Source organism: Lampris incognitus, chromosome 3 (assembly GCF_029633865.1).
Source record: "Lampris incognitus isolate fLamInc1 chromosome 3, fLamInc1.hap2, whole genome shotgun sequence".
Lineage (NCBI taxonomy): Eukaryota > Metazoa > Chordata > Actinopteri > Lampriformes > Lampridae > Lampris > Lampris incognitus.
The window spans coordinates 93,820,381-93,888,681 of record NC_079213.1 but is presented as its reverse complement, the minus strand read 5'-3'; the positions used below and the strand labels follow the sequence as shown (position 1 = coordinate 93,888,681).

The following is a 68,301-nucleotide window of genomic DNA, read 5'->3' as shown; positions in this document are numbered from 1 at the left end:
CTTTCATTCCACCTATAAGAGAAAATTATAGTCAATGGCTTTATAAAAACTGTAAATTTTCCAGTCAATAGAGATAGAGAGAGAGAGAGAGAGAGAGAGAGAGAGAGAGAGAGAGAGAGAGAGAGAGAGAGAGAGAGAGAGAGAGAGAGAGAGAGAGAGAGAGAGAGAGAGAGAGAGAGAGAGAGAGATGCCACCGTCTCCACCATGGGACCTGTTTTGACTGGTTGGTCACAATCCAGACTGCGAAAATGACTGTTTTAAGGTCTGCACTGAAGAGAACCGAATCAGAAATGACTCACTGAAACTGCAGTTGGCGCATGTTACGAAACCAAAGCAGCCTTAATGCAATCGTTACTCTGCAAACGGAGGGTAAACAATATATCTATGTGCAAGAAGAGCTAAGCAACGGAGAATGGAGCAATGGAGAGAGACGTGACAACACAGGAGGCCTAGCACGGGGCCTACACCACACACCATATACTCAGCAGCACATGGGGGTTCGCGTCCAGCTCACACGCTTATCATGTGTCATGTGTCGCTCTCTGCCTCCATACCATTCCCCCTCTCAGTCCCCGCTGTCTTGTTTCCACTACCAAAACAAAATCAGAAACCCCTTAGACATTGTCTCTCACACCGGCGGACCCCCGGTCTGTTTGCTCGTGGTTCTAACATACCTCTCTTGAAGGACCATCTCTTCATCCAGAGTTTGGAGAAAGAGGGCCAGGAGTTGTTGAGGGGAGAGTCCGCCATGGGAGCAGTGCAGTGGGGAGGCCAGCTGGAGCTGGAGCGCTCTCACACTGGAGCTCTGGCAGACAGCGAGGGAGGCAGAGGAGGGCGGTGGAGGGGCGGGGAGGGGAAGCAAGAGGATGGAAGGATGGAAGGTGGACAGCCAATGAGTGCAAGAGGGAGAAAAAAAGTATGTGTGTGCAAAAGAGAAAGAGGGGGTGAAAGAGGAGAGAGAGAGAGAGAGAGAGAGAGAGAGAGAGAGAGAAGAGAGAGAGAGAGAGAGAGAGGAGAGAGAGAGAGAGAGAGAGAGAGAGAGAGAGAGAGAGAGAGAGAGACAAGTGAGAATCCCAGGCTAGGATTGGGGAGCTGCTGGTTGGGGATTACTTTCCTAGAGGCTCCAGTACGAGACAGACAGACAGGCAGGCAGGCAGGCAGGCAGGCAGGCAGGCAGGCAGGCTGACACACAGACAGACAGACACACAGGCAGACAGACACACAGACAGACTGATATACAGGCAGGCAGGCAGGCAGGTAGACAGGTAGACAGGCAGACAGGCAGACAGGCAGGCAGGCAGCCAGATAGACAGCGAGAGGTAGTGCCACACTGAGACTGAGAGAGAAAGGAGGAAGGAGTTGAGTTGAAGAGAGTCTAAAAAAATGAGTAAGAATGTCACAAGAGGGAATATATGAAGTTAGGAAGAGGGTGGGGAGACATGTCAGTCATCGTTACTGTACTCGGCAAAGCTATGGGGGTACAAACGGCTCGATGAATACTTACTAGAAATATTATTGAGTAAACTTTTTACTAAAGAAACTTTTTCTTCAAATCAAGAACAATATTTTAAGAGCTCACGAGGTCAAAGCATACAATCACACGTGTGTGTGTGTGTGTGTGTGTGTGTGTGTGTGTGTGTGTGTGTGTGTGTGTGTGTTGGCAGAGTCATTGGAAAGGAAGCGAGGGAGAGGACTGACAGAGGAGTAAATGAGGAGGGTGGGAAAGGGCTTGGAGGTGAATTAGATAAAGAAGAGAGAGAGAGAGAGAGAGAGAGAGAGAGAGAGAGAGAGAGAGAGAGAGGGGGTGGGGGGTGGATGGGAGACGTAGTGACAAATGAATAGGGGATAGAGAGGCCTTAGCAGTAGGAGATAGATGCCTGTCACATTGTTTCCCTTCAGCTTGAGTCGCAGGGACGGTAATCACCAGATCTGCCGTGTAAGGTTTGCAACGCAATACAAAAAAAAAATCTTTACAATGCAAAATGCAGAAGTTATCCGTAATGGAAAGGAACGATTATTTGACGCTTGTTTGCTTCGTATAGTTTAGACGCATTCGACGTGACAATTGTTGAGCTACTGTAAGTGTGACTGTCACACAGCTCGCTGCACATCTCTCCTGCCTACGATAAAGCCCACGGCCCAAAGAAACCTCACCACTCACGCAACATTTGCTGGTAGGACAAGACGTACTGTATAAAGGTGTGGAAGTGGGGCCGGGGCCCATCCAAATGAGGCAACGGCCTCAAGTGTGTGATAAAAAAGAAAAGTATACGAGGACAAACACAACCCACACCCACCACCCTAAAATGAAAAATAAAAAAGACAAGAAAAGAGAAAAATGCAAGAATCTTACTTACATTAAGTTTTCGGTAACGGATGAGCGAGTGAATCCAGAAACGCGAGTGGAGGTGAAGGACTAAAGCTCAGACATGTGGTGTGTGTGTGTGTGTGTGTGTATGTGTCAGTGCTCTCCTCCTCCTCATCGCTGTGTGGAGATGCACAGCGAACCGCCAGCGAACCACAGAGCCTGTCTGCCGCTTCCTCTTTCTCTCGCTCTTTTGTCGCTGCGTAGCCGAGGACACGATGACACGTCTCATGACCTCTTTGTAAAAGTGTTGTAGGTGGGGGTGAGCTCTCTTTAAGCAGCACTGACGGGTTTTTTGTTTTTTGTTTTTGCTGTAACTCCTTTGTTGACTGTGATGGAGCCATTAACGATGAGGGCCCTGTTTCTTACTCCACAGGCTTCCTGCCAGTGATGTGCAGTCAGGGGAGGCAGGGTAGGCAGTGCCTCACTCAGGCTAATAAGAAGGAGAAGAAAAAAGAAATATCATGATAGTTACACATTTTTATTTATTTTCAACTTTCATTTGTTAAGATTATTGTAAAAATAATTAAAAAAAAACGTCCAAAACTTGTTGTTTTATCAATTAAAAGCATGCCCTATTGCAGATAGCTTGCTCTCAAAGCTAGCATTCGTGAGTGCAGGCTGCTGAGGCAGAGTCTGCTTGGGCCTCTCTCCGGCGTATTTCGGAGTTTTGCGCATGCGCAGTCTGTTCTTTCAGCGTCTTCAAGGATCAACGATGAGGCACATCGCTAAGCTGCCCCGCGTTTTGTGAACGGATGTATTTGCACTCCCTCCCACCCTCTGGCTTGCCCGTCTTCTGGGCACGTTACCGGCGTCTGCACACACAACATTATTGTGGAAGTGCTAGCATTGATTATAGACCCCCCCCCCCCCACACACACACACACACCGCCGCCCCACGCTAGTCTTGAAAATGGGGTTAAGGGGAGCTTGTTGTGTTTCAGGGAGTGTGCAACTTACCTGGAAACCTAGAAGCACGGTGTTTATCGTGTTATGGGTTGGTTGTGTGTGTGTGTGTGTGTGTGTGCGTGTGCCGTGTGTGTGTGTGTGTGTGTGTGTGTGTGTGTGTGTGTGAACGACTCCTGACGGTGGACGTGGATGGGCAGCCAATGCTTGATGGATAAGTGGTTATAGATGAATACATTTCAGCGCTCTACTTCATATCAGCGTGTAACAGATGTTTATTCTCGGTCGCTTGCAAACTCCCCCCCCGCGCCCCCCGCGCGCCGTCGCATCGTTGCCTGCAAATCAAAAAACCTCCCGAGATACAACAGCGTACCCGTTAGGAAGTGAGCTGACACTGCAGTGGAAAGAGAGGATCGGTGGGGGTAAGAAGAGGAAGCCTAAATTTAAGCTAGAGGCAAAATAACAATGTCAAATCCGCCGGGTTTACATTCCTGACTGGCAAACGAATGGGTCAGGTCAACCCCCCCTCAAAAACGACTGCCAATGTACTCTTGGGCAAGGCTTCCGTGGGCCAGCTCAGTGGGTAACAGATGTTTTGTATGACTATGGACAGTGATGTGTGTGTGTGTGTGTGGGGGGGGGGGGGTGTAAGGAAGGTTTACAGCTATGACACAGAGCGACTAGTAATTCTGTTTAATACCGAAAACCCCTGTCTAGTTACCACAACCCGCTGTGAAGGAGTGTGAAAAGACACGTATTCTCCAATAATTTTATTCATAATTTTAATATAAACAGTTAATTGTTGAATAATTTACACACAGCAAGATTTTTTATTTTCATATCATTCCAACATTTTCTGTACATGTCACTGCTTGGCTCTCCTTTTGAAAACATAGAAAAAATAAATTGTCAAGGGTTTATTTAGTCATGGCACATTTTTGATCCTGTACAATATGCATGTTTTCTGTTAATGTGTTTGTGTGTGTGTGTGTGTGTGTGTGTGTGTGTGTGTGTGTGTGTGTGTACATAACGATATATGTGATGCTTAAAGATAATGGCACATTTGGATCCAGTGTGAGGGATGAAGCGTTCTCTTGTGGTTGTGTGCTGGGGTTTTGACATATTGTACATACACACATATATACGCCTGTCGTCTGCATACGCACCAATGTTTCAACAAAACAAAAAACAAAAAAACAAAAATGCATACCACAACGTATCCCAATTAATACATCAGCATATTCAACAACAATGAATGACAATGACAAATTATGCTTAATACATAGGTATCCTGCAGGACTACACACAGCATTCTGGGGGACCACCTATGTGCACAGAGAGAGAGAGACAGAGAGAGAGAGAGAGAGAGAGAGAGGAGAGAGAGAGAGAGAGAGAGAGAGAGAGAGAGAGAGAGAGAGAGAGAGAGAGAGAGAGAGAGAGAGAGAGAGAGAGAGAGAGAGAGAGACAGAGACAGAGACAGAGAGAGACAGAGAGAAGTGGAGGAGGAGGAGCAGCGATCAGAGAACACAATGTTAAAGACTTCAGCCAAGGACAACACAGACACAGCTTTACTATTAAACAAAAAGAAACACAGCGGGGGCAGGATAGAGAGACAAATACATGGTGTTGTTGTGCAAACTGGAGCAGACCACTGAACCGAAGGACAAATCAACTAGGAGACCCCCCTTTTCAGCCTCTTAATCAGAGGCCGCTTCCCTTGGAGCCAAACACCAAAGTCTGTCGTTTGACTACGAAGTCCCACGAATGGTTCTTCTTGCAGGGAAGCCGAGAGCCAATGACTTCACATACAAAAAAATAAAATAAAAAATAAAATAACAAAATAAACCAATGGCACCTTTCTATAGTCCCACTGTCAGACCTGGTACAGCTTCAGTAATGCTAGCTTTACAGACAATACCAAAGCGTTCTCAAGGGGGCGGGGCCAACTTCCGGCCCTATCAGTATTGTAAACAGTGGTGTGTCTCTCATCAATAATCCAACAACAAACAGACAATTCATCATCACGCTACTGACAGACATTATTTAGTACATAATACATAGATAGACACAGGTGCTCTATCTTCATACAGCCCCGTTACAGAGGGCTTGACACGACAAGCTTTAAAGTCTCCACATTAAACTGGGATAGACGGTCGGTGAACCGTCGATAAAAATGCATTTCATTTCTTTTTAGCTTATTCAGGATTTTGTCACTTGTGTGTTCTCTTCCTCGAGGAACGTGCAGTGGTCTTTTCCAGTTTTTCACATCAAAATAAAAGAGAGAAAAAAAAATATATATATATATATATATATATATATATATATATATATTATATATATTTGCAAAACCCAAACCAATAACTTTGTCTGCTTGCCAAAACCAGTGATATTCTCCATTTTGGACAACATTTTGCAACGGGTGATCCTTTTCGCGGATGGGCCATGACTGACTGGGGCGGTTTCAAAACTCACGGCGACTCATTAAGTCAACATTCAGAACATGCATCTGATCAACAACAGGATTCATTGTGAAACATTTTCAGGCCACATAATGTCTCGCTACACACGGTTAAGCCCTCAGACCGGAGTTGTGCTGCTCCTTTAAGTACACCGACAGAACTGAGCTCTGTCCTGCTCTGCATCATGGGTGGGGTGAGGGGGGGGGCTGGTGGTGGTGGTGGTGGTGGTGGTGGGGGGGGGGTAGTGTGGAAAAAAAACCACCTATCTTTTTCATTTTATTTAGAAAAAAGTTATATACACATTGATAACAATGTTAAATTCATAATGTACAAGAGTAGTAAAAGTTTACAGTCAGAAAAAGTAATTGTAATTTTTGCCCTCCCTATTTTTGGCTAGGAAAAAAAAAATAGAAATCAACATCTCTAAAATGTAATACTTTTTTCTCTCCTTTAAAACAATACAATAACACATACAATGCTTTGTTCTCACCCTGCACTGCGTCACTAGCATGCTCTGTCCAACCGCCTCTTAGGTCTTCAGAGTTCAACACAACAAACCTCAACTTCTCTGAATCAAGTGCTTTCATTTTTCAGGAAGGTAGGGGGTGAGGTGGGGGTGGTGGTTTGGGAGTGGGGGGGGGGTCTGCTGCTATTTACAGTGGAGCTTATAAATCAGTTGATATTTCATCACCCCCCCAACTCCCCCCCAAACGAAAGGATGAACAGTTGAAAGCATTTCAACAGGAGCTCTGACGCTCCCCGCAGGGTCATGCAATTGCTTGTTGCTAATCATACATGTTCACGTGTGCTTCAGGGGCATCGCTGTCAAAAGGGGCTGGTGACAGCTGCCGGAAAGCAAAATCGGTTAGCGTCAAATTAACAAGCTCTCCGCTGGTATAGATGGTTTGTTTTCCATGCACAAAGCAAGCCAGAGCTTAGCAGAGTAGAGCCATGAGTTCAACATTGTTTTTGGTTAAAAAAACAAACAAAAAACAACAAACAAACAAAAACAAACAAAAAAAACAAAACAAAAACAAAAAACATGAATACCATCATTCGTGCAATCCCAAATTACAGTACTATCCAGCCAAGCAGTTAGAATATTTGCTTTTCTCTGCAGCTACGACTACAGAAAACCCATTTCTTGTCTATACAATGCATAAAAACAACATTTTGATTTGATTTTTGAAGATGGGTAATCCTCTCAAATGATTGGCGGAGAGACACGTCAGTCAGTGATGATTCTGCTGGGGGCTGGACTGGACGGGAGGGGTCAAGAGGGCGGTCAGTCTGAGCAAGGCACTATGGGGGTCAAGGCCCTGTTTGCTTCGCCACCCCTGACCTGCAACGCTCCCATCCAGCCACTAGAGGGCAGTCCAAACCAAATCACATCAGAGTGGGAAGAGGAGGTAATTCCTGGTCTCGATGAGGGGGGCATCTTTGTTGGGGGATGGGGAGAGGGGCTGTTAGGTATCTGTAGGTGAAAACTTGCTGTGGTTTTTGAGGGCCAATATCTCATCACCGTGAACTTCTGCTTAGGATGCTGAGAACTTGTGCTTCAGTCAGAGTCGATATAAGGTAGGTAGGTAGAGCTTCCTCCTCCTCCTCTTTCTCCTCCAACCACAAAGCATCAGGCCGCCTCCCTGAGACGAAAGTTACAATCTAGATTTCACGTCTGTAAATAGTTCTTATGGCACACAGGCTTGTCCCAGTCCAGCTCTCCTCTGTAGAGGGCGGTGGTCCTCCTCTTCCAAACTTTTTTTTGTCTTTTTTTTTTTTGACCAGCCTTAGACATGTCCATGTCCTGATCAGCCAAAACAGACCCAATCCATGGCATTGATAGAAAATAAAGGTTATCTCTTGATATTCACAGTAGAAAAAATTTACAAACAAACATATAATCAGAAAACAAACACCAGATCAGAGAAACAACCAAACAAGCTGACAAAAACTGGAGGAAACGTGGAAAGGCCTTGGGATTTGAATGATGACTGTTGTGACTGAGGAGAGAATAGAAAAGGAAACAAAGGAAAAGGGCTTCCTGCTTCAAGAACTATCAACTCATGTCTGCTCTGGATCTGGGAGACTCAACGAAACACGTCAGTTTCAATGCAATTACAAAAGCACGGGTGTCCAGGGTGTAGCTCAGTTCCCCTTGGCCACATGTGGCGTGATTGCAGATATGCACCGTCTGTCTGTCAAGAGGTTTTTAACGTTGCCAAATCGGACTCGTGCTAACTGAGATCACATCCTAAGAATCCCGTATGTGTCCAGAACAGTGTTGAGTGTGAATGGACAGGGCTGGGAGGGTCTGACAGGGAACAGTCACACTAGAGCTACACTTCTCCCGTTGCCCAGGGGAAGACTCTCAAGCAGTTGTACTACTTCAACGAGGACAGACCTCCTGGCATAATGTCAACCTCCTGTTTCTTGGTGTCTATTTTCTTACATTTGATAAGTGCTGTCAGTATGAACCTAAGAAGGGAGATAACAATCTTGAGGGGTTGTGCGGAAAACACTGTGTTTCCCGATTGCCGCAGCAATAAACTCTCAGAGTACAATGTTTGGAGTCACAAAGAGTCAAATTGATCAGGGTTGTCTTGGGCCAAATCGCTGCCCGTGGGTAAGAGAGCTTCCACACTGGGACACAAGGGAGAGTAGATAGGAAATAAGGAGGGGTGATGGGGGTGTTAAAAAAAAAGAAATTCAGCAGTTTTGGGACTTATATGTCAAAATTCAGCTCTTCTATTGTTTGAAATGATGGGATACTGAGTGACTGATGGGGAGGATTCAGCCTCCTTAGACCAATTCCTCCATATGCACTGAGGTAGACTCTGGCCAAACACAAAGACATCAATGACAACAACTTACTAACTTACTAGCGCTCCTTCTGCTCATCACTAGCGACTCCACTTGTACAATGACAAAACACACGGCTTCCACAACGCTCCCGAAACACCCTTAAAAAAATGCTCAACTAAAAAGCCAACTGGGTTCTTCTTATACAATGAATAATTATAATAAAATAAATAAGATATCTGGTATCTCAAAGACATGGGCACCATCTGAATTAAAAATTGCATATGCTTGTGTATGCCTCCGCAAGATGGGAAACATAGGTTAGAGGACGAGACAAAATGTCCGCCGTTTTCTTTCTGCTGAGGTCATGTACACACACACAACCGAGGGGCATCAAGATTTTGTTTTCTTCCTTCTTCCATTCCCCCAAACTATGTCACAGATTATTTACAAAGCACGACGGCCCAAAACTGTAGCTCTTCCAACGTAATGAGCTAAAATCCTCGCCTCTGAGTGCCAACGAGGTGGTTTAAACAGCAAAGATGATGGCTAATCCACAGTGTAATTACTAAAGAAATGAGTGAACTCGCCGTTCCCATCGCTACACTGACAAGCTAACCAAAATTAGCCACACCGCCTGAGAGACCATTCTCGCCCCGCGCATACAGTGAGTAAATAGTGCCAAACCTCTGCAAAAATACAACACGAGTTCACAATGTAGCTGTAATTCATCTCTTTCTCGTCTACCTGCATATTAAATAAAATGCAAAGAGAGCAGGGAGGCCTGTGTGTGTTTGTGTGTGTTTTTTTTGTTTTTTTTTTTTTTGCACTAGCCAATAGGGATTAGCCTGAACGTGGCTCTGAATTTTAGAAGGCACTGGTGAAGGATGGAGGCAGCTTCTCCGCTCTATTGACTCCCAATTCTGCAGGTTACATGTTGCTGACAGAAAGCCGCCAACACTTTGGCTAAAACTATAAGTGCTGAATGCTGATTGGCTAGTTTGGCTACCACACAGGTCTGTGTAAAGAACAAAACGTTATCTTCCACTTGTCTTCTGACTGTTTCTTCCTGTCCATGTGGGCAATGGATCTCAGCTCTCACAGCCCACCTTAGTTGGAGAGGGGAGGGGCTCACTGTGGAATTCAAAAGGGATCTTGGAGGATCTGATGTCAAACTAAGATGGCTTTTGGGCTGTGACTCAAGATAAACTATCTACATCAATAGTTTTCAAACCAGTCTTGAGACCCACAGCACTGTTAGGTGCCAGTTATTCCTGCCTCCAAACAGTTTTTAGACCTGGAACAGGTGAACGTTATGAGTAACCAGGTAGAATAAAAAAAAAACAACCCTGCACTACTGTGGGTCCATGAGGACTCGTTTAAAAACCACTGGTCTAGAGTACACGGAAAACTAAATTATTTCAAGAGACCGCACACAAAAATCAGGTACCAACAACTCCAACGCCTTGATCTACTTCTCTCTGATCTGCAGCTTTGTCTTTTAGTCATGGGCAAAGGTTCGGCCTACATTATGAGAAGGAAGGGTGGCAGACAATGTTTCTGACTGGGGACAGGAGGCCCACATGCACTGGAATAACCAAGATTTCTGACTTCTGCAAAATGTTAATGAAGAATTTCTTCTCCTGTAGATGTTGAAGATGACGTGTCTGCCACAGCATCTGTGTCTACAAAGCTTAAAGAAATAAGCAGCGATGCCTTTCTTGTATGTATGCTGGTTAAGGTACGGTGAAGGGCATTGTGGTATGCCAACAGGCAGGCAAAACAGGAGGATGAGGGGAACTAGCAGACTGAACTAAATGCTGGAATGCCTGACCTGAGAAAAACTGCTGCTGTACATCGTGTCCTGACTGCCGTACTACATTTGATAGGAGGGTGAATAATGGGATCATCACCAAACTCTTTCTCTCTTGCACGCGCGCGCGCGCGCGCACACACACACACACACACACACACACACACACACACACACACACACACACACACACACACACACACACACACGCACACCATGGACTGAAATGCCTATCTCTCTGCTGCCTACTGTTGACTCTGAACGCAGTTGCAAATTTCCGGGTCCTTCTCCAGCCCTCAACCACAGGTGGTGGAAAATTCCTCTGGCCTTGATTCTAAGCAGTGGGTGTGACAGCCAATGGGAATCCTTAAGGAGACAGAGGAAGGAGAGAGTGGGCCGAGCAAACCTAGTTGAATGACGACAACATAGGATGGGGATGGCCAGATTATATGAATTCATTAAAACCCCATAACATCATCTCTTAGGTTTTCGTACAGTGTTGGATCTCAGGTCAGGTGGGAAGGGAATACTACGGCTCTGCCTTTGAGCTTCCCAGGGCTTAGCACCGATCACAGGTTCAGTTAAACGTTGTTTTATAGAAGAAAAAAAAACGGAGCTAGCCCCGACTGTAGGCAGGAAGATCATTTTTTTCCATCCTTTTTTTCAACAATTGGGGGACAACTGGCATCCATCTCCGACCCTGCTTGAACTCAAGCGGCACCAACAACACTTGACAAGCACTACTTTTAAGACAACACAAGGAGGTACGATGCTAGTCCTGGACGAGCTCTTGACACAGTCTCTAACCTCACAGACAAAATAACACCCACCGGCAGACAATCGACAAAAATCACACGAACGTTGTAAACGTACAATAACAACACACACCAAGACCTCGACTTCAGCTCGGTCAGACCAGGGAGACAGCCAACATCAGAGACAAACTCGCACCCGGTTCAACTTTGACCTAGAAAGACCTCATTACCCTTTTATAAAAACTTTTTTGGTTAATGTTGTTGTTTTTTTTTTCCTTTTTTTTGTTTTAAAGTGACTTCCCATTGACAGTGGCTCTCAGTGGGAACAGGTTTACTTGGGGGGGGGGGGGGGGGGACACATGCTGTGAATCGATAACGTTCGAGGGCGATCCATTTCCACAAGCCTGTCCACTTGGACAGAATACTAAAAGAAGGGCTGGAGGTGTAAGACACACAGAGAGCACTGATGGTAAAGTAGTGTGATTACTGGGGCTAGAAATATAAGAAATTAAAAAAAAAACAAACAAAAAAACGTTTTACCAGCAAAGCTTCTGATGAAAAATATGACAAATATGAACTATATACAAAAACATCAATATTTCATATATTATATATAAAATATTGATACATAAATACCAATATTCCATATATACTATATATATTATATATATTTCTTTACCCACTAAAATATATCAAAGCAGCAGCTATTGGTCAGTCTGAGGAACTCTTTTGTCCAATTCTTAACTGTTTAAATATCCTTCAGCGATATTGTGAGGACACAGAAATAAAACAGAAAGAAAGAGAGAAAAGAGGGAAAGAGAGAAAATAAAAAATAAAAGCAAATAAATTAAAACTATTCACCAAACACCCGATGAATCTGTGTGTAGTTTGGAATTCTGCAGAACCGAAAAACAAAAACAAAAAAAAATCCTCTATGAGTAGACATTTGTTCTAGGATCAAGTCTTTGCGGGTCATCCCACCGTTCCAAACAGTTCCAAATGATTAAGTCATTGTTCAAAGGAAATAAGTACAAGCACTGATAGACACTTCTCTTTGTTTATAGGCCACATATAAAAAGGCCACTATCTGAGTAAAAGATTTCACTTGAGGGGAGAGGGGTGGGGGGGCAACAAGGAAATGCAGATTGGTAGGGTACCAGAGGAGAGGAAGGACAAGTCTTGAGAGGTTGAGCATGAGCAGCCTTCTGGTTGTCTAAGGTTTGTTGTGTTCACAGTTTTTTTCCATTTTTCTTGTTTCCGTTGCACTTGAGTCCTGGAAACTTGGCAATAGTGAAAAACAACAGATATAGATAATATGGTAAATAGAAAGTCCAACTTGACGTGGGTGGAGTTAAAAAAGTGTTATACCATGTTTGCATCCCTCGCTTGCCTGTGCTCGGCAGCCGTGAGGAAGAAAATAAAAAGTCCTGAGATCCATTTCTTTTTGTGAAGGTCTTCTGCAAAAACTAATGGGAGGAAAAGAAATAGAAAACGTGAGGGGGAAAGGAGGAGGATCGAGGAAATGGACTAGAGGGGAATGAAGGTGAAGGGGCAGCTTTTGGTGGTGGTACAGGTGTAGGGGCAGGGTAGGGGACAGTTTCAAACAAGTTCATCAAGGAAACAGGAAATGTTAGGAAGGGCTGGATCTGGGCAATGATAAAATTCGTCCATTTTTCTTCCCACCGTTCATGTGCGTGTAGGGGACATGCTCCTCATAGTTCCCCCTGAGGGCCACCGAGGGCCCGCTGTCCCTGCCCAGGCTCTCCTCCCTTTGGGAGTACGAGGAGGGGTCCAGGGGGATACTCTCCATGTTGTCCAGGTCCAAGTCGAAGTCCTCTGTCTCGGGGACTTTGTTCTCCTCGCTGTAGAAGAAGGAGACTTCCTGGAAGGATGGATGCAGGTCCTCCCGTAGCATCTCGATGATCTCGTGGAACATTGGCCGCATCTTGGGGTTGTACTGCCAGCACATCTGCATCAGGCTGTGCCTGCGGAGGCGGAGAACACATGGAAAGATAACAAAAACACACTTTTAAGCTGGATTGAGGAGATGTGGGAAGGTTGCGGAGGATAGGCAAAAAAGGGGAAAATATGAATGATGGAGAAAGAGGAACCTGAAGCTCAATGGGGAGGGTGTGGAACGAACTTGGCTATGGTAATGATTCAAACTGCTTCAACTGGGCCACCCATGCTGAGGGCACAATGCTCTTAAGGTACTTTAAGTATTTAAGGATTAAATAGTCCCCCAGAATGCATATTATGTGTATCACATTTGATCAAATCATAGCATAGCTCCATAGTCAATCAAATAGCATATGACTCATTAAGGACCCCAAAACTAACTATAGCCACTAACTACTACAAAAGCTGAACTCAAACTACAGAGAAGAACACAGGTTCATCACTGAGGGTATCAGATAATCACCCTCTGGTTGAGGTTTTGTTGAATAAGCCTCACGGTACCTTTCTTTGCACAAAATAGATATCAATGTGTAAAGTAGTGGAGGTTTCACACAGTGAGATTGGGATGAAAATACTGCCCGTCTTTACTCACATCCTCTCAGGGCAGTTCTCCGGCCGATCCAGGTAGCCTCCGTCCATGACGAATTTGAGGACCTGCTCGTTGGATAAACCCTGGTAAGGCTGCTCTGCTAGCGTACTGATCTCCCACAGCACCACGCCAAAAGACCTGCAGACATGCACGCACGCACACACAGGCACACACACATACACACACATAAGCATACAACATTCACAGAGAGGCACACAACACACCACGGATGTGATGGGGAATTTAAAAAATTGGGAGAAAAGACAGGAAAGCAGAGATTTCCGAAAATGTGTATTTAGCTGAAAGTTGAAGCCACTCTCTGGTGTTAGTGACCCACCAGCAGTCAGAGTGAGCGGTGAAGACTCCATCCTTCAGAGACTCTGGGGCCATCCACCTGACTGGCAGCAGGCCCTTTCCGCCCTTACGATAATAATCTGTCTCGTAGATATCTCGCGTCATACCAAAGTCTACAAGTGGGAGCACACAAGAAATGGAGAAAGAGAGCAGACAGAGAGGAAGAGGAGAGAGGGCGTTGCTGACTGAGGGGGTTTAAATTCAAGGTTATTTTATTGTTAGTAGAGTAACAGCAGTTTCCTGTATTGTTTATAATAATGTAATTTTAATAGATTATAATGCAAATATAATAGAGTCTAAAGCAAAAACTTGTTTAATCTAGTCCATTTAAAATTAGGCTTGTCAATAACTACACACTGGTAGTTTTTTCCAAGTCAACAAAATTACAAAACCATCAGAAAAAAAAAATATGGAAAAAAAGAGAAATGGAGCTACAGTACCTCCAATCTTGACGGTAAAGTCCTCTGCGACCATACAGTTCCTGGCAGCCAGGTCTCTGTGGACAAACTTCTTGGCGTTGAGGTAGGCCATGCCGTCTGCAATCTCTGCCGCCATCTGGATCATCTCCTTCAGTGTGGGCGGAGGACGGCCTGATGGGTTGTTCTGGAAAATACACACACACGGAGCGGCTCAGTTATACACTATAAACATCTCATCATTAAACTCTATTTTTGTGTAACACGATCAGCCAAAAAGTCAGGCCTCATCCAGTCTGTTGGATCAGATCAACCGTGTGTGGAGTTAGTTCTCTTTCACAGCATTTGTTTCATGTCTCACTATGGGAACGCCTCCTGTGTGACCTCATCAGAAGCTTCAATAACATTATGCCAGCCGCAATCTGCTGGCACTAGTGATGTTTATGTCAGGAGGGTATGGGACCCTCCTCCTATATATTGGGCTGACATAGCATCAGTTGTCATTCAAAAACCCCTTCTCGCGTCTCACAGACGCCTGTTGACAACTGTGCTATTGGGTGCCAAGCTAAACTGTCCATGGACTTGAGTGCACAACTCGCTCACTGGGTGCTTCATTCCCAGCTGTACAGTTGCACACTAGGTCACGAACAGTAGCAATACTCTTTTATAAATAGTCTTATGGTGAAGCAGCAATACTTTACGAAACGGAAATAGCAATACTTCCACCAATAAAGAAGCAATACTTTTCACCAGTGATTAAAGTGGGCCGGAGCTACCCGGATCCCGACACCGGCACTTCCTCTCCTCCCCCAAGTCAACCGGAGCTGAGATCCGGCACTCTGTAGACAGGAGTAATTTCAACCTTTTTGTCACAGTAAAATTTAAAACAAAAAACATGATGCAGCCAATTCACAAGCATTACAAAATAAATCGCAAATAAAGTCGTTCCTCTATTTTTATACTACTTTACTTTTTCTAAAAGTTTGAATGATATCGCGTCCTCACGTGACCCGCACCTGCCTGCTGTGTGGCTTCACCAGACTTGACATCAAAAGAGACTGGCTTCACACTCACGGGTCAGGGTCAGTTCACCGCACCAGGCAGACAAGACTCGAGAGAGCATCAACCTGCTACCTGCACTATTATCTTGGATTGGGGGGCATAAGAGTGAGTATCTTCAGTGTATTTCCAATAGTATTTCCAATAGTTTTGTCTAGCTCTGCTGTGGTTTTCATTCAAGCAACTAACGTTAGCGAACGTAACGTTAGCTAGCTAGCTAACTAGCTATCTTCCACCCGGTAACGTTGCTACCTAGTTGCTGGCTAGTTGTTTGAATGCTGCTAGGCAAGCTAACTATCGGTAGCGTCCGGTAACGTTACCGGTAGCTAGCTAGTTATGTTTGTCCAACCTTAGCTCTGGCCATGCAATATTTTCATTCAAATAACTAACTAGCTAGCAAACGTTAGCTACCGGTAGCTATTATTAGCTAACAATGCTAACGTCGGGACTGCTGGACCAGTGGTTAGCTAGCCTAACGTTAGCTAGCTACCTATCACTTCCGCACTTTTGCCCACCTCTCTAATACAGAGATCCCCCACTTACCAAATCCCACTTTAACCCCTGCTTTTCACTAGTAAAGGTAGCAATACCAACACGTAGCAATACCTCCAGAAGAGTAGAAGAGCAGCACTACATTTCGCCACTATGGTAGCGGTGAAAAATGCAATAGCACCCCCGAAAGCTTTATTCTCGCCCGGTAGCCTTAGCCTCCACTGACGAGTGTATCCACTGCACTGCTTTCCCCATAAGCTAACCTGGACCGAGCTGGGCGGAGGCAGACCCCCCCCCCACCGCTCCCGATCCATGTTTTCCCATTGCAAGAGACAGACAAAGGATACATGGGCTTCACTGCTGCTTATGCCTTCCTGGAAAGATGCGGACAATGATGGGGAAGAGTCGGCCTACTCAGAGCTCCTGTTGTCTAATGAGAGGGAGGAAGAGGAATCCATCTTCCTGGCTACCACTCGCAGGGCTGCAAAGCCCTCTGCTGCCGGGCAATTGAGTGATGGAGGTGACCAGCCTTCATTGTTGCCTCCCCTAGCTCGACTTGGAGAAATGTGCAAGCGCACAGCTGCCAGACTCAGCATCCCATGATCTCGGTTTGATGGCAAGAAATTGCCTAAGGCGAAGAAGATGGGAAAGCACCTGCTGCCTATTTTCCTGGAGCTACTCAACGAGATAATGGTAAATGGTAGAAGGATACATCATACAGCGAGAAACACCCCATTATGGGTGGTTCTCTGTTGGATTGTGAGGGGATGGAGTCCGATGGCTTCCGCCAGATGCCCCCACAGAGCCACTGGTAGCGGCCCACCTTCAGCTGAAGACCTCCCTGTCTTCTTCGGTTCCATCTCTCCCTTCCAAGACAAACCGCTTCCTGTCTAGCCTCAGCGATAAGTGTTACAAGGCAGCGGCTCTGTCAGTAAGAGCCCTCAATGCCTCTTTCTACGCTCACAGCTTACCAAGCTGAACTAGAAGAGGATGCATTGAGATCTGATTGCCCAGACCACATTTGGTGGTGGTGCATATGGCCACATTCTTTTAGCAGAAAGAACACAAATGTGTCCTGGGCCACACGGAAGGACCGCCTACTCAATTGACATCCTCTGTGGAAGTACGTAATCATTCACACGCCAACGGTGTCATATTATGGTCTTTTCAGATGGTAAGCAACACTCCCCCTGTGTACCTGCTTGGATCTGCGGGGTCTCAAAGCACTCCATGTGTGAATAGACAGGTAGACAAGTGCTCTGCGAGTAAATGTCTGGCGCTCTACGCATCGTAATCATGGAAATGGCTTCTGTGCACTACTGTATATCTGCCGATGCAACTGTATTTTCTTTATAGGCTATAACATCTTAAAATATATCTTCTAGACATATTGAAAGAGAGTTTAACTAAATAACATAATTATTAACTTTCAAATTAGTTCAGTTTTCAGTTTACTAGTGAGTTGAGTGAGGTATATATATATATATATATTTCTATATATATATCACGGCAATGATCAGTTTCTCATTCATTTTGTGGGGTGACACTGTATGTCACATAGAAAAAAGTTCAAGACAATTCACTCTGGCAGTGGGCGGATGTGTGCATGGGACGAGCACGACCGCGACAGTTTCACAGGATTGTGCCCGTTTGTCGCTCCACCTGACAGATTGCATGTAGCGTTTTTCCAATCAATCTTAGATCAAACTTGAGTGTGACGAAAGCTCTGATTGGCTAACCCCAACTTATCAGAGGCAGGCGTTCCTGGACCTTAACCAATCAGAGGCAGGCATTCCCGAATTCGGTTGGAAAAAAGTCTCTCGCTGGCTGCTCGCCTCTCATTGCAAATGAATTACTTACTTTGGCGCTTCAATCGCTCCCCATCTGAAAAGACCATTAAAGTGTGAAACTACAAGAAGCTACAACAACATGCTGCATGGGAGGTGCATTGCTGTCTCCTGCCAGTTAAAAACAATGAAGTAACACAACAATGAAGCAAGACATAATCGACTTCCTGGCAACATACAACAACTGTTCTCAGATAGAGAGGGTGGGTATAATAATTTAAGAGGAATACTGAAATTTAAAAAACAAAGTATTCGCACCACTTGCAAAAGTATGTGTATTTCTTACTGTGGAGTTAGCCTGTGGAAGGGTTTAGATAAAGAACTCAAGGAAAGCACAAGTTCAAATCATTTCACAAAAAAGGCACCAAAAAACGGTTTTAAAGAGGTATGAAGATGAGGAGGAGGCCTTGGTTCTCTCGTGACAACGATACGTTGGTAGATGCTATTCTTGTTTTTCCTCAGTTTTATTTTTGTGGTTGGGGATTTTTTTTCCAGTATTGTATTGCTGTCACCATTCTTTGATTAATGGGACACCATTATAATTGCTCTTATTATCTAGGTTTCTTTTTTGCTTGTTTTCGGTATTTTTATTGCTTTAATTCCTTTGCTTACACACACACACACACATTAATTTCATCTTTTCCACTATTTTTCTTATTTTTATTCCATTTTTAATTTCTGTCATTACTATTGTTTTTTTTTTTGACTCATTGACAAGGTAAGTCATTAAGGCATCCGCTGATGTGTAAAAAAAAAAGTGTATTAATGAGACTGTATAGATTGAGCATCAGAGAGGGGGCAGGATATTTTAAGTAGAAACCTCCTTCTGCTCCATTTCGAATATGTAACCTTTGTTTGTTTGCTGTGTTTAAAATGATTACATTTTGCTTTCTATGTTTGAAATAAAGACCTACATACCTAATCTGGTCTTTGCAAATGGAAATGATGTATGTGTTTATTTGCATATAAAGAGGGGAAGTGAGATCCGATCACAAGTGGTCACTTGAGACGCACGTGGAGACTCATTCTAATGCCAGGTGTGAACTGACGTTCTTAGTGCTGTCCATTTGTGATTGGATCACCCAAAACCCATGTTAATGCCAGGTGTAAATGGGGCCTCAAAGTCAGCCTGACAAAGTACAGGCAACCTTTGTTCAATAAGGAGGGGCAGAGATTGGTTTGATCTAACGTGTAATTGTGTATACCTTAATCCAAGTAAGGTTGAGCGAACATATTGAGCGAACATATGTGCTGTTTTTCAGCGACACCCTGCTTTGCATTTACACTGTTGTGCACATTTATACCGTGGAATACAGCTGCGGCCTTTTAATGTCACGGAGCACAACCATATCACAGGACTATTTTTCAAACAATGCTAAGTTGAATGATATGTACCTCAGAGTCGGGCCGGAGACAGCGCAGGTAGCTCTTCAGGTCACCGTGGGTCATCAGCTCCATCACAACCAGGGTGGGCTGGCCCTTGGACACCACGCCCAAGAGACGCACCTGCATAAACACACACACACACACATGGTCCCGCACATGCAAACTAACCATGTAGGCGATGCTGAAAATGGGTGGGTTTTCATTGCTGTTCCCATGCTCAGTTAATGATGTCACTGTCAAATGTCCAAAGAACCAAACTCTCACCTCTAGTCTGTTAAATTCAGTGTGATGAATGTAAATTGAAAGTAGACTATGAAAGTGAGCATTTAATTTTTGGTATCAACTAAGACGAGAATCCAACCCAGTGAGTTCTTACATGATCAACATCTTCCTGTGACTAGTTCACAAGCCAAATAGAGAGAGTCACCTACGTTTAAACTGCCTGGTTACTCTAAGCAGACACATAGAAAAATCAACATTATAGATTAGTGGCTAGTTGTTAAGTGCTTCAACCTTCTACTGCAGCGATTCAAAGCTTGACATGGTTTTCATTGTTATATTTATGATGGAATGGGTTTGAAGGGGCATGGCTGATAACAGGAGTTTAAGATAGCAGTTTGAGAAAAAGATATCAGGTGTGGGGACCACTGCCATACCACGTGGTGACAGCTGAAAGCCTTCATGACAGAGGCCTCGTTAAGGAACTCGATCCTCTCTCTCAGGCTGGCTGATTCGTTGACTGTCTTAACAGCCACACGCGTATCTGGTTCACCCTTGACAATGTCCTTGGCAAGTCCCTCGTACACCATGCCAAACGAGCCCTGACCCAGCTCTCTGAGAACCGTGATCTTCTCCCGAGCGACCTCCCACTCATCTGGGACGTAGACTGTGCACACAGCAAAGAGACACACACACACACAGAATTCAGTTATGTTGTAGCGTGGACAATTCCCCATGGGCGACATCTTTTTTTCCCTTTTCCTCCCCAGTGGAAAAAGAAATACCTCAGCTCATACCTGTAGAGATGTTGGGACTGCATAAAAATAGCATATGGGGTTCCAGTCCCTTTCCCTGGCAGTATTATTGACATGCTCCATCCACCGAGACAGGCTCAGGTGCACTTTTGAGTAAAGCTCACAGAAAAGTGTCTTACCATCGTTGGCGCTGAGGTATTCTGGGTTAGAGGAGGCGATTAGTGGTCCTGTGGGGCCCTCAGTTTGCCTGTAACAAATGCAGAGATTAGTCTGAAATACATCAAAATGTGCATTTAGATCTGAGCCCCCTTTGGCATGTAATGGTTGTACTTAATTTGATCTGGCTCACATTCCAGACAGGAATCAGAAACCAAATACTGTATGATCACTCCTGGTTACAGGTTAGCACCTCCAACTAATTGGCTTAAAAACCCAGCTTCAAGTTTCAGAGAACACCCTATTTAGGGTCTCTTTTGCATCCAAAGATCTCAACTGTGCTGCTTACGTTTCCAGCAGTGGGAAATGTTTTGATAGGCAAAACGTTTCATATCAGTCAAATAATTTCTTACTTCTTCTTGAAGATCACGAAGACTCCACCTCCGACAAAAAGCAGCAGGATGAAGCAGATGACCGGACCAATCACAATCTTAAATACACCAGTGTCCTCTGCAACAAAAACAGCAGCCATTGGTTAGCTGACTTTATCAGTGACAGGGCCGGCATGGCAAGATTTATACAAAAAAAGAATACAAATGTTAGTGGAATTTGGGATGACAGCTGAAAAAGTGAGGCTGTGATTAACACATCTAATTCTCTTGTATACTGCTGTACTTTAGATACTGTGCATACTTGTGAAGTAACTGAATTATTGAAGTGGAAACTGCAGACGTTTTTGAAGGCCAAAACTAGCTTCTGCAAAAGTCAATGTAAATGTCTCCAGAATCTATTTTTCCCTTTTTCTCACCAACTGTCAATTGTACTTGGCCAATTACCCCACTCTTCCGAGCCGTCCCGATCCCTGCCTCACCCCCTCTGCCGATCCAGGAGGGCTGCAGACTACCACATGCCTCCTCCGATACATGTGGAGTCGCCAGCCCCTTCTTTTCACCTGACAGTGAGGAGTTTCACCGGGGGGATGTAGCGTGTGGGAGGATCACACTATTCCCACTATTCCCCCCCAGTTCCCCCTCCCCCCCCGAACAGGCGCCCCGACCGAGCAGAGGAGGCGCTAGTGCAGCGACCAGGACATATACCCGCATCTGGCTTCCCACCCGCAGACATGGCCAATTGTGTCTGTAGGGATGCCCAACCAAGCCGGAGGTAACACGAGGATTTGAACCGGGATCTCCATGTTGGTAGGCAATGGAACAGACCGCTATGCTACCCGGACGCCCCACTGTCTCCAGAATCTTAACAGTGCGTACACACTCACATGGTGGTTCAACACATCCTGTATCCATCTACTTTCTGAATGTACAGTAGCGTTTTCTCCCGAGTGAAAAACTTCAAATTTGTTTGTGTTTTTATGTGCTGTCCTCAGTAGGTTATTTTTCTTGTTCGTAAATGTAGATTTCTTTGTTGTTCCTGGAACAAATTTGGTTTTACAAATGCAACAGGAGCCATCCCAGGTACACGCAGGTATAAAACACTTATGTGCACACCAGCACATAAGTGTTTGAGCATACATCATGCTGAAGACACTTGCTTTAAGGTAACACAATATTGTTTGTTTGGAGAAAAGGATCCAAGTTATCAGTCTAGCTGCACCCTCTTTTCTCTAGATAACACACATTCTCTCCCTTTCTCTCCTGAACAAAGATGCAGGCAACCCACTCAACCACTCATCAGCAAAAGCACACACGCATACAAACACAAACACACTGACAAACAATCCCACTTTCATCTTTAACTGCCTCGGAGGCATTTCAAATGTCAATTAATTTGGTACTGTTTTCATTTATGGATTTGTGGATTTTGTTGAATTTTTGATGTTGCTTGGTCTCTGCTGCCTAATTTTTTTTCTTCTTTGTCATCTTGATAATGTTCTTTTTGGTGTTTCTTTTTTTTTTTAATCCCTTTGGGATTTTTCAGTCTCACCTGCAAAATATGCATGTCTTCCCCCCCCCCTCTTTATTTTTCAAGTGTTTTTATCTTTTGGGCGGATGTACATATACACAAAGATGAATCCTAACCACCGTCTTTCATCTGTCATCGAGCACTTAGTGACTCCACAGCGATATGTTTCCATTCCATTCTATTATCCAAGCCGCTTATCCTAAGTAGGGTCACGGGATGCTGGAGCCTATCCCAGCAGTCATTGGGCGGCAGGCAGGGAGACACCCTAGACAGGCCGCCAGTCTATCACAGAGCCGACACATTCACACCTAGAGACAATTTAGTATGGCCAATTCACCTGACCCACATGTCTTTGGACTGCAGGAGGAAACTGGAGCACCCGGAAGAACCCACAGACACGGGAGAACACGCAAACTCCACACAGAGGATAAACTGGGATGACCCCCAAGGTTGGACAACCCCGGGGTTTGAACCCAGGACCTTCTTGCTGTGAGGCAACCATGCTAACCACTGTGCCACCGTGCTGCCAGCTAGTATATGTATACTAAGGCTAACCAGATTAAGACACAACACTTCCTCTGACTGAGGTCTCATCATACTGTCATTGGTATCACATGAAATAGTTGACATGCCAGTTAATGAGTTAGATATAGACTCCAGCCTTACTGTCTGGCATGAAGAAGTAGGTGCTGTCTGTAAAAGAGCCGTTTCCTGCCAGGGAGGTGGCCCGAATCTTCACACTGTAGTTCCCAGGGTGCACCAGCCGCAGTTTAGTACCACCTGATTTCATGTAGGCTGGACGTGACACACAGGCTTTGAGAGTCTGGGGAAGAAAAGAAAAGAAAAAAACAATACACAAATTCAGCACCAGTGAGATTAGTTACTGATCTATTCACTGTTGGTGTCATCAGCAGTAGAACCTGGTTAATCCAAACCCTTTGAGTATTTATGCCCTTTGGGAAACAGAAATGTTAGCAATCCTAAAAAGCACTGACAGTATAGCTCATCCATCCATCCATTTTCCAAGCCGCTTATCCTAATTAGGGTCGTGGGATGCTGGAGCCTACCCCAGTAGTCATTGGGCGGCAGGTGGGGAGACACCCTGGACAGGCCACCAGTCCATCTCAGGGCACACACATTCACACCTAGGGCCAATTTTAGTAAATCTGAGTCACCTGATCTACATGTGTTTGGACTGTGGGAAGAAACTGGAGCATCCGGAGGACACCAACGCAGAGAGGGGAGAACGTGCAAACTCCACACACAGGACGACCTGGGATGACCCCCAAGGTTGGACAACCCCGGGGTTCGAACCCAGGACCTTCTTGCTGTGAGGCAACAGCGCTAACCACTGCACCACCGTGCCACCCCAGTATAGATCAATGATTAGTTAAAGCATGAACTGTGTATGCAAGATAATTTGAAATTGACTGAAGAAGACTTTTAATTAATGAATAAAGGTTAAATATCACACACACACACACACACAAAAAAAAAGACAGCAAAAAGATCCTACCCCCTCTCAATCCGGACAGGCTTTGCACAATTTGCATGCTGCATATACAGTGGGGAAAATAATTATTTGACCCCTTGCTGATTTTGTAAGTTTGCCCACTTACAACGAGTGCAACAGTCTATAATTTTAAGCGTAGGTTCATTTTAACAGTGAGAGACAGAATATGACCAAAAAAAGTGGAATAAGACGTATGAATTTTATGAATTTATTTGCATATTTTTGGTCCAAAATAAATATTTGAACCCCTGGACAAACACAATGTTAATATTTAGTAGAAAAGCCATTATTGGCCAGCACAGATGTCAAACGGTTTTTAGTTTGTGACAAGGTTTGTGCACATTTCGGCAGGGATGTTGGCCCACTCCTCCCTGCAGACAAGCTCCAAATCGTTCAGGTTTCGAGGCTGTCGCATGGCAACCCGAATTTTAAGCTCCCTCCAAAGATTTTCGATTGGATTCAGGTCTGGAGACTGGCTAGGCCATTCCAGAAGCTTGATGTGCTTCTTCTTCAGCCACTCTTTGGTTGCTTTGGCGGTGTGCTTTGGGTCGTTGTCGTGTTGGAACACCCATCCACGACCCATCTTCAGCGCTCTCACTGAGGGAAGGAGGTGCTGGTCCAGAATTCCACGGTACATGGCCCCGTCCATCCTCCCCTCAATGCGATGGAGTTGTCCTGTCCCCTTGGCTCAAAAGCACCCCCAAAGCATGATGTTGCCACCCCCATGCTTGACGGTGGGGATGGTGTTCTTTGGGTTGTACTCCGTGTTCTTCACCCTCCAACCACGGCGAGTTGAGTTGAGCCCGAAAAGTTCTATTTTGGTCTCATCCGACCACATCACCTTCTTCCAGGCCTCTTCTGAGTCATCCAGGTGTTCACTGGCGAACTTCAGACGGGCCTGTACATGTGCCTTCTTGAGCAGTGAGACCTTGCGTGCACTGCAGGATTTTAATCCATGACGGCGTAGTGTGTTACTAACCGTTTGCTTTGTAACTGTGGTCCCAGATGCCTTCAGGTCATTAACCAGTTCCCCCCTTGTGGTTCTGGGATGATTCCTCACCGTTCGCATGATCAGGGACACCCCAAGAGGCGAGATCTTGCGTGGAGCCCCAGACTGAGGGAGGTTGGCGGTGGTGTGGTGTTCCTTCCATTTCCTGATAACTGCACCGACAGTTGTTACTTTCTCTCGAAGATGCTTTCCAATTCTCTTGTAGCCCATCCCAGCCTTGTGCAGGTCTACAATCTTGTCCCTGGTGTCCTTAGACAACTCTTTGGTCTTGCCCATGATGGAGATGTTGAAATCTGATTGATTGGGTGTGGACAGGTATCTTTTGTACAGGTAACGAGGTGATGCAGGTGTATTTTATGTGGGTAATTAATTGGGATTGGGGGTGCATCGTAAAGAAAAACTAACTGGTTTGTGGGAGCCAGAATACTTGCTGTTTGGTAGGGGATCAAATACTTATTTTTCTAAATCAGGTGGTTATTAATTTTTATAAATTCATATGATGTGATTTTCTGGAATTTTCTTTGGGATTCCCTCTCCCACTGTTAAAATGTATATATGATTAAAATTATAGACTGTTGCATTCTTTGTAAGTGGGCAAACCTACAAAATCAGCAAGGGGTCAAATAATTATTTTCCCCACTGTACCAACAAAGAAACTGGCCAAAACTGAGTTAAAATCCATGAACCAAACTTCTAAGACAAGAGATCGAAGTTTTGGATCAGAGAATTCAAACCAGTGATACTTTTACTCCATTTGATAAATCTGTATAGGAAACGGTCAATGTCATTTTTTTTTAAATCAACACAAACTACAATCTAGAGTGTGCTGCGTATCACTCTAAATAAATCCAAAAGAGTTTGTTTGAGCTGCCAGGGTCTTTTGCTAAGCAGTGTGTTTTCACTGCTGTGCGGTGCAGTCGAGGTGTCATCCGAGACACCAGTCCATCCTGCCACTGCATTCTATTCCTCCCTTCCTCTGTCGCTATAGTAACAGAGCTGCTACTGGCTCCTAGGGTCAGGCAGTGCAGTGATGAATAGCAATGAGAGATGAATCCACACATTCACAGCAAGTAAACAACAGTCACACATGCTCGAGTGTGCGTGAACATAAACACATGTACACGGAAATATCAATAACATACAAACACGCACACATGCATAGCTCAGGAAACAGCACACACACTGGCAGTGTGGGGAGTCTATAAACAAGTATTTCCTTTGTTCCTATATCCATATAAGGTAAAAAGAACAGAACTTGGTTTCTTGCTCCTTCCCTGTTTTCCATGGTGTATTTCCAGATCTATCCCCTCTCTTACTACCTTCCCTTTCTTATATCCCCTTCATGCATTGCTTCTATCTCTCCTCCCTCCATCTTTCACCCCAAAAGCGTCAGATTTGCTCACTCTAACCATCTCTTTTCTTTCTCCCTCCCTTTTTCCTCAGTTCCCCTCTTCACCTCGTGTGCTGACACCCTATCACCCTCGTCCCCGCAGAGTGAATTCAGATCACTCCATCCTCTTCAGTCCAGTGTAAGTAGGTACTGACCTCCAGGTCGCCAACCTTCTTGTAGAACAGTTCATAGAGGATGATGAGGCCATTGGGGGATCGAGGGGCCTGCCACTTAATGAACACAGAGCTGGCATCATCCGGGAGCATCTCGTGGGTCACAGGGCCTGGGATGTCATCGGCTTTGTCTGCGGGGTTTGAAGAGAGGGGCCACAGTTAAGAAACATCAGAATATTTGTATTTTGTCTTGCATAAACAGCTGAGTATGAGACAAAGGAATGTGATGGTAACACTGTAAGTGAACATGTGCATTTGTGCCCAAGTGGTTTGAACTCTACAAATACAAAGGAAGCATGTGAGTGTGTTTGTGTGCGTGTGTGTGGGTGAATGAATGGGTGTGATTAAGAGCAATGCTTGTGTGCATTCTGTAGTCATGTATATGTGTGTGCCCAAGTGGTTTGAACTCTACAAATACAAAGGAAGCGTGTGAGTGTGTTTGTGTGCGGGTGCATGTGTGTGAGAGAATGAATGGGTGTGACTAATGGCAATGCTTGTGTGCATTTTGTAGTCACATTTGTGTGTGTGTGTGTGCAGACAAAATTATGTTATGGCTTGAAGCATTTACAAGGAACAGTGTGTGTGTCTGCGCATGTATGTGCACACGTATAAGGAGTCTTATTCATTCCTTCGATCTTACCCTCAGGCATGGTGCGGGCGCTGACGTAGGTAGCCATGCTGCAGCGGGTGAGGTCGGAGGGATGGTTGCAGGCCAGGATCTCTATCTTATAGCTGGTGAAGTGGTGCAGGTTGGAGATGACTGCCGACTCCTTAGAAAACACCTTTAGCTCCACCTGAGCAACGGGAAAAGGAAAACGTTAGATCACTTCAATGGCATCACTTCAGTCATAACGGATCTCGGTTTAAGCATAAATTGCAACCAGTTTTAAGATTACAGATTATTAAACGGTACTGAGGGTTCTGTCTTCTGCTTTTGAAATAATTTTCCAGGACATTTGAGGGAGTATGTATAATGTACTATATATTATTTTCCATTTGAAAACTATATTGCACAAGTTATACACAAACTCCTATTTTTATCATTGCCACTTTCCAGTACAGATATTAAATCAATCATGACTTTACTTTAAAGTTCGATAATAGGATTCATAACACATGAAATATTTAAGTGCATGTCATATGTACTGGCCAAACGGGGAGGTCAAAAGAAATATGCTCAATCAAATCAAACTTTTAGAGACTTTCACAAGAGTCTTCATGTGTGACTTTCAGGACATTTCTAGGCCAAGTACTCTATTATATTTCATTCATGTTGTCATTTCCTGTATGTTTCGTGCCTGGACTTCACTCATATGTACAGATTTTTAGACATCCAAATTATAAATCGATAAATAAATTAATGAATGAACAGGGTGTGAGACCTTGGAGCCCTCCCCTTCTTCCTCTTCAAGTTTGGGGATGGTGGTGGCGAACGGCAGGCTGGGTGGCGTGGTGATGAAGCGAGGCAGAATCTGGGTGGCGTTTGCCACGCCCACTGAGCGTCGACGACGAGAGGGTCTGGGGAGTCCAGGAGAAAAGGGATCAGTCAGTAAGAGTTAAAAAAAAAAGTCAATGGAGAACACAAACAGCGAAAAACAGATTTCAGTGGAATGCAACGTCGGATTGTTCTCAGATTCTTCCAGAATATCTGTAAAATAAACTGTGAGCCAGGCGAGGGTTTTGCCAAGGTCGCCTGTCTGTTACGTGTCTGTGTTATCCACGCAGAGGGCAAATCTAGTTTACTGTAGCCTCGACAGGACTGTTGACATTGGAGGCAGGGAACTCAGAGGGATTCCATGTGACGGAGTGGAGGAGTGGAGAAGGCTACTTGAGGCCACTCCTCACACGAACCTCAACAATGTGGAGCTGTGCTTCCTGACTGATGTTTAAACTGTAGCAAACCTCGGGCCTCCAGGTAGCGTAGCGGTCTATTTCGTTGCCTGCCGACACGGGGATCGCTGGTTTGAATCCCTGTGTTACCTCCAGCTTGGTCAGGCGTCCTGACAGACACAATTGTCCATGTCTGCAGGTGAGAAGCCGGATGTGGGTTTGTGTCCTGGTCGCTGCACTAGCGCCTCCTCTGGTTGGTCGGGGCACCTGTTTGGGGGGGGGGGGTTGGGGGGAATGGCGTGATACTCCCATGCACTACGTCCCCCTGGCGAAACTCCTCACTGTCAGGTGAAAAGAAGCGGCTGGTGGCTCCGCATGTATCGGAGGAGGCATGTGGTAGTCTGCAGCCCTCCCCGGATCGGCAGAAGGGGTGGAGCAGCGACCGGGACGGCTCAGAAGGGCAAGGTAATTGGCCAAGTACAATTGGGGAGAAAAGGGGGAGGGGGGGGGCAGAAAAAAACTAGCACACCTTCACGACTGCACCTTCAGCTAACAACCCTGGCCTCTGGATGGTGCTAATGAGTCTTCAACTACCTTTTCCCACTGTCATTGTTTTTGGCCCCTCTGGGAAGCAATAAACTTGTAAAAAATGTTTAATTAAATAACTGTGCTTTTGTATAAAGGAGGATGAAATCACCTTGAAAATAAAGCAAACAAGAACACTCTCAATGCTTCCTGAAGAGATTCTACCATTAAAGTGACCTTGAGCAAAGCCCCCCCCCCCCCCAGCCGCTGCAGTGATGTCTGTCTGTGATTGCAGCATGCAGCTCCTAGAGTGAATGTTTGGAACTGAACGTGGGATTTCACAGATGGACCAAACAAACAGATAGAGTATGGGCAGGCGATTTAAAATAATAAAAAAACAAAAACAAACAAAAAACAGGCTGTCTCCCATGTTATCCCATCACGTGGTAAAGATGGAGGGGGCACTGGGAGGACAAGTTACTCTATTGGTCCAGTGTATTTGCGTGACCTTGGCTTAACACTACAGCATGGGATCAAATCCTAGCTGAAGGGTGTGTGTGTGTGTGTGTGTGTGTGTGTGTGTGTGTGTGTGTGTGTGTGTGTGTGTGTGTGTGGCGGTGGTCTAAACAGTGGGGCAGTAGTTTGCATGACTGACTCCAAGACTGGCACGAATGGTGATGGGTACAGTAATCGCTCCACTGGGGGAGAGCAGTAGGTGTGTCTATGAGTGTGTTTGCAAACGGAGCCCCATTTTTGTACAGCTGGGAACCGCTACGGAAGACTGAGGGTGGAGGAGCTAAATGTGTTGCACCCCCCAACCCATAGACATGAATGGGTAGTCAAGGCAGATTTGGCAGGAAGCCATTCTGAGACACACATCATGGTGGCTGGGAAAAACATGGGGTGATCTAATCTGGCCGCATGGAGAGGGCTTTCAGTCCTGCTGATCAGAGAACAGAAACTTTTTTTTTTTTTTAATTTCCCCCCCTTTTCTCCTCAATTGTACTTGGCAAATTATCCCTCTCTTCCGAGCTGTCCCGATGTCTGCTCCACCCCCTCTGCTGATCCGGGGAGGGCTGCAGACTACCACATGCCTCTGCTGACACATGTGGAGTCGCCAGCCACTTCTTTTCACCTGACAGGGAGGAGTTTCACCAGGGGGATGTAGCATGTGGGAGGATCACGCTATTCCCCCCAGTTCCCCCTCCCCCCTGAACAAGCGCCCCGACCGACCAGAGGAGGTGCTAGTGCAGTGACCAGGACACATACCCACATCCGGCTTCCCACCCGCAGACACAGTCAATTGTGTCTGTAGAGTCGCCCGACCAAACCGGAGGTAACACGGGGATTCGAACTGGCGATTCCCATGTGAAAGAAAGCAATCCTATTGGTGATTTCCTATGCCTTACCTCTCTAACTTATACATAAGCTTCCCTCTTTAGCAAAGACTGAGGGTGTTTTGTGTACATTTTTCACGATGTGTGTGTGTGTGTGTTTCTGTGTTCTGTGGAAACAAGCTTGTGACAGCTTGTGTTCAAATGCAGAGATCTAAAACAAGGAACCAGTGTTTGATCTTTGATCATAAAAAGGGTGTGTGAATGTGTGAGAAAAAGAGAGAGAATATAAGAATGTATTTGTGTGTGTGTGTGTGTCTTTGTCCAAGGCCCTGTCAATCACCAATATTTCTATCAACCACTTGTCAAAAGAGCCTCAGGTATCAAAACCAACGGATCCAGGGGAGGGGGGCAGGTTTTTCCACATTTAGTTGGCATGACCGTCAAAGGGTGTGCCATGTGTGTTAGGTTATCAAGGTTAATAAGCGCGCTTGTCAGAACAATCCTGCCTGACCCACTGACACTACTACCGTCAGTGTCATTAAATATGACCGGGAGTGGCAGCCATTTCATTTGTCCAATGCAGAAAATGTCTGCTGCTGCTCCTTTCTCCCTGAAGCTCTTGTTGCAGTGGTATGCGGTAGTTGCCGGGTCTAAATTTGCATACAAACACGAAAGACTTGAGATTTGAAGCACAAATTGGTGAATTGGGGGGGGGGGGGCTTATGATGTCAATTAGTGCCTGAATTAAAGCCTTTCACTACATTAACTACATGTGTCATCCCACAGGCCACAGCCGCCTGCATCTTCATCTTAACCTCGTATCAAATGTGGTATTGGTTCTACTTTGAATACAAATATTTATAATGCCCCTTATTTGGGGACAATTCTTTTTCAAGTTACTCCGTTCAGATTCAGCTTTGTAAACTGAAACTGAAAGAGACTCAACTGACCGAGCTTTCATTCTCAGATTTGAATGAATGCTGCCAGATTCAAAGCTCTGTCCATTAAGGTGCAATTACCTACACCAAGTAGAAGAATTTTAGTCCCCCCCCTTTTTTTTCCCTCTCCACTTGTATCCGGCCAATTACCCCACTCTTCTGAGCTGTCCCGGTCGTTACTCCACCCCCTTTGCCAATCCGGGGAGGGCTGCAGACTACCACATGCCTCCTCCAATACATGTGCAGTCAACAGCTCCTTTCACCTGACAGTGAGGCGTTTCACCAGGGGGATGTAGCATGTGGGAGGATCACGCTATTCACCCCAGGCCCCCCCCTCCCCCGAACAGGCACCCCGACCAACCAGAGGAGGCACTAGTGCAGCGACCAGGACACATACCCACATCCGGCTTCCCACCTGAAGACAGCCAATTGTGTCTGTAGGGATGCCCGACGAAGCCGGAGGTAACACGGGGATTTGAACCGGTGATCCCTGTGTTGGTAGGCAACGGAATAGACCGCTACACTACCTGGATGCCTCCCTGAATTTTAGTTTTTGAATTCTCATGAAAACTTTTGAGAATACTGACTTGAAAAGTAAGCGGACCCCAATCCTGCAGTACATGGTATGCCGTTATGGTCTTCTCATATGACCATCATATAACAATACTCCAAAGCACTGCTTGTTTCCAAATAATTTTGCCCCGGTGAGAACATACATTGTCCACAATGAACACTTAGTAATAAAAGACATAATGGTTGTGTACCTAATCTCGAAGACCTCATTGTGGAGGTAGTTCTCAAAGGTCTTGCGGTACTCGGTCTCCTCCTGCTCCTTCTTCAGCTGAGCGTCCGTCTTGGGGCAGGCACAGCACTTGCCCCCAGAGGTGGGCTCGTCTGTCTGGTTCCACTTCTGCTCGTCCTCACTGCCCAAGTGTGTGGGCGTACGAGACGGCAGCTTCATTCCTGGGGGAGCCGGTCGGCGGAGGATTTGAGAGAGAAGGTGTAGAGGGAGTGAGGGCCAAACAATATGTGAGCGGTGCAGTCTTAGATATGCAGAGGTCTTTGGAATAAAGCTGCATGGGCTTTTGTCTTTGGTGCCTCTAGGCCAGCAGAATTGTATCTTCCTTTGATTCAATTCAAACACTTTCTAAAGACGTGCTTTTGTCATTCATCCTTTTTTTTTCTAGTGTTTTATTTAGACCTTGTATTCCTAGCCCATTTAATGCTTTCCTGTTTTACTTCATCTTTGTACGGTTGTTTTTATTTGATTTCTAAATCACTTTGTTAAACTGTTCTGTTCAGTTCACAGCGCTATTCAGATAGAGTGTATGGCACTTCTTTTTAATTTAATAACAGTGGCAACTCCATATGACGGACCAAACTCGTGGCTGCTTACCTTGCAGGCAGTAGTCAAACTTGTAGAGGTCGCTGTCCTCGGCCTGTTTACGACAGATGACCCGGTAGTGGGTGATGTTACCATTAGGGTTGGTGGGGGGCTTCCACTTCAGAATAATCTGGGAGGAGGAGTTGGAGGAGGAGATGGGATCCAGGGGCACAGAGGGCTCTGAGGGAGGAGGAAAGAGAGGTTCAAAAAACACTGCTACTATCAGCGGCCCTATCAGATGGCGACATGCTACGGCTGAGTGAATGACTTCCTGTGGCATCCAAAATATTGTACTTGGTCTATGAAAATGCATTTTCCTAATTCGAAGATAGAATGAAATACATAACTGTGTCTATGTGTGTGTGTGCGTGTACGTGTGTGCATGCGTCTATGTTTAAGGGAGTTTTTTTATTTGTCCAAATATTTCTAAGAGCATTTCAGTGGGCATTCCACTCAGCTTTAGCAAGATCATCTCTTGTTCAGAGTATGAGGGCGTCAAGAGGGAGACAGAGGAGAAACAGGGAAGAAAGCCCTGGTGGGATTCGATTCCAGGTGCCATATGTGTTTCCAGAGGTGGAGTACATGGAGGTAGGGGTGTGGGTTTTTCATCACTCTGACTCACTGGTGGCATTGGTCCGGACGTAAATAATCTCGCTCTTGGCTCCATGGACCTGGTGCTCGTCTGATGCAGATAGCTGTGTCTTCACCATGATGGCATACTGCGTCCAGGGCTTCAGGGATCGGATCAGGTACCCGGGCTCCGGCTGCTCCTTGCCCTCGGTGGCACGTGGGGGAGGGTCCACGTCAGCAATCGCCCAGCTGTTGGAGCCGCACGCATCCTGTCCGTCAAACTCAGTTACGTTCTTATACGGCCTTGAAGGACAAAGAGAGAGAGAGAGATATGAGAAAAACACTTCAAACCAAAAATGAAATGAAGAAAAGAGACTACAGACTCAGGGGTTTATTCATCTTCTGCAGTGGGGTGAAACCAGTAACTTCGGTAATCAGCACACCCAAAATGCAGGTTATATGTACTACACGCTTCAACTAACTGCTGGGTTTTCAGAATTAACCTAAAGTGTGGTGGGGTTGAAAGGTTGCTGTCATTTATACTTACGCCTCCTTATAGAGCACCATGAAACCCAAAAGGTCTCTGAAATCTGACGGCCAGAAGGGCTCCCACTTGACCATGATCTTATCTGACAGGGTTCGGATATAGGTGAATTTCAGCAGCTGGTTCTCACCTAGAAGGACAAAGGGGGCAATTTTAAGTTACAGTATTTTTATTCAAATATATTCTGGAAATTGAAAAAAAAATGCTAAGACACGTTGCTTGACTTTTTTGGGCTCAGTTTATCACACCTTAATGTTTAATATCCATATAGAAAAAAAGTCCATTCCTGCACACACACAAACAAACAAACATACACACACACACACACACACATTACCTGAACAGTTTTGTAAAAGGATGTCTCTTTATATTTACTACTGAGACTCAAATAAAGTGAGAATAGTTAACTAATTAATCAATTAAAGACTGATATGTATATGTAGCCCTGTGATGGCCTGGTGGCCTGTCCAGGGTGTCTCCCTGCCTGTCGCCCAATGACTGCTGGGACAGGCTCCAGCATCCCCGCGACCCTGACAGCAATATAAGCGGTTTGGATAATGGATGGATGGAGGGATGGATGTGTATATGTGTACAGGAACATCATTCTATTCATAGGAGATACACCTGCAACCAATGAGAGAAGACAGCTGTCTTCTTTCATTGGTAATAATTATTAATTGCACTGGTAATTAATTATTAATAATAATTAATTGCACAGTAATAGCATAATTCAAATAATACCAGAAAGCATTATTGCAGTGATGGCTATGATGTGGAAGAAGCCCACTTTTTTTAAGCGCTGAACAAAACTCAACAACAAAGAATTTATACTGACATTGTAACATCCAAGATTTAAAAAACTGCATCACAGAAGCTTATACCAGTTCCAGCATGTATGTATTCACACACAAACAGACCCCCCCCTCCCCAAAATACACTCTAACTGAACCGAGTACCATGAGACGTTTGTTGTGATAGACAACACAGACAATGTGCACATCTCTTACAGGAGGCCTGGTCGCCGTTGTTGCGGACAGCGATGTTATTCTTAAGGTCGCGCTCATTGGTTCCCGTCACCACTTCCATCTTGCGGATCTCGGACATGCAGAGCTTGGAGTTGTAATGGAAGAACATGCGGCCGCGCTGGATGGTCAGGTTGTGCTTGGACCAGTCCCAGAGCTGACGAAGGTTTTGGTTGTCCAACGCATAGAAGGAGTAGAACCTTAAGGACGGGGGAGGGCAGGAGAGAGAGAGAGAAAGGTATTGGATGTGAAACATGTGAAAAGCTATTTATCCATTTTGTTTACCAAAACAATGTCATTAGATTATCATTTTGTTATTCAGGGACCTTAATTACTCATTTTTTAAAATTGTGTAATCTGGTAAAACTTTGTGCCATCGGGGCATCCGGGTAGCGTAGCGGTCTATCCCGTTGCCTACCAACACGGGGATCCCGGTTCGAATCCCCGTGTTGCCTCCGGCTTGGTTGGGCGTCCCTACAGACACAATTGGCCATGTCTGCGGGTGGGAAGCCGGATGTGGGTATGTGTCCTAGTCGCTGCACTAGCGCCTCCTCTGGCCTGTTCAGGGTGGAGGGAGAACTGGGGGGGAAGAGCGTGACCCTTCCATGAGCAACGTCCCCCTGGCGAAACTCCTCACTGTCAGGTGAAAAGAAGTTGCTGGCGACTCCACACGTATCGGAGGAGGCATGTGGTAGTCTGCAGCACTCCCTGGATCGGCAGAGGGGGTGAAGCAATGACTGGGGCGGCTCGGAAGAATGGGATAATTGGCCAAGTGCAATTGAGGAGAAAAAGGGGGGAAAAAACCCCAAACCCCCCCCCTCAAAAAAACTGCCATCAATGATTTTGTGCTAGCTGGTCAATGATAGCTGTCACAGCATAGGCTTTTGGACTTCACAGGATCCACTTTAACTGGATCTATTGTCAGTTGTTGTCAGTTCCAAGTAAAGGCCATGTATAATTACATTGGTTTGACTAAAATCTTTTCAATGGTCACAACGTGCAATTATATCGCTTCGACTAAAACTTTTTCAATGGTCACAACTGAAATAACACGAGGCTTCAGACAGGTCCCACCCCTTAAATAGGAAAGCTTTGCCAATTTGTGTCAGTTAAAAAAAAAGTTTTAGAAATGGTATGTGGGACACTAGTGGTAAAATATTTTTCATAAACTACCCTGACCAACAAGTGTCCCATTAAATGTACACATCAGCTGCACTGAGAAGTTCTTGGCCCCCTACATCCAAGGCTTGATAACAGATCTCCTCTGAAGAGATGAGAGGAGCAGAGAGGAGGACTTACTCTCCCTCCAGCTGCTCCCCCCGGATGATGCGGAGCTTTCGGAGGAAGGAGAGGGAGACCAGGGCGTATGCTCTGCGGATAGTCAAGTAGCCTGTGATCTCCTCCAGCTGGCCCAGGTTAGCCTCCAGTTCAGCTGCTATGTTATCTACAAGGAGAGAGAGACAGAGCGAGAGAGAGAGAGAGAGAGAGAAAGACAGACAGACAGACAGACAGACAGACAGACAGACAGACAGACAGAAAGCAAACGTGTTATAGGACAAAAAAAGGGAAGTTGGACAGACCATCGTGTCATCTTTAGGGAGAGAGAAGGACAAACGGGCAGATGGAAAGATGCGAGGTTATGATAGGGAGAGACAGATAGGTAGTCAAAAAGAAAGCCACACATCAAGGGCTTCCACAGAGACAAGCGTGGAGTGTCATGTCATCTGCTGTGTTGAACACAGAGTGTCAAAACATCTGCTTTTGGTAGCGTAACTTAAGGCGACAAACCGGCAGGGCGTTCCTGAGTAAAGATTCGGTGCAAAATTGCATCTCACACGAGTCGGGACCGCAAACAGCATGCAGTGACATTCCCAGATTTCACGTGTGAGCCACTGGAGATCCAGTGCCTGTGTGAGGAGAGCTAGGGCGTCCAGGGCTGTCACAGTACTTACTTCCTCCTCGGATCTTGATGATCATGTTGCCGTTGAGCACGGTGCACCCTCGCAGCTCCTGGGCAGAATTCACAGAGTCCACGGTCTTGTTCCCCACACATAGCTTGGGACACAGGCCTGCGCATGGCGAGCAGTTCAACCTGCAGACGAACAAGCATGAACGCTGATTAGGATATGAAACCTCGAAAACCAACATGTGTGTGTTGCGTATGTCTGCATGCACACTTGCTTCTTGGGCTGCGTCTTGGCAAAAATTTGGCGATACGACTCATTACGACACGAGTGGCAAGATTCAATATACTGTGATGTCTCTACATAAATAAACATAAAATCAGAGTAATGGGAGCCATAGCTAGTGCGGCACTGGCAACGCCTGCTGCTGTGGTTTTGTATAGCCCTGTAACAATACTGCATCTGCCACCTAGTGGTTGGAGATGTGAACAACACAATGAAGTGGCGCCACTTGCCATAACAAGGGTGAGTATTCCCCCTCTACAAACACACACACACACACACACACAAACGCACACATGCGCGCGCGCACACACACACACCGTTTAACCTTTTATTAGGTAAATGCTTGTATTATTTCTGCTGCAAATCTAAGTTGCTGTGTGTACATAACGTTGCTTTACATTTTAGTGTGCTAAATGCTCTAAATTAATATAGTCCAGCTGACTGATTTATTGACAATTATGGGCTCAATCCCTTGTTTAAGACAGGACAGAAAACATAGTACTGACGGACAGACCCGGTATACCACAGAGAATGAATCTGTGCTCCTCTGGTCAGATTTACTGCCCCTATAACTGCTGGATCTGTCCAGTGCTGTGTGTGTGTGTGTGTGTGTGTGTGTGTGTGTGTGTGTGTGTGTGTGTGCGCGCGCGTGTGTGTGTGTGTGTGCGTGTGTGTGTGTGAATACTGTTTGGTTCGTTTGATGCACTGGTCATATGACTTGTGTCAGATGAAGAAGGCACTTCTATACTTTGCCAAATTGGATCTACTGCTGCGGCACAGTGGCGCAGTGGTTAGCGTGGTCGCCTCACAGTGAGAAGGTCCTGGGTTCGAGCCCTGGGGGAGTCCAACTTTGGGGGTTGTCCCGGGTCGTCCTGTGTGGAGTTTGCATGTTCTCCCTGTGCCTGCGTGGGTTTCCTCCAGGGAGCTCCGGTTTCCTCCCACAGCCCAAAGACATGTAGGTCAGGTGAATCGGCCGTACTAAATTGTCCCTAGGTATGAATGTGTATGTGTATGTGTATGTGTGTGTGTGTGTGTATGTGTGTGTGAGTGTGTCGGCCCTGTGTGACAGTCTGGCGGCCTGTCCAGGTGTCTCCCTGCCTGCCGCCCAATGACTGCTGGGATAGGCTCCCGCGACCCTGAGAGCAGGATAAGCGGTTCGGAAAATGGATGGATGGATGGATCTATTGCTCTCGGTCGGTTCCAACATATCAACATGAGAAGATCCTGACTTCTCTGAGGGTAGGAAGGAGCCTACGGTCCATGTCACACACTTCTCTTCAGTCAACCTCCGTTTTCTCATCTGCATTCCTTTACGACATGAGGAGTATGGCCCGCTGCCAGCCCACTGGCTGACTAATGTCTTAGTTTAGGAATAGACAACAAACAGTGTTTCTGAGAGAAGAAGAAAAAATAAATACCGGGAGTGTTTCTACGTCTGCGTGTCACAGGAAAGGAATGGAATGGAGCAGGAAGGAATGGAATGAGACTGGAACGCTATGTGACATGTTGGTGTTGCGTAGGTTGGGACAGCTGATAAAATTATTTCTCAAATGATGGGACAAATATTTTCGGGGGAATGCAACTGAAAAAATGTTGATCCATGTCCCTATTCAGCATTTGGGTTAAACATCATAGCTGCGTGAGCAGCTATGATGTGTGTGTGTGCACATGATGTGTGTGTGTGCACACGCACGGGCACACACACACAGACACACACATACACACACACACTGTCATCTCATCCCAAAAACTGAAATTGTTAGAAATCAGTCTCTTGACAAGGCTTTTTTTTGGTATCCCCCCCCCCTTCTTCTCCCCAATTGTACCCGTCCTATTACCCCACTCTTCCGAGCCGTCCCTGTCGCTGCTCCACCCCCTCCGCCGATCCGGGGAGGGCTGCAGACTACCACATGCCTCCTCCGACACATGTGGAGCCGCCAGCTGCTTCTTTTCACCTGACAGTGAGGAGTTTCACCAGGTGGCTGTAGCGCGTGGGAGGATCACGCTATTCCCCCCAGTTCCCCCTCCCCATTGAACATGCGCCCCGAACGACCAGAGGAGGCGCTAGTGCAACCACCAGGACACACACCCACACCCAGCTTCCCACCCGCAGACACGGCCAATTGTGTCTGTAGGGATGCCCGACCAAGCTGGAGGTAACATGGGGATTTGAACCGGCGATCCCCGTGCTGCTAGGCAACGGAATAGACCACTGTGCTTCCCGGATGCCCCTTGAGAAGGCTTTTAAAATAAATATGACTTAAACCCTAAATAAAGACTTTTTCCTGAAATTCTGTAAACAGAATGGTATGAAAGATACAGAAGTACAAGGACAAAAGTCCATCATAACAACATTGCTTTATAAAATGAAGAGAACTCAACCCTTGTCAACCAAAATAAAAACAAAACCAATAACAGACGGTTTAACAGGAGCGGGGATTATAATGAATGAGAGGATAGATTCAGAGGCAGATCTGTATAATTCTCTCAATTAATTGGGTAAGAGCTGTAATGGATCCATAGGCTTTTCGGAGGGGAATTAGATTATCCAATCTCCTCACTAGATCTGAACCTCCCTGCTTTCACCAACACGGGGACGATCTCCTATCCTTTAGGTCAATTAGATTTGTTGTTGTCCACACGTGCGATGTGTACATGGTTGTACACACATGCAGAGATGCATGCTAGCACATGCATGTGGAAAGACGGCAATCTGAGATGTAGAAGTATTACGACTGGAGGGGGGGGTTAGCTTAAATTCCTAACAGGCTGCTGCTCAGTAAGTCACCCTCTCCCCTGCAAATGCACACGAGATTGTTCACATGCACACAAAAAAACACGAAAATGCAGAGTTGCATGACCTCGATAGCATCCGCTTTCAGGAGCTCATTCAGAAAAGCCGGGCCTGGTCTAGACAGCGGCAAGTGACACGTTGCGCAGAGAAACGGGGACCTGCTGCTTCATTCACAAATGAATGCACTGTCTTTGTGTTTGGAGCCCTCTCAAAAGAAAATAATCCTGCTCTTTAATTCCACTTTCAGCCTCGACATCCCTGACCACACAGATCTGGTTCAGACATAAAGTTAAGAGGCCGCCGCTCGCTCAGCTGGCCATCGTGGCCCGAAACGGTGACCAGCCTTCGACTTCTGATGCCCCTACCCCACCCCACCCCAACCCCCTAAAAAAGGAGGGTAAGATAAAAAAAAAAAAAGGAGACAAGATGGGTGGGGTGTGTTGAGGTAGAGGAGAAGACAGGGGAGGGGAGCCGAGGGGAAAGCTGTGCACTACGGAACTGAGGACTTATTTCTGCATGACTGCCTTCCCCGGGTTACTCTGCTACGCTCCGTGGTGGCTGTGCCAGAAAAACAAGTTACGTCAAAATCTTGATTCCTGGAAAAACACATCCAGAGATTGTGGATGAGATGGGCAGAGGAAGGAGGTGGAAGGTGGGCAGAGAGAGTAAGGAACGTTTTTGTTTTTTTTTTTAAGAAGAAGAAGAAGCAGCAGCAGCAGCAGAGGTCCAATCAGATTTGCAGAGCTCGGGGGTGAGGAGACAATGGCATCAAAGGGGCAGCCTTAACAGCCACCTATTTAAAAAAAAAAGAAGCCCCCTGAGCCCCGGGCACTGCTAACAAAGGCTGCTATTGTTCACCGCAGGGGCCAGTTAGCACTGCACAGGCTGCTGTTCGCTAGCTCACACTGTTTTAATACAGCCCTCGATATATCCTCTCCCCGTGAAACACACACCAACACAAGCAGGCAAATCAGCGCATACAAAAACACACCAAGGTGGCAGTAAAATACTTCTGGCGAAGATCCATGCTCACTTTCTTCACATACAGGCATATATAAGGATACCCTAACATGTCCCCGCCCCCCAAAAACAGCCTAACCCTGTCCTGCACAACACCCCTTATAGTGACAAACAACACTGTGTCCCAATCGTGTTGATTTGGTTTTTGGCTGGCCCTTCCTACCCACCCTGACACTGCCAAATGACCCATTATACACCCGGCATACTCCCGAGCTTCCATGTTATCAAGTTCTTAATAGTTCACATGAATCAGATGCCAGATCTGCTTGGTTTTTCTCCTATGACTACTGACTGAATGGAAACACTCCGTAATGACCTGTTCAAAACAACAGTGAGAAGAAGAGGAGAAACTCAGCTGAAGATTCCCCCCCCCCCACATGGAAAATCATAAATTCAGCTTCTCAAAAGTAACGCTCTAGTTGCAGCGTAGAAAGAGAGAACGTTTTAGACAGTTGTATTGAAAAACACAGACACGCAGCCAGACAGCCTGGGTCCAGTTGCAGCTCTTAAAGGGACAGTGTTTATCTGTCCAGCTGAACTCTGTGACTCTGGCCTCAGGGTCTGCTAGAACCATCTAGAACACAGGCCGCAGCTGACGCTTTGGTTTAGTTTGGTTTGGGCCCGGGCCCGGCGGAACCAGACCGAAATCACACACAGACATCCACGCACGCAAACACACAACAGAGCCACACACACACACATGCATGGAGACACACACAGACACACACACACACACACATACACACTACTGTGTTGTCCTCCAGGGAAGATGAGCAAATTCTGTCATGTTAGCAAAGGCGGGATGCCTGGAGAGCACAGCTTGCTGTTGGCTGTGAGATATAAGAGGGGGGGATACAGAGGGGGAGACGGACAAATACAGGCAGAGAAAGACAGAGAGAGTGACACAGCGAGAGCTGCACACACAAAGGATGATGGACCTCTGTATCTATCGGAAAACCAGCATCACCAGACAAAGTGATGCAACGCTCTGGGTCTCCGGCTTCGACTCCACCCTACCTCATCCATCCTCATCCTTCTGTGTGTGTGTGTGTGTGTGTGTGTGTGTGTGTGTGTGTGTGTGTGTGTGTGTGTCAGTCTGTCTGCCTGTCTGGACTGGTGATTTGTGCGTCTGGATGTAGCCTCTGCCAGCTTAGCCACTGTAATAACGCTTGCTCCTGCTGAAACCAAAACCAACGCAGTACAACAGAAAAACACACAAATATGCTCACAGACAGTCAGGCCCCGATGTTGCAACTGCAGCAAAATCTCGTTGGAAAAGAATTATCTGGAATATCACCACGTGCACACTCGTACATCTGCATGGGGGCACACACGTACACACAGGCAGGGTGCCATTCCGCCTCATGCTTCAGGGTGTATGACTGAGACTTAAAGCAATGTTCCTCTCTGCCTAAGCACCTGATAATCCTTGTAGATTGGCAGCATGCAAGGGAAAGTCTCTCTCTCTCTCTCTCTCTCTCTCTCTCTCTCTCTCTCTCTCTCTCTCTCTCTCTCTCTCTCTCTCTCTCTCTCTCTCTCTCTCGCTCGCCCTTAACACACGTGCATCCACGCACACAAGCACACAGTCAGAGATAGTTGAGCTTGGATTAAATGTCCTCGATGTTGTTCCTTTATAAGGTGTACTACAAGTAGTGGGGATTGGCCATATGTGAAAAAGATTCCCCGCTCTCTCATTTTTGCATGTGTGTGTGTGCGTGTGTGTGTGTCTGTGCGTGTGTTATTTGGCTAATAAATAGATCTATTTATACCTCCCCCTATCTGGACACAGTGGACATTTCCCCTAGACTGCACCTGGAAAAAGCAACACAGCCAAACACCTTTCCAGGGCCAGGCTAATGTAGTCACAAACACGCTACACACACACACACACACACACACATAACACAAGCGCACACACACTTGCACTCTCTCTCTCTCTCTCTCTCACACACACACACACACACACACACACACACACACACACGGTTATACCGGGAACACACAAACACCATCAATCATCCGGCAACCTGTGGCTTTTGGCCTAGTAGACATCTCCAGCACACAACCTGCCCCTATTAGAACAAACTCAAAGAAATACACCTCCCTGTCCCTCACTTTCCCTCCACTCTTTCCTTCACTTTCCCCCTCTCCTCGAACTTGACCCTCCATTTTTTGATGCTCTAATCTGTCAAGTCAGTTCAGTTAAAGTGCTTTCACAGTGTCAAAAAGGTTGAAGAAATGCTACCGCCCTCGATTTTTTTTTTGATGCATTAATGCAGGAGGTGGCAAGCCCCCCTTGATCGACACAAAGTTTAAATTTTTATGCGTATGTGCGTAAGCCTAACTATCTTTTGAGTGTGAGCAGAAAAACACGATTTGTTTTCATCACGACGACTAAATCTTTTTGCATTCATGATGGACTAGCAACAGTCCATAACCGTACAGGGGCATTTTTCGAAAGCCTTGAGTCTATGGTAAAAAATTATTTGCCGGTATATTGCTCAATCCACAGCGTCTAAGTTTAAATGCACAGAAAAAAAAGCCTATTCTAAAATACCAGTGTACAGGATAAAAAACCTACTACCAGTGCCAAATCAGGGGCCCACTGATGTTCCCTCCTCAACTACAAGTTGCTAAATAAGGGTCACAGCTTTGAATTAATAGTTACCATGTCAGATCTGCACAGCTGGCGAGGTGGTATTTGCATTGATATTCTAGGCACTTTGCAGACACACTTATCCCAGAATGACTTTGAATACGAGTACATGTTTTAGTGAGCTAGCTTTAGTGTACTTTAGGACACGTGGCTGTCAATGGACGTATTGGTCTTAGCAGGAATTGTGCCCGTGACCTCTGCTGCGGAATGCATTCACTAAAGCACAAGGCCACGATTGTGCCTTTAGGATCAATGCATCACTAGAGGAACTATAAACACATTTTGAAGACATGCACCATTAGAATAAGCATACCTTTTCTGTCTCAAAGGACATGCGGTCAATCAAAGCTACACTTCCATTACTGTGAACACACTGGTGAGTTAAGTGACTGTTTTAAATAGAAAGAAATTCATAAAAGATTTCAATATAAAAATGGATATGACTATACCTAGTTGCTTTGAGGAAACAGTAAAAAAAGTAACTTTCTGAGGCGTGCAGGTAGCGTTGCGGTCTATTCCGTTGCCTACCAACAACGGGATCGCCGGTTCAAATCCCCGTGTTGCCTCCGACTTGGTCGGGCGTCCCTGCAGACACAAGTGGTCGTGTCTGCAGGTGGGAAGCCGGATGTGGGTATGTGTCCTGGTCGCTGCACTAGCGCCTGCTCTGGTCAGTCGGGGTGCATGTTTGGGGGGGAGGGCACGATCCTCCCACATGCTACGTCCCCCTGGTGAAACTCTTCACTGTCAGGTGAAAAGAAGTGGTTGGTGACTCCACATGTATCGGAGGAGACGTGGCAGTTTGCAGCCCTCCCTGGTTTAGCAGAGAGGGTGGAGCAGTGACTGGGATGGCTTGCAAAATAGGGTAATTGGCCGGATACAATTGGGGAGAAAAAAAAAGGGGGGGGGAAGTAACTTTCTGCCTCAATTAGATTCTTCACTATTCCTGCCTTGTTTGCCATGTGTGCACCCTACCGTGTGGTTTTGTTGTGTCATCTTCAACTCAGGAGGGGGGTGTTTGTGTGCTACTCTCAATAAAACACCAGCAATGGCAAAATCCTGTCGATGTCCACCGCCAAAAGCCGTGTGCAATGTATGTTCTTTTTCCCCCCTCTTTTTCTCCCCAATTGTATCCGGCCAACCGAGCCGTCCCGGTCGCTGCTCCACCCCCTCTGCCGATCCGGGGAGGGCTGCAGACTACCACATGCCTCCTCCGATACATGTGGAGTCGCCAGCCGCTTCTTTTCACCTGACAGTGAGGAGTCCTGCCAGGGAGACGTAGCACATGAGAGGATCACACTATTCCCCCCCAGTTCCCCCTCCCCCCTGAACAGGCGCCCCGACCGACCAGAGGAGGCGCTACTGCAGCGACCAGGACACATTCCATATCCAGCTTCCCACCCGCAGACACGGCCAATTGTCTGTAGGGGCACCTGACCAAGCCGGAGGTAACACGGGGACTTGAACCCGGATCCCCGTGTTGATGGGCCACAGAATAGAACGCTACGCTATCCAGACACCCCCCAATTTTTGTTCTTACATTTGTTTAACTATGTAGGCTTCCTCATGGTATGTTCCCAAAGGCCCTATATATAGAGCAAAATGTATACAATGAGTTGCTTTTATTAACTGCATTTAAGATGTACATAGTAGTAGTAGTAGTTAGGATTTAAAACAGACATTCAGGGATCCAGTCTTTTGTGTCACTTTGGTATGTAATGCTTTTACTTGTGCCTCACCCATGTGCTCACAGAGCATATAAGTAGAAGTGAGAAGTGAGAACCAGAAACTCATTTGCCCTCAGTGCAAATCAGACAGCCGAATTTGCATATAAAATGTAGTGTGCTATGCCTGGGTAGGAACAGTGTGTTCTGCACTTTCGAGTGACTTACTGCACTAATATTGAGCTTTTGACTCCTTGCCCTGGCTTACTGACTGGTATATGATTTAGTGATTTGTGAAAATGTTCTCTTATACGGTTTTGGTGCAAACTAAATTGCACTAACAGCATTATTAAGTTTCAGGTTTCTGAAAAGCTTTTCAAGCTTCTCCTTAGCAGTTCAAGTTGCAAGGCTTGTGGAAAAAACGGAGAACGATTGAAATATGTAAGGAAGCCATGGTTAGACTGACAATTAATTGTGTGTATTGTGCATGCTAACAGTCAACGAAGTGGTACACTCTGACTTCAGCGCAGCTGACTAGAGGAAATCTAGTTACAGGTGGCATGCAAACCTGGTGGATGAGAAGGGGGTCCTCCTGGGACGTAGCAGTTCATTGCAGGCCAAAACTCACACTGAAGTAGTTTTCCTTCCTTCACACACAATTAGCTTTCTGAAGCTTCCAAGTACTTTACTCTGTGTGTGAGTATCCACATGCACACGTGTGTGTGGAAGCATAAGTCGTGCGTAAATAGTCAACTAATGCAAAGGTCAACCTCAAAGTCAGTGGTTTACCAACTTTTAACTTTCTACTAAACCACAATTGGGTCAAACTTACTAAAAAAAAAAAAAAGGGGTGTCTGGGTGGCGTGGCGGTCTATTCCGTTGCCTACTAATATAGGGATCGCTGGTTCGAATCCCCGTGTTAGCTCTGGCTTGGTCGGACGTCCCTACAGACACAATTGGCCGTGTCTGCGGGTGGGAAGCCAGATGTGGGTATGTGTACTGGTCACCGCTCTAGCGCCTCCTCTGGTCGGCCGGGGTGCCTGTTCGGGCGGGGGGGGGGGGACTGGGGGGAATAGCGTGATCCTCCCATGCACTACGTCTCCCTGGCAGGACTCCTCACTGTCAGGTGAAAAGAAGCGGCTGGCGACTCCACATGTATCGGAGGAGGCATGTGGTAGTCTACAGCCCTCCCCGGATCAGCAGAGGGGGTGGAGCAGCGACCGGGACGGCTTGGGAGAGTGGGGTAATTGGCTAGATACAATTGGGGAGAAAAAGGGGGGGACATTTTTTTAAAAATTAAATTAAAACTAAAATAGGATTACATCCGAACGCTTCCATCTGAGTTGGGAATATAATTTATAAACTTAACATACATCTGGCTAAACCTAGCAATATCTCACAGCATAGCTGATGCACAGACAGAGGACAGCAAGACAGACAGATGGACGGACAGACAGGTGATGCTTTTGCCTGCTTTCCATGTGTATCTCAGCTGTCTTGCTGCTTCTCCATGGCAGATAGGAGACTTTCCACGATGGAAATAACAATAACTAGTGCTTCATCTTTCTTTGTTTGATCAACTAACAAATTGCGTCATCTCTTGTGTGTTAATGTTATTGCTTGTTTACAGTGTTAACAACCCACTTGTGCTGATAAGGTCAGTGGGGATATATATTGTTAAAAGCCTGTAGGTGACAGCTACATCGAAGATCATGTAATGGTGGCCACCATCAACAATGTGGTTTTATTGATGGTGGCAACATTTCTAACACCATATCAAACTCTTCACATGTTACTGTTGAGGACAGTTTGATGTCCAATAACGAGGTCGTACATATTGGTGATGATTGAGGTGAGTTTCCCCCACTTCAACGTGATGCGCTTTGGGTGTCTAGATAGAGCGCTACATAAACGTAATCCATCATTATTATGAGGTGTGCTGTGTGTGTGTGCTGTGTGTGTGTGTGTGTGTGTGTGTGTGTGTGTGTGTGTGTGTATGTGTGTGTGTGTGTATGCGATAGACGTACGAGGTGGAGTTGATGGTGTATCCGGAGGGACACTCTGGAATACAGGCCCCATTGTGGATGACAAACTCCTGGCAACTTGCCTCCCGGTCCTGGGTCAACCTCTTAGTCTGCTTACATTGGTTGTGGAGGTCCTGCTCAGAGCAAAGGGAATATTATATATCAGTCAGAGGCAGTCAGAAACACATACACACACACACACACACACACACACACACACACACACACACACACACACACACACACACACACACACACACACACACACACACACACACACACACAGATGCATGGAATCAGAGCCTATTTGCATAGTAAGACTTAACATTGACAAGAATTTGACTTGGTGCGTTGCTCAGTATGACATTTAAAATCTCAAGGAACTACGGAATACTGGCTCTAGTACAATACAGTATGTACCCTTTGCAGTACTCACACTGAGAATACTGCACTAATTATGACATCATATTATTACTGTAGCATTAAATTCACCATGAGAGGGAGAGAGAGAAGAATGAATTGTGTATTTGCACTTTGCCAGCAAATGTACATGAGCACAATGTGCATGTATATGAGCACAAATATGCGTTCTTGTCAAGTACCAGTGCTTTCAAGGTAAGACTATGAATGGCTATGTGTGCATGCTAAACATAACTTAGGTTAGCATTATGATTCTTCCCAAAATACCAACCTGACAGAAAGAGAAGCTGACACAGCGCCAGCCCTTGAAGACGTAGTATCCTGGGGGACATTTGTCTATACAGGTATCCCCGTGCTGGAGGTTTCTGCAGGCCACACAGCTGCTTGCATTCCCTGGCTCCACGCAGCCGCCCAGGCATTGGTTGTGGCAGCACAGCCCCTGGAGGCTGCACGCACCATGCTTACAGTTGTCCAAACACACTAGGGAGAGAGACGAAGAGATGGGGGGGGGGGGTAAAGAGTAGGTTAGAATCATATTTAAAAACAGGTAGACAAAAGGTGGCCAAAAAACAAACCCATCAAAAAGGGCTTTTTTTTGTGCATGCCCCAGTTGTAGTAATACGCTGTGTTGCTCACAGTCGTGTTGTACATCTGCACAGAGTCTGAGTAGTGTTTGGAGATGAGTGGGTGAGCGCTGGGGCGAACCCAAAGTCCACAAAATTACTCCAAAACACTCCGCTTTTACAACAGTGAGGCTGTAGCAGCAAAATAAAATAAAAACAAAATACCAATTAAAATAACACAGCACTGGAGGGACATACAGGCTATACTCTCCCTCTCTGTCACTCTGTCTTTAAAACTGTACGCCTCACAAAACATTACTACAGGAAGGGGCAGGCTCAGCGGGAAACCTCAGGGCCAAAATGGCCTCTGAGTGGTGGTTTATTCTGAACTGAGAGCAACGAGGGCATACACATGCACATGTGTGACTGCATGGACAAATCACATTTGCATGGCTTTATGGGAATAAAAACAGGTCCTCTCTGAAAGATTTTTGCAGCTCCTTTCCTTCCAGGTCTCATTGCCCCAAGAGAAAATATCGCAATCCTCTGTCTGAGAAAAAGTTTAATCTCCTCCAGAAGACACCTGCAGGTGACCTCTGACTACTCCGTGCCTCTGATGCTAGTGTTACAACTGCTCCCCATCCTCTCATTGCGCAGGTCATTTCTTTAACGTCCTCAATAACAACATGCTGGTGTGTCAGTCTGTGGATGTGTGTATGTGAATGTCAGTCTGTATACATGATCTGTTAGGATAAGAGAGGACAAAGCAGTGTGCTTCTAATCGGTAAAGGTGTGCAAGGATTGGAATGGGATGAGACCTGGCCAGGGAGTTTGGACTGGAGATTGTGGTGTGACTTGAGAATGTTCTCAAAAGCATTTATTCATCCAGGGGAAGTTTATTGAAAATGCATGGTGGTTTCTAGCAACTCCTGGGTATACATTCCTTCAGTTAACACGTTTATACTTGGAAGCTTCCCAGTTCAATGGTTGTGTTCTGCTGTTGCCCACTTAGCAGTTCCACCACAGCAGTTGAGGTTTAAGGGGGTTGACTTTAGGGTAATTTCTGGGGGGGAAGAGGAGAGCAACACACTTTCATTTTTCCCAGTCATATTGTCTAAGTTGGGTCGGACCCTGTAGTTGATTGGTTAGCGCATTTGCCTGTGGTGCGGAGACCCCAGTTTCAATTCCCCCTTCCCCCTCTACAACAGTTAGGTGGCCAGAGAGACGCACTAGTCTGCCAACAAATATCTTGGGTGGCACGGTGGCGCAGTGGTTAGCAGTTACCTTACAGCAAGAAGGTCCTGGGTTCAAACCCCAGAGTTGTCCAACCCTGGGGGTCATCCCAGGTTGTCTTCTGTGTGGAGTTTGCATGTTCTCCCCGTGCCTGCATGGATTTCCTCCGGGTGCTCCGGTTTCCTCCCACAGTCCAAAGACATATAGGTCAGGTGAATTGGCCATACTAAATTGTCCCTAGGTGGGAATTTGTCAGCCCTGTGATGGACTGGCGGCCTGTCCAGGGTGTCTCTCCGCCTGCTGCCTGATAACTACTAGGATAGCCTCCAGCATCCCATGACCCCGACTGGGATAAGTGGCTTGGATAATGGAATGGATATTGTTGGTCAGTTTGGGGTCTTGTACCCAGTCCCTATGGTCAGAAACTTGCTTATCAAAAACGCTTGGCACTCAGCTACCAAATGGGACTGGACCAGGACTAAAACCATGGCTAGATCTAGGTATGAGGCCGGTAATCCAGTCAATGCATTTAAAATGATCTCCAAAAGTAGACAAGGTGTGCACAGTTTAGTGGTTAACTATGTCACATCCCAGCAGGGGGGCCCTAGGTTCAATTCCAGTCCATCTATGTGGAATTTGCATGTTCTCCCGATGTTTGTGTGGGTTTCCTCTGGATGCGCTGATCTCCTTCCATAGGTGTATTTGAGTCTATAATTCCCACAGGTTTGAATGGTGTATATGTGACTGTTCATTTGGTTCTGTGATGGACTGGTGACCAGTCCAGGGTGTCTCCCTACCTTCTGCCCAGAGCCTGGTGGGACAGACTCCAGCCCCTATGACCCTGGATTAGATTAAGCAGGTATGGATGGATGAATGAAGTTAACAAAAAAGACTTACGAACTGCAACAGACCAAATGCAACCAAACTGGTAGACATAAGTACAAAGAAACTTTGTTGTGGGACAGCAAATCATATAGCATCACTGTAGGATCTATGAAGGTTAACTCCAGTATTAACTTGACCAGAGCATCCATCCATCCATTATCCAAGCCGCTTATCCCAATCGGGGTCACAGGATGCTGGAACCTATCCCAGCAGTCACTGGGCGGCAGGCAGGGAGACACCCTGGACAGGCCACCAGGCCATCACAGGGCCGACACATTCACACCTAGGGACAATGTAGTACAGCTGATTCACCTGACCGGCATGTCTTTGGACTGTGGGAGGAAATTGGAGCACCCGGAGGAAACCCACACAGACACAGGGAGAACATGCAAACTCCACACCGAGGATGACCCGGGATGACCTCCCAAGGTTGGACTACCCCAGGGCTCAAACCCAGGACCTTCTTGCTGTGAGGCAACCACGCTAACCACTGCCCCACCGTGCCCAAAGTAAAGCTTCTTAATTATTTTCTATGGTATTCTAGCACCACACTTTTATACACGAATGCACCCAAAGTTTGGCGAAGCCCCAATAGGTTAAGGGGCTGTAGAGTCATTACCTCATGTCAGATTTAATTTGACTTATTGGGAAACATTTGGCCAAATGGGTCGCTTGTCACTTGTGATTGGATTAAATGTAAGATTTGACCTGTGAGCGACAATGATCTAATAAAGTAGCCTTTATCACCTTATTGGGTCAACAGAGACTTAGAAAAACTTATTAGGTCTCATGCTATAGCAGGCCCTAACCTTTTTACTAACTTGATGTACCGATTGATGGACGGGCAACAGAAGAGAGGGTGTCAACCCCACAGACTGCCTAAAATACTTTGAAATGTTTACTATAACTGTTATATTCACCATACTCTACCTGCTACCTCGGCAAGGAAATCATATTGTCCTGTGAGGCAAGCCCCACCCGCCTCTGTTTCTCAGGAGTAAAACCAAATAAAAAAAGAAAACTCTCTCTGACCCAGGCCTCAAATACGGGACAATCTTTGGATCTGAATGAATTCCAAATGACTTCCGTGACATTTACCTACAGTCTGAATTCCTACAAACAAGCGAAATCAGCAAATGAAGCCACTGTCACCATTTTCCAGCTGCTGCAAACGGCTGAAGACACGGAAGGGAAAGTGGAGGGATAATGCAACGCATCTGAGCGTTAAATAGCTGAGGAGGGCAACGCGGGCACTGCATGCAAGTCTTCAAAGGATGCCACGTCTGTGAGGACATCACATAAGCGCTCACTGCCAAGGAAAGAGCCAGGACTCTTTCTCCCGTGCGGGAAGGCTGCCTATCGCACTGCCTGACTAAAATCAGAGTACAGGCGGGGCCATGTTGTGGTGGGGCAAGGTGGGAGGGGGGGGCAATGGAAGATGGGTGGGTGGAGGGGTTAGGAGGCTGAAGGAAATGAAAGAGCAATGAAGAGAGGCTGCTGATGCTGCTGGTGGTGGGTGGGTCGAAAACAGAGAGAGAGAAGAGAACAGCTTATGCAGAAAAAACATCACCCCCGACCTTGTAAGATGGCTCAAACAGGGGCTTCTCTTTCTCTCTCAATCACTCATACACATCATCTTTACTCTGAGCTAGCACACCATTGCTCTCTCTTTCACACACACACAAACACACGCACACACACACACACACACACACACACACACACAGAACATGGACAGAAAATGCATAGCTCTCCTGTTTTCTTCTCCCAGGTCCTCCCCCTCTCTCCTGTCTGCTGTGTATGTACACGCTGTGACCGCGCCGTCACATAACAGAACTCAGACTGAGCTGAGGCGCACTCCGGATCCGGCTTCAACGCCTGATCCATGCCGAAGTGCTGCTCCAGCCTCAGATCCGCCCTCAGCCTCAGCCAATGTGTTTGCTGGCTGGGGGAGGCAGCCATTCAATGGCGTCCTCCGTGTTTCAGGAGGAGAGACGCCCAGGTTTAACCCTGGCCTCGCCGGGGCAGACAGGGGGCAGACGCGGACAAGGAGCCAGCGTGCCAGGGAAGATATTACTGCTACTACTGTTGCTGCTTAGGGTGGATAAGAACAAGCTACGGGCAAATGCAGTTAGTCAGAGATTGTGAACCAGCTCTCCCCCCCCCTCCAAATTCCAATGAATTCAGGGCCATCTGAAGCCCTTGTTTACAAGACATCGTCAAGTTATCATGATGAAACTGCAACACAATGTGTTGTGGTGAACTCTTGTTTTCTGTGAGGGTGCTCTGTCTGGTCTTCTCAAGGATGTTTACCCTTTTCCCGTTTCTCTCTCTGTCTCACTCGCTCTCTCTCTGGCTCTCTCTCTGATCCCAGCACAGCTCTGGGAGCAGTACTATAGAACAGCACAAATGCTGCCACTGCAGCAGCATTATTCCCATTCTGCTCACGCTAGAGCTGAGCTACGCTAGCTAGCTAGCTCCTCTGCCAAACATGCTCCAGCCGGCTCACTCATTCACCCCTCCTCCTCTCCCCTTCTCTTCCCCTTCTCTCCTCTTTCTCCAGCCTTAGTCCCCCTTTTGCACCATTATCCATCTATTTAACTATCTGTCCTTCTATCTATCTCTGCTTGCTTGCCTGCCTGCCTGCCTGCCTTTCTAGGCCACTGTGCCCCTCCCACTTTCATTCATACAACGCCTTGTTTTGTTTTCATGCTGGGAGGATGGGCAGATATGGAGGGATGATTTCACTCGCGCTTTCACAACAAGAGAAGGAGGAGGAGGAGGACACAGCATCCTGGAGAGTTCCTTCTCATTAGGCTGCACGCGTGCACATCCATGCACGCATGCACGTGGACATATGCATGCGCGCATATAAAAGCTCACGGTGCCGTTCAGTAGCTTGTTCGCTGCTTCCCTAAACCTGCCTTCTTCCCGTAAGGAATTTGAATGCAAAGCCTGATCAAAGGTGTGTTGTGTTTACCTTTAATTTGGCCGCGGCAGTAAAGAGCCTTAGCTGCTTGGTCCCCGGGGAGGGAACATGGGAGAAGCCCAGGGAGCCAATAGCACGCAGCCACACACGGCAACACTTCCTGCACTTTACACACATAAAAAAACAACCAAAAACCTCCCCAGTGTTGTCTATGGGCAAAGCGCTGGGAACAATAACAAACACGTTTTTACCCCAGAGCCATTTATTCAGGAGCACACGCACATACACTCATGCACCCTTTTACAAACACACACACACACGCACACATGGCTGCCGGATTCACGTTCACTATATTTGGCCACAGTGGGAGTCCCAAGCTTCAAAAGCTTTACTATGAATGCTTTTACTGATCTGATGTAAGACATTCACCCTGAGAGAGAGAGCGAGTGAGGAAGGGAGACAGAAGAGAGAGAGAGAGAGGGAGAGGGTGAGAGAGTGTGTGTGTAGGGACGGGATGGAGTGTAAACAAAAAACATGCAGATCTCAGGGAAGGAGAGAGCAGACAGCGTGATACTGTCATCGCCAGCTATAACACACACACACACACACACACACACACACACACACACACACACACACACACACACACACACACACATACACGCTGCAAGACAATTTGATAGCAACAATAATAATGTGTGACCAAAAACATAAATCATAGGGATGGCCATGGAGGGGGGAAAGGGATGGAGAAGGTACAGGGAGCAAGCAGAGAAAGGAAATTGGGTATTTAAGACAGGAGATGAGGACAGTAAAGGGAAAATTGTGATTGCCTTTACAAAACTCACCAATTGGGCTGGGTAATTTTGCGAGGTAGGCTTTTACTAAAATCACGATAATGTATGAAATTAAATACTTCTAACCTGTGGCAAACAGACATGACAAAGTGAAAACGTGGGATGAAAACAATATTTTTCCATGCTTTGGCGAGGTCTCTAAGTAAAATTCCCAAATATAAAAATGAGAGAACATGGCGAGTTGTCTCCCCCTCCTCTCTCTTGCCCATTCTCTCTCACCCATTCTCTTTCTCTCTCCCTCTCTCCCGCATTCTCTCTCTCCCACTCCCTCTCCCACATTTTGTCTCTCCCATTCGCTCTCTCTCTCACCCACTCTCTCTCTCTCCCTCCATTCTCTCTCTCCCACTCTCTCTCTCTCGCTCTCCCACCCCCCCCAGCCACTCCCTCTTTGCCTTATTGACACACAGATAAGGAACAGATATTATGCAAGCAAGTTGCCAAATACAGGAAGTAGGAGAACCTGAGGGGTGTTGAAGTGAGTGGGTGTATGTTCATCTGCGTGTGTTCGTGCGTGGCCGTATTTAATGATAGAAGCAATGTGTGTGTGTGTCTGTGTGTGCGCACACGGCTGCGAACAACAAGCAGCTTTACTGTGGCCAGCAGAGCTGCCGGGGGCCATGTGGTGCTTAATGTGATGAGGCTGTAGGGAGAGAAAAGGACAAACAGCCCAAAGCCAACACATCCTCAACGTCATCCCATCCTGCCAACGCCATAGATACACACCGACCCGCTAAGTAAGCGCAGGGTACAGTTCAACTGATGCAAAGCTCCATTCACATCTGCAGGGGTCACAAACGTATTAATTCAACCCTTTTACAGTCTGACAGCAGGGCAAACTTTCATCTCCTCGGCCTTATTGCTCCCAACACCACCATTTCACATAATTACAACTGCGATCAAAGGATAAAATAAATCTAACATGTAACGCCAATTGAAAGGGAGATTAATTTCCCTATGCATCAATGAACAATTACGTAGTTCTACTATCTATTTCTTAACACGTACCGTACTCAAGAGCACGGGATAAATAGTGAACAAGGAGGTATTCAACAATCGCTACATCTCCTGTCATTCTATCAGCGCTCTCTCTCTCTCTCTCTCTCTCTCTCTCTCTCTCTCTCTCTCTCTCTCTCTCTCTCTCTCTCTCTCTCTCTCTCTCTCTCTCTCTCTCTCTATATATATATATATATATATAAAATCCAGTGAGTCAAATAAATTTACCTGACTCACTGGATTATTTTGCTCCATATTTGTTGAGCACTTTCCTTATCGTTTTTAACAATTTTATATATATATATATATATATATATATAAGACATATAACTTAATACATATAACTATATATGTATGTATAGTTTGTGTGTGTGTATATATTCGGAAACATAAACACACACACACACACACACACACACACACTGGTTGAGCTCAAGTGTCAACAAGACAACGATGGCTGTGATGTGCAGCAGTGTTTCTTTACAGTGTGACTCATACGCTGACGTTTGAATCCCAAACGGTAAATGTTTGGCTATGGCATGTATGCATGTCCATCAGGTACCGTTCAGTCAAGCTTGGTTTGACTCTGACGGAGGGGCGTCTTCAGTTTTCAGTGCAAACAACTGCATACACAGGCACACGAGTGCACACAAACACACACACAGCAAGTGCATGTGCACACGACACTCAATAATGTGATTGGTTAAGCTACAATGCCAGGACTTTTACTATGCTTTCAGTTCATGTAATGGGGTCAAAGTGGCCTGATTGAGTTTGCTAGAGTGCCAGTTGTCACACACACACACACACACACACACACACACACACACACACACACACACACACACACACACACACACAAGTGTGTGCAGAGAAACCTGAGTCAAACAGTATTTGCAAATACCTTTTGTGGTTTGTTTTATCCAAGCTAGGTGCCAGATTGGTGGCGTTTGTGATACATGATATTATGTCAACTGTCAGACAGCACTGATAATCACAATACCTCAAAGTTATTTTAGTATAGGGCCTATATTTCTGTCGCTGAAAGCCTACCTGATACTGTCTGAATGTCCTGACGCAGGGACTCCTGCCCCTCTGAAGCTGCAACTAAATTAAAACCAGCACTAAGAAATGTTAGTGCTGGTAAAAAATGTACCTATGGCTTCAGTTTTCACCTTCTTTCCCACACACGAACACACACAACGTGTGCTGAGCCTGACCCCCCTCGCCCCCTGGGCTGAGGGGAAGCTATGAAACTCCCATGTTAAATGAGTGTAGTGCGCTTCCACCGATATATTCAAACACATAAATAAGCACCATCTAGTATACATGTGTATGTTTACATTTGTGTGAGCAGCTGTAGTCATATTCCGACCACATGCATCTGCTCAGCCGATATCCCATAGCTGCTTCAGTGCAAAACACCAACAACGAGCAGCAAACTGAACCTTCACTCATGTCACATCCAGAAGGAAATGTCACTTCTAAGAAATCCATCCAAACCGCTTATCCTGCTCTCAGGGTCACGGGGATGCTGCAGCCTATCCCAGCAGTCATCATGCGGCAGGTGGGGAGACACCCTGGACAGGCCCCAGTCCATCACAGGGCCCACACACACACACACACACACACACACACACACACACACCTAGGGACAATTTAGTATGGCCGATTCACCTGACCTACATGTCATTGGACTGTGGGAGGAAACCGGAGCACCCGGGAGCACCCGGAGGAAACCCACGCAGACACAGGGAGAACATGCACACTCCACACAGAGGATGACCCGGGACGACCCCCAAGGTTGGACTACCCCAGGGTTCGAACCCAGGGCCTTCTTACTGTGAGGTGACTGCGCTAACCACTGCGCCACCGTGCCGCCCTTTTAAGAAATGACTTTCACAGAAGACAAATCCCATATAACCTGACTGGAGCTTTCTCTCTCTCTCTCTCTGTTTGTGTGTGTGTGTGTGTGTGTGTGTGTACATCCCCTCTATGGGCTAAATGACCCTTTCCTCATTGGGTTACTGAAGGGAAGATTTAGTTGAAAGAGGCCAGAGCTAGTGACACATGTATAATTGCTTGCGTATGTGTATTCAGGCAAACATAAACACACACAAACAAAAATATATTGATGTAAGTTGGTTAAATTGAGTTATTGAGGAAAAGGTCACGGTCACTTGTAGACATTATACTCGGAGAAGTTCGGAAACGAGAGATGACATTGACTCAATATGGTTCGATCCTTGGTGGATCCCAAATTCATTTCACCGGCATTTACAGTCATACCAATTCTTACATTCACAATTACACAGAGTTTGTCAACACACACACTTACGTATACATTTTTGTGGGCAAAAAAAAAAAAATCATAAGGGACTAATGTGGTGTTTATATTATCTCTCTCTCTCTCTCTCTCTCTCTCTCTCTCTCTCTCTCTCTCTCTCTCTCTCTCTCTCTCTCTCTCTGTCCCACACACCTTCCTAATATCCCTACAGCCCACTCGTTCCAACATGTCTACTTTTTTGTTTACATGAGCAGGAGCACATTATCAGTCTTTCTATTGAGACACACCCAGTCATGCCAGTAGTTAAATTTTTTGAAAGGCTTACAGGTATAAAATTCAGTTGCAGGCATCAGATCTGCTTTTAAGGGGAAACATTCACAATTTTCAACATTATCTTTATGTATGCATTTCTATATTACTAGGTTCTGGGTTCGAACCCCTGGGTAGTCCAACCTTGGGGGGTTGTCCTCTGTGTGGAGGTTGCATGTCCTCCCCGTGTCTGCGTGGGTTTCCTCCAGATGCTCCGGTTTCCTCCCACAGTCCAAAGACATGTAGGTCAGGTGAATTGGCCATACTAAATTGTCCCTAGGTGTGAATGTGTGAGTCGGCCCTGTGATGGCCTGGCGGCCTGTCCCGGGTGTCTCCCTTCCTGCCGCCCAATGACTGCTGGGATAGGCTTCAGCATCCCCGCGACCCTGAGAGCAGGATAAGCGGCTTGGATAATGTATGTGTGTGTGTGTATGTATATATATACATACACACACACACACATATACATGTGTAGCACCTCCAGTGCAAACAAGGGGTAGCAGTAAAGGCGCTAACATCTAACTAGGTTCGGTGAGGGGTTTGCCTTGACTAACTCACGAGAGGAGCTGATGTGTAGTTGAACAGTTGACAATTTTATTGCCTCACAACAGCAAAATACACACAACGCTGACTTTTACATAAAAGAATTGAAATAAAACAAAATAGAGCTCTTTATAGTAAATAAAATAATAAACCAAAGAAAACCTCATTCAAATCACAACCCTCAATGAGTGTTAGCAGTTTGAGATGAAAGAAAAGTTCAGTTCCTTGTCCTTGAGTGTATGTGTTAGTCCAAGAGTTCAGTTCCTGATCCGTGAGTGTATTGAATATACTTCAACGATGACTATTTCTACCCTGGTAGAGGAAATAGGCTAGTGTGTATGAGTTCTTATCTGGTGTCTGGATGAATGATTAAGGCTTGTCAGACGTTTCCTGGGACAGATCCTACGGTAGGCCACCGCTTCTATGATTGTCCACAGTCTCACTGGGCTGGGCTCGCCATCACAATCTTCCAAATTCTATCTGGTAGATAAAAAAACCAATCGGACTTCCAAATACTTAAAACTCGACAGACCTTCGTCTCGTAAGCTCACAGATGAGATTCTGATTATACATAACACTTTTCAGAATCAAAAAAATGTCAATACTCTAACTTTCTGAGGCTGTGTATAATGAAATTCAGTCGTCGGTTCAAGAGCACAATTTCCAGGATGATCACAAAAAGAAAAAAAGAAAGACGACTGCGTGTAGCAGTCTCTACCCTAGCGAGTTGCATAGTGCGCCCCTTAAGGAGCGGCATGTCACTACACCTCTAAATCAATGACTATTAGTAGCCCTATATGTCATATGGGTTACACACACACACACACACACACACACACACACACACACACACACACACACACACACACACACACACACACACACATATATATACACACACTGAGCAGTCCTCTGAGTGTCTCTGAAATGCCGCCAAAATTGAGTTCGCAGGTGATGCCGCGACAATCTGCGATACTGAAAATATACCGTTTTCCCTTAAGTTCTCTGGGAGTGTCTTGGTTATCGGTACAGACAGGTTATGTCCCCAGCAGTCCACCATTATTAACCTTTTATCTCCAGTGAAAGTTGGCTGACCAGTACAACCCCAGTCTCCTGCTGCTGGGCACTAGGTGTGGGGCAACTGGTAGTTGGTCACCTTACTTGAAGGCACTGGGACAGGGGAGGTTGTTAAAGGATGGGTAGGTGTTTCTTTCTTACCATTATCACCAGGATGTTCCCAGCTGGCCTGGATTTCAACATGGCAACATTCCTCTCTAGAGAGCACTGATGACAGATTTGTTGCCGTCTACTGACATTTTCTCTACAAAAAAAATGGGGGGAAATATTTTTTTTCCTTTTTTTGGATTTTCCCCACTTTTTCTCCCCAATTGTACGTTTTGCCAACTACCCCACTCCTCTGAGCCATCCCGGTCACTGCTCCACCCCCTCTGCCAATCCGGGGAGGGCTGCAGACTACCACATGCCTCCTCCGTCACACGTGGAGTCGCCAGCCGCTTCTTTTCACCTGACAGTGAGGAGTTTCGCCAGGTGGACGTAGTGCGTGGGAGGATCATGCTATTCCCCCCAGTTCCCCCTCGTTGCCTAACAGGCGCCCCGACTGACCAGAGGAGGCGCTAGTGCAGCGACCAGGACACATACCCACATTCGGCTTCCCACCCGCAGACACGGCCAAATGTGTCTGTAGGGACGCCCGACCAAGCCAGAGGTAACACGGGGATTCGAACCGGCGATCCCCATGTTGGTAGGCAACGGAATAGACCGCCACGCCACCCGGATGCCCAAAAAAAAGTTTTTCTTATGCAAAAAGGTCAACTGACAGCTGCTCTCGCAAATTAATACTGAATAAGTCAACATAAGCGAGTACTGATGATTGTATTGGTACACTAACAAATCCACGCACATGTGCTTTTGCGCACACAAAAGCTGAAAGCGAATCCGACTCTATAATAAACATCATTTTGCTCTCTCCTTCCCTCCTTCCTCCGTTTCATTGATTTGCCCGTCTGTATCTTCCTGTGTGCTGGCCAACCCTGCCGACCAGTGATAGGCCCAGCCCATTGCCATGGAGATGAGTCCAGACATAGACTGTCTGCAGTAATTAGCAGCAGCCTACCCCAAACGGGCATTTTCCTAGAATCCTCATGAGACGCCAGTTTGTCTTCTCCTGCCCGCCCATCTTAAAGCCACACATTCCACCCATCCATCCATCCACCCCTCTCTCTGCTCTTCCTTCACCAAGTCCCTGTCCCTCTCAGTTGTCTCAACTTCCCCTTTTCACATCATCCTCATGACCCTTCCCTGCCGCCCCGCCTACGCCCCTGTCCTGGTCAGCCGTGGCGTCTAGCCCCAGGTGATGAATCTGCTCCTGCAGAAAGGCCATAGCCACTAGATCTCATTACAGACGCTCGGGACGGGGTTAAAAATCAATATACCCCCGCCGAGGGCCCTCCTCGCCACTTCCCTAATTTTCCTCTGAGGCAGCCACCGCCACCTCCCTCCCGAGCCTCGCGTCCTCAGCCGCCGTCTCCTCCGTCCTCCCATCTATTCTTCCTTCCCTCTCCTCTGTCTTTCCTCTCCTTCCCTCCACGCCACATCTTTAATTCGGTCACGCTGCCACTGGCCACAACATCTGCTGCTGGCTGCACTTTTTCTGACATCTAGACACAAACACAGAAATACACAGAAGAAAAACACCCGCGCACACACACACAGACACACACACACACACACACACACACACACACACACACACACACACACACCGACTCACACATATACCACTGCAGTCAACATGTATTCTCTCACATGTGCTCATAAATACAAGCGTGCACACAAACACACACACACTTACACACACACACTTACACACGGACACACATGCCCGGCACTCTTTGCTGAGTGGACAGTGTGGTGACAGCAGGGAGGTGATGGAGGGAGGCAACGGGTGAACATTCATCTAGTGAACGAGACACCTGCATCACTGGCCTCATCATCTATACCGCCACGGCTCAAAATCTCACACAGAAACACGCCCACCAACACTCGAAGGGAGGCAGGAAATCTGCGCGCACAAACACACGGACAGCCTGTGAACGTATTGACATACTGTCTGCTCGCCTCTGCATACGTCTGCAACAAGAAAGGAAGCAGCCAGATGCACACACACACATCCTCCGTCTCCCCCACCTCCCATTCCTTCTCTTTCTCTGTCTCCCTCTGTCTCTCAAACGCGCACACACACACACACACACCAGATGAAAGAAAGGGTCCTTCATAACCAACCATACCCGGCACCGGGGCACGATCGCCATCAGGACCATTAGTAAGAGGCTACCTCTCTGCGGCTGGATTTCAACTCCTTTCAAAATACGCCGAGGGCTTGGCTCAACGAGCCTGCGGTACGCCTGGGGTGACATACACAACACACACAGCGGACCGGAGATCGAGAACATCGGTGTCATCAGTTCCTGAGCAGTTCTAGCTCAACTTGAACGGCCGTTTTTTTTTGTTTTTGTTTTTTTAATGGCCAAATCTTTTTGCGGACGGTGCACAAGAAGAGTCCAATTTAGCATCCGCATCTTAAATCAATCACCTTTCCTGTCTCGCACAGGAAATGGATCCCTGGCCAATAAAACACACACAAGACAATGCTCATTGATATCCTATTTTGGTGTACCCCCTCACCCCCACCCCATCCACCCGTGCCAATAATTTTGATTGCGTCATTGAAGGGGGGGTAAGGGGGGCGAGAAGAAAGAAAAAAAACTTTATTTGGATTTCTGCCTCCGTTCCCACTCGACTACAGCTTTCAGCCAGACTTTCCTCCAGCGCTGGCACAGCGGTAAACCCGAATGAAATCAAGTGAGGAAAAAGGTCTGGCTACACGAGGCGGCTGCAGGTCCAACTTCTACCATGTCACACGGAGGAAAACTTAATGCCTGAATAAATGAAATGACAAACATTATTTAGTATGGTCGCTGCATTCCAGCCCTGTGCAAACACACACACGCACACACACGGCTCACGCTAATATGTACGGGTAGGAGAGCTGCGGACAGCGATTTGACATCTTTAACTGGGCACTTGTAACTGTAGTTTTATGGATTGCAGTTGTGCTTAGATAAATATCCCGCTTCATCTGGGTAATTTAATCAGCGGTGCTGAGCAGCAGCCCAGTCATGACTAAGGTGTTTTTAAGCCTTCCCTTTCTGCCTCAATGGCCCATTATCTCCTCATATTAGCCACAGAGGGAGAGAGGCAGAGACAGAGAAGGGGGGGGGGGGGGCAGAGAAAGAGAGAGAAAGGAAGAGAGAGAAAGAGAGAGAGGAGAGAAACTCAAATCACTCTATGTCCTCGACTGACACCCACAAAATGTTTATCAAGGGGCTGATTGTCACGGGTCTCTCTCTCTCTCTCTCTCGTTCTCCCTCTATCCATCTATCGACCCACCCCTCCCCCTCCCCCAATCCTTTCTCTACCTCTCTTTTTTCCTGCCCTCCTCATGTTTCGAGGGCTTTGGGTTCAGGTGGCCGGCGAGTCCGGGACAAGCAAGACTCAGCCATGCTACGTGCTTCCTTGAGACCTCTGACCCCCCCCCCCAAAAAAATAAATTCTGCCCCTGATAGGACACATACCAAAAGATTATCCGGATTTTTTCCTCTGGAGACATTAGAGAGCAGAGTTCATCTCCCAGTGCATCTCTGCTCAGAGACAAAACGCAGGGCCTTACTGTGATGCCTGTGTGTTTAAACCAGGCAGACACGCCCATGAGTTAGGGCAGGGGTCAGGAACCTTTTTGACTGGGAGAGCCATAAAAGCCAAATATTTCTAAATATATTTCATTGAGAGCCATATAGTATTTTTAACGTATAAAAAATTAAATATGTCTTACTTTTAATGCGACTTCTGGTGCTGCATGGTTTTGCTGATGGCCTTGTAGTCTGGTTCATACGTGGTGAGGTTGAGCTTCATGCAGGCGTTGAGGCTTCCATCAGTTAAACGTGAGCGTAGGTTGGTCTTAATGTTCCTCATATGCGAGAAAGACTGTTCACATGCATATGTAGAGCCAAACATGGTCAATACGGCAATACTCACACGCTGCATTGTGTGGTATGTCACAGGAAGCTCGTTCCAAGTTTCAAGAATCAGCTGGTCTTCAGGTTGAAGATTTTTCATTTCTGTCCACTTGTGTTCCCTCGCCAGCTCTGCTCGCTGTCGCGCAAGACTTTCCAACTCTCCATTAAGTGACTTGAACTTACTCATCCACGTGTCTGATGCCTTCAGGTCAGCAACTTCCAGCTCAAAGTCTCCGATAGAGACCCCGGGGATGCATGTCAGGTCGATTTTGTCCACTGCACACTCATGTGGATGAGTGATGAACTTGAAAAGACCAGTGCGCGCACGAAATTCTCCAAAACGTGCTTTGAATGACTGCAGGAGATTGGACGAAAAGCCAGCTAGCTGCTGGAGATCCAGATGTTGAGTGGAGTCACTTGCTAAGCATGCATCTCTAAATTGTTGCAGTCTTTCAAAGTGCAGAAGACGACCTGTTTCAATGTCCCTGAGAAAGACTTCCAGCTTGCTTTCAAATGCAAACACTGCTTGTTGAAGGGATGATAAGGTATTTCCAATACCTTATATTTTCACTTGAGCTGGTTCAGATGGCCAGTTATGTCCACGAGATAGTGAAACTGCAGGAGCCAGTCAGTGTTGTCTAGCTCAGGATGCTTGACGCCTTTCATTTCAAGAAAAGTCCGGATTTCACTCAGGCAAGCTGCAAAACGGCTGAGCACCTTCCCCCTTGACAACCAACGCACGTTGCTGTGTAAAAGCAGACCGGGATAATGATTCCCAACTTCTTCTAACAGAGCTTTAAACTGGTGATCATTTAAAGCTCGGGCAACAATAAAGTTGACCACTCGAATGACCAGCAACATCACCTCACCAAGCCCCTATCCACTCGTCTGAGCGCAAAGCGCCTCCTGGTGCAGGATGCAATGAAAACTTAGGATGGCTCTCTTTTCATGTTCACGGAGAAGCGCTACAAATCCTTTGTTCTTCCCCAACATACAGGGTGCACCATCAGTACAGACAGAAATAAGTTTATCCATCGGTAGTTTTTTTTCTTTAGCAAACTCCATGAAAGACATGAATAAATCCTCTCCTCTTGTTGTCCCTTTCATTGGCAAAACAGCCAAGCTTTCCTCACGCAGTGTGTCACCTGCAGCATACCTGGCAATGATACTGCACTGAGATAGATGGCTAACGTCTGTTGACTCATCTAACGCGAGAGAAAAGTATGTCCCGGCGTTTATGTCCTTAATTTGTGTTTCCTCGACTTGATTTGCCATCATGATGCTACGATCGTGCACAGTTCTTGCTGACAGGGGCATGTCTTTTATTCGTTTGATTATCTTGTCTTTATTTGGGAAGTCATCAAACAGTTCATTGGCCACATCAAGCATGAATGTTTTGGCATACTCGCCATCTGTGAATGACTTTCCATTCCTTACTATTGCCAAAGCCCCCGCAAAGCTAGCGGAATTCCCGTCACCTTGCTTGGTCCACACACGTAGTTGCTGCTGACTCGTCTGCACTCTCCGCTGTAGCTCCTCGCATGCCCTTTTCCTGCCGTCCCCCGCTGGATATTTCCATGCAAATTAAGCATGGTGCGTACCGAAGTGCCGCTTTATATTTGACCGTTTCATCGATGCAATTTTATCATTGCATATTAGACATACCGCAGATCCTGCTCTCTCCACAAATTGCAAATTCCTCTGTCCACGCAGCCTGGAATGCACGGTAATCATCGTCTTTTTTTCTTTTCGCCATCTTTTCCGTTACAAGGGTTGAAGCGGATAAACTAGTTGGCTATCTGATCAAATTGATTTCTTCACCTTTACAATGACCCGGACATGCTCGCGAGCCATTGGTTCCCGACCCGACCCACGGGTGACCCGTGAAATTTATCTTCAAAACTAATTTCTGTTTACTTTAAAATGACACAATATTATTAAGAAATATCACAAGTATTTTAAAATCAGTTCCAAACTGATTTTTAAAAAAAAAAAAATTTTTCAACTCAAAATTGTCTGGAAGCCATATGCCATCACCGGAAGAGCCATATATGGCTCGCGAGCCATAGGTTCCCGACCGCTGAGTTAGGCACTACGAGTACGGCTGCGAAGGCCCAGATTAATATGCAAAACCAAGCCACGGGGCTGAACCCGTGCACACACGCACACACACGCACACACACATAAAATACATCTCAGACCTATATACACAAACAACAAAAGCCCCTCAGACACAAGAGGAGGAGAGACAAGAAGATAAACCGAGAGAAGGGCACAGATGCAGGTAAACTTAACCCTCAGTCAAACTCACCCACCCACCCACACACACACACACACACACAGCTCTCCTATCTTCCTGCAAGCTGTACTGAGTGGTGGGTACAATGTGCAGGCCAGGGGCGGAAAGGCTGCAGTGCAGATGCTAGCTGCCCTATTTCATATTCACAGCATTGCACTGAGCAGAGCAAGAGCTAAGGTACACACACACACACACACACACACACACACACACACAGTAATGCACAGCAGAGCAACTGATGCCGTCAACACCAGCAGCAGGGCTGGCTGCCGAAAAATAATAGCTTTCAGTTCGCCGATGATTGTTTTGTATCTATATCAAATTTAAGGCTTGGAGGTAACCCAGCCTCAGCCAGCACTGACCACACAACCAGCGGCTGAAATATTCATGGAGATATAGTACAAACCTACGTTACAGGGAATCACTGAAACGGGGACATTTCATGTGCAGCGTGTTGCGAAATCCATGTTACTCAAGTTCACAGATAGGACCTGGATCAAACAGGGTTTACACAAGACTCTTATTCTCTGCACTACCCGCATTTTCAACCTGCTGGAAAATTCGGATAAGACGTTGAGTCGTACACCAACATATGACGACACTCATTGTATCGTCCAAGGTGGTAAACTCCCACACGTCTGGCGCCAAAATAGGCTGACGCAAAACATGACAAGTGTCTTCCGCGGATTATTTATCTCGTCTGGTTTGATCAGCGACACGAATCCAAACATCTGCATCGTTACTAAATGTCACTTTCGTTTGAGCGATTGAGGACGCGGGTCTTTAAAACCCAGCCAGATGTTGTTTTGTTTGCCCTTGCCACACCTTGTATGAGACAAATGAGCCCACTCTCAACCACGGCCATCTCCTCCCTCTTCCCTCCTCCTCCGACCGCTCCCTTCCACCCGTCACCCAAACCACGCAGCCTCAGGAAGGAAGCCTCTTTAGGAGGGGAGGAAGGAGGGAAACTCTCCATCATAGCTAGGAGAAACAGACCTGTCACAGGGGTCATGCATACACACCCCCACATCTTATGTCCAGAAAACACACACACACACACACAAACAATACAGAACACAGGTCACATTTTGCAGACACGTGCATGACTTTTCATGTTGGCTACTCTATTTCAAGACAAGAAGACTAGTACCACACAGTGGCGCTCCCTGAAATTGTTCATGGGGGGACCAAATGGGGTCACTGAAAATCTTGGGGTGGCACACCAAAACCAAAAGCCATGACTGAACTTCAGGGATTCTATCATGCTGCTGCAGTACGCTGTACAGGCTAGTTGAAAACTGTCAAAATGAGAGTTAAGGAATCGCATATTCAAATACTTTGGTTTCTTATTTTTTTTACAGTTAACGTTACTAAAGATCTGATGTGCATAGCTGGGGGGGGGGGGCTAGCAGGGGGGCCAGGGGTAGTATCAGGGTGGCCGTGACCACCCCTTGGGGGTGCCACTGGTACCACATGGGTTGAGTTCGCCATATCAGGCCAATTCAGGTAGTTTCAGGTATGTTGCCGATCTACTAAAAAAGCCAAATTGAAATCAGGGCACAGGAAAACATTCAAAAACTTCAGATTAATTTTCAAATTGAAGTTTAAACACTTGTGATTACCATTATGTCACATCATTGCATTTCTTTATTCTGTTATGTTTTCTTCACTGTATTTAACTGTGTTTTCAATTTTTTTTGTTGGATTTATATGCTGTTAACTTTGATATCTTATTCTCTTTATCCAATTGTTTTTGGTTAGTTTACTTTTTGGGGGGGGATCTCCCCCCTTTTCTCCTCAATTATACTTGGCCAATTACCCCACTCTTTCGAGCCGTCCCGGTCGCTGCTCCACCCCCTCTGCCGATCCGGGAACGGCTGCAGACTACCACACGTCTCCTCCGATACATGTGCTGCTTCTTTTCACCTGACAGTGAGGAGTTTCACCAGGTGGACGCAGCACGTGGGACGATCACGCTACTCCCCCCCCAGTTCCCCCTCCCCCCAAACAGGCGCCTCGGCCGACCAGAGGAGGCGCTAGTGCGGCGACCAGGACACATACTCACATCTGGCTTCCCACCTGCAGACACGGCCAATTGTGTCTGTAGGGACGTTGATCAAGCCGAGGGTAACACGGGGACTTGAACCGGGATTGCATTTCTACATGTTAATCACATTGCATTGTGATTCAATGTGCAGAATGTGCTATATAAATAAAACTTTGATCGACTGACCCGAGTGATTCATTGACCTGCACTGAGCTGTCCTAAGCAGCAGAGCATCGGATCTCTAAAAAGACCAAGTGACACTCTGTGAGGAATTGACTAATAATACTTCTCAGGTATAAACAAACTACATATAATTTGTTTAAATGTTGACTTGGACAAACACCTTGTAAGCGTAAAAGCCCTTCAAGGCCCAAAACTGACAAAACTTGCATGTTGAGGACCGGGCTGATTTTCAGTCTAAGCAAAGAAAAGAAGGGGGAAAAAAAAGAAAAACACCAACATTTGGAGTCTTGTAGGTTTCACATGACAGCAGCTATTTGTTGGCCCGCTGCAGTAATGCCAATAAGACTGAGGTTATCAAATCAGAGTCAGGCAACATCCCTGCAAAACCTCCTCTCAACTCGACAGAGCCCCGGTTTGAACCCGTCTTTCCATCAGCAGAGCGAGCAGCCAATGAAAACAGCAAAGACGACTGGCGAAGGGGTCTCCTGGGCCAGCGTACAGGGGCCGACGATGGAGAGTATTAGTCATAAGCATAACAGTGTGAACTCAGCAACGTGCATTCACTGTACCAAAAAAAAGTTTGTTGTAACTACAACGAACTGATGGGAGTTAGAGCTAAAATGCGTCAAAGTACATCTGGGGGATCTGGAAGCTCAGTAACCAACTACTGCTTCTGTTTACTCCATGTCAGTTATCCGTATCTCGGATCACACCATGTTCCTTCTTCCCTTTGTATTTCACTGCTTTGCATGCCGGGAGGGAGATGTTGCATGAAGGTGACTGGATGTCCACGATGACCAGTTAGCAGAGAGACCCTGGGCTGACTCAG

The 68,301-nt window shown here is 46.4% G+C and overlaps 2 protein-coding genes across 2 annotated transcripts in view; both read right to left on the bottom strand.

Moving 5' to 3' along the window:
* LOC130109901 (uncharacterized) overlaps positions 1-3,043 on the bottom strand; it is a 12,351-nt gene extending 9,308 nt beyond the window's left edge. Inside the window, exons 1-2 of the mRNA XM_056276866.1 lie at positions 2,940-3,043; positions 675-775 (exon numbers count right to left, since the gene is read on the bottom strand). Of these exons, the coding sequence (XP_056132841.1) occupies positions 675-775; positions 2,940-3,043 (205 nt within the window). The remainder of the gene's footprint in view (positions 1-674; positions 776-2,939) is intronic.
* Positions 3,044-12,727: 9,684 nt separating this feature from the next.
* Positions 12,728-47,707, bottom strand: insrb (insulin receptor b). Its single transcript, XM_056277903.1, is given in 20 exon segments — positions 12,728-13,082; positions 13,649-13,783; positions 13,983-14,112; positions 14,440-14,602; positions 19,209-19,319; positions 19,856-20,085; positions 20,353-20,420; positions 20,743-20,839; positions 22,916-23,072; positions 26,317-26,465; positions 26,975-27,128; positions 27,717-27,852; positions 31,729-31,927; positions 32,361-32,528; positions 32,971-33,221; positions 33,466-33,592; positions 34,470-34,684; positions 35,784-35,928; positions 36,437-36,576; positions 47,520-47,707. Coding segments are annotated over 20 exon segments (3,318 nt in total).
* Positions 47,708-68,301: the final 20,594 nt, after the last annotated feature.